This window comes from Populus trichocarpa, chromosome 5, assembly GCF_000002775.5.
Source record: "Populus trichocarpa isolate Nisqually-1 chromosome 5, P.trichocarpa_v4.1, whole genome shotgun sequence".
NCBI classification, from domain to species: Eukaryota; Viridiplantae; Streptophyta; class Magnoliopsida; order Malpighiales; family Salicaceae; genus Populus; species Populus trichocarpa.
In genome coordinates, this window is record NC_037289.2 from 10,757,909 (window position 1) to 10,829,997 (window position 72,089).

General features: G+C 32.6%; 4 protein-coding genes across 7 annotated transcripts; 1 reads left to right on the top strand and 3 right to left on the bottom strand.

The window, feature by feature from the left end:
* Positions 1-22,739: 22,739 nt before the first annotated feature.
* LOC7476379 (uncharacterized) lies at positions 22,740-33,914 on the top strand. Of its 3 annotated transcripts, none has more exons than XM_002306430.4 (9): positions 22,740-22,910; positions 23,100-26,520; positions 27,392-29,146; positions 29,229-29,464; positions 29,540-29,684; positions 31,163-31,361; positions 31,450-31,788; positions 31,882-32,573; positions 32,868-33,914. In XM_002306430.4, exons 2-9 carry the CDS (start codon positions 23,230-23,232, stop codon positions 33,516-33,518), a joined length of 7,308 nt encoding a protein of 2,435 aa, XP_002306466.4. In that variant the 5' UTR covers positions 22,740-22,910; positions 23,100-23,229; the 3' UTR covers positions 33,519-33,914. The 3 variants fall into 3 exon arrangements, with proteins under 3 accessions (XP_002306466.4, XP_024456605.2, XP_024456604.2); XM_024600837.2 differs by having other exon boundaries at positions 31,450-31,761; XM_024600836.2 differs by having other exon boundaries at positions 31,181-31,361.
* A 445-nt stretch (positions 33,915-34,359) lies between these two features.
* Positions 34,360-37,832, bottom strand: LOC7489730 (putative pentatricopeptide repeat-containing protein At5g08490). The gene is made up of 2 exons (XM_002307226.4): positions 35,524-37,832; positions 34,360-35,397 (listed from the first exon to the last, which is right to left on the bottom strand). Exons 1-2 carry the CDS (start codon positions 37,433-37,435, stop codon positions 34,508-34,510), a joined length of 2,802 nt encoding a protein of 933 aa, XP_002307262.3. The 5' UTR covers positions 37,436-37,832; the 3' UTR covers positions 34,360-34,507.
* Positions 37,833-48,545: 10,713 nt separating this feature from the next.
* LOC7476380 (caltractin) lies at positions 48,546-51,753 on the bottom strand. Its single transcript, XM_002307227.4, has 7 exons — positions 51,584-51,753; positions 50,808-50,928; positions 50,680-50,716; positions 50,573-50,600; positions 49,470-49,622; positions 49,292-49,394; positions 48,546-48,877 (listed from the first exon to the last, which is right to left on the bottom strand). Exons 1-7 carry the CDS (start codon positions 51,584-51,586, stop codon positions 48,813-48,815), a joined length of 510 nt encoding a protein of 169 aa, XP_002307263.2. The 5' UTR covers positions 51,587-51,753; the 3' UTR covers positions 48,546-48,812.
* Positions 51,754-58,576: 6,823 nt separating this feature from the next.
* On the bottom strand, positions 58,577-59,860 carry LOC7476381 (uncharacterized). Of its 2 annotated transcripts, none has more exons than XM_052453395.1 (2): positions 59,274-59,860; positions 58,577-59,015 (listed from the first exon to the last, which is right to left on the bottom strand). In XM_052453395.1, exons 1-2 carry the CDS (start codon positions 59,689-59,691, stop codon positions 58,927-58,929), a joined length of 507 nt encoding a protein of 168 aa, XP_052309355.1. In that variant the 5' UTR covers positions 59,692-59,860; the 3' UTR covers positions 58,577-58,926. The 2 variants fall into 2 exon arrangements, with proteins under 2 accessions (XP_052309355.1, XP_002307264.1); XM_002307228.4 differs by having other exon boundaries at positions 59,247-59,860.
* Between the last annotated feature and the right edge of the window lie 12,229 nt (positions 59,861-72,089).

A 72,089-nucleotide genomic window follows, 5' to 3' on the forward strand; every position in this document is an offset into this window, starting at 1 on the left:
TGAATTTTGTTATTAAAAATGCTCTCATTAGGCTCTAAATGTAATAGGTATAGGGAAATATGATTAGGTCATATGAAATGAGAGGGACAAGGATCTTTTAGATGCTGGTGCAATAACACCTACTGACTTCAATAACTATTTGAGGCCAAGGGTGGCAATCAAGCATCCATTATAAGTGTTGGTCTGCCTTGTAATTCATTATTGCAAGTCATCCTTCCTTCCATTAAAGGTGGTTCAGATGGCTTTTTGCTTCTTAATGATGTTGAAATGAATTATCAAAAAAGATCAAATGACAAATTGTTTGACTAGTTATTTCAATCGTTGATGGTTCTAAGAGATAAAATAAGGGTCATTAAATTGGAAGAAGGTGAAGAAAGGTTCTTGCAAAGGGTAAGTTGTTTACACAAATGATACACAACGCATCGAGGCTTGGGAAAAAGGGAGTCTGGTACCTCAAAAAACTTCGCGAGCTGCTCAAATATAGGGCATGATAATTTTCTGCATTCTTCGGTCCATGTTATTAAAAAAGGAATAAATTTATTTCAATTATTGAGAGAACCTAAAATAGGAATAAGATGTCAGGAAGATTCTGATGATTAAATGTCAAATGCATTCATTATCATCAATTAAGGGGACATTGCATTGTTTTTACATTGCTTTCTTGTTAGAATTTTATTTGAAATCATGTTAATGGATACATTTGAAGTCAAATTAAAAGTTGAGTCCATTCACTTTTAGGGTTAAAACTTTAATGGAATTTAATCTCTAACATAAGCTCTTTAACATGAAACATTAACATAATTTAAATAAATTGTGACTGAATAAAAAATTGATCTCAAAGAACCTTTAGTTAGCATGTTTTGGAGAAACTCAAAACCCTCTAAGAGCTTATATTCCACATAGAAAATAAACAAAATTTCCTACTCGCTTATTTAGTAGGAAGTGGAAAGTTAAAACTGGATTTAAAGAGCACCCTGGATTTTAGAGGGGAGATTATCTAAATAAAGTGAGTTTTAGATTTAAACTCACGTACATAGCTCAGTTTAGACTTTGGGCCATGCATAAGTTTATTATAAAATAATCTTTTTGGCTATAAAAGATTTTTTTTTCCAACTTATTATGGACTTGGGTTTGAATTTATAGTTCTTTGGCCCATAATTAATTAATTCTTGCTAACCCATTATTTTGTCTAGTCTAGCTCATGAATGATAGAACTGATTAGTTTTCTTCCAGTAGGGTTTTCTAGAAACCTGAACAATTTTTTTCAAATTAAACATTTAATTTAAATCCAAAATGTTCAAGTTTAATTCTAATTTTATGTTTGGTAATCAGAGTTGATAATGAAGGGAATTTATTCTAGTAATTACAAGAATAATTCTATATTAGTTTTGGTTCCAAAGTCATTTGTAAAAGGAGTAGAAGAAAAGTGTTTTGGGGTTGGTTTTTTCTGTATATATTTTGTAAAATCTTAACACTCTTCACTTAATTTTTCATCTAAGCTCCTTTGTTTTTAAACTCTATTTCTTCATAATTTTTCTTCTCATCTAAAGCTTAGGATCAGTTCTTATAGAGAGATTTTGAGTTCAATTTTCTTGGTTCGTTAGACCTTGTTTAGAAATGCAGTTAAACAAGGTGGTGGTGTTGGAATCCTGATAAGCTTATTGAAGTGAATCTTTTTATACCAAGAATTAATTCTTAGAAATAATAATAAAAAATTTAGATTGGATATATTTTAGGAATTTCAATAAGTAAGTATGATGAACCAGTTTTGTTTAAGTATAATTTATATGCATGTTTTGTGGGCATGCTAGAATTATATTCCTATATCTTATGCAAGTCTATATATTTACTTAGTGATGAGGCTCGAAAAAATTTCATTGGATTTGGGCTTTCTTCAGGGACAATTACAAGCTAAATAGTCATTGTTACATGTAAAAAACCCTTTAATGCTAAAACTAGTTTAGAGTTTTTCAGGTAGATATATTGTATAAAGAGTAGATAAAGATGTAGTTTTTTTTTAAGTTGTTGAGATAAAAATCCTCTCACTTCTTTCTTCTTAAAATATGGAATATATAGTTGGAAAAACACAAAAATATGTAAAAACAATATATGAGCTGCTAAAATGGCAGTTCTATATTTTTTATTATTTTTTCATGTAAAGTTGTAGCTTGTAGTAAAAAATAGAAATAGAGAAAAATAGGGAAGAGAGAAAGAGATGATAGAGATAAACCAAGATATATATATATATTGTGTATTATCATTTGCCCTTCAACCAATTTTTAACAATAGTTAAGAAATTACTTTACTAGAAATTCAAAAATAGGAGGAAAGAAAAAGAAGTGTGAACTTATTATAAGCATGTGAATGTTATTGACATGTACTACAAGTGTGATTGATATTGTGGCATTCAAACTTGATGGTTATGGGAGTAAAAGTATGTGGTTTTGTTAGGAATCTTCGGACACTTTTCACATGGTTATACACAAGACTATGTTGGAGAATCTTAGTACACCTTGTAGTAACAATTATCTAAGGGATCTTGGTACACTTTTCATATGGTTGTGCCCGAACCATTCCACCATTATGAAAGTTATTGATGAAATCTCTACTATAAATAATTAGTTCATTCCTTTTCTTTTGCATCATATCTATCTTCTTTTCAAATTATTTGTGGGTGAACCTTTAGTGTGTAGAGACAAATGTTAGAAACCTACTCTTCTTTTCTTGATTTTCTTCTTGCCTTTGAATATGAGTGGTTGGATACTAGAGACGGTACTTTTGCAAGTTAAAGTAGGTTATGTTGGTAAGAGTAGTGGCGTTGGATAATTATAAGTGCTATTAATCAATATAAGAGCATTGTAATTATAAGTGCTATTAATCAATTAACCTTGAACATAAAAACAAGGTATAATGCTAGGACTTCACTTCCCCAAGAAATAATCAGTAAAACATTAGAGGTAACAACTGAGAATTTTGAGATTATAGCCTCTATGAACATGTTTAAGTTTGGATATTTATTTTCTTTATCTAGTTTTGTTAGAGATGTATTTTTCTAATATAACCTGTATGTGAATCAATTGCACTCAAATAGATGGATAACTGTAACATCTTTTGATAAGTATTTAAGACTTAAAGGCAAAGTTCCCATTGTTAACTCATTTAAATATTTTCATAGTTTGTCTAGTTCTCGTGAGGCTAAGAAAGTTATGACATGATTTTATATTTTTTCTAAGAAAAGGACATAAAATCCTTTGAAAGATATTTTTCAAGGTAAATCACTATCACTAGCGAATTAAAAAAGTGATTAGGTTATAATGTGTTATAGTGATTCTATAACTTCTGCTAAAAAAAATTAAGAATGTTCTCTAATTTGAAGAGTGTATGTTGTAGATCATGTTGCTCCTCCTTTAAGCCCAAATAAAGAGAATATGTTCAAAAATCTTGTTGATAACTATTAATACTTCCTCATTTAGTTGGCCAAAATGTATTCTTTGGATGACATTATTTTATGGTACAAGAGGTATTTGTTATCTTCTTTGTTTTTTAGCAGCATAACTATTATACTGATGTTTACATATGTTGTTTACAAGTGGACCCCACTCTTTGAGACAATTAAAGAAGAAGAATGAAAAATGAGCTTCAAATTCCTTATCATTGTCGTTGTCGTCATCATTGTCATTATCGTTCTCTAAAAAAATACAAGATAAGAAAGAGAAAGAATTTTAAGAGGAGGAATCTCAGAAGAAGAAAAAGACTATAGTAGAAGAACCTGAAATGGACACCAATTTTCGATCTCGAAACAACTAGAAGCAGGTATATTCAATGTGAAAGAAATAAGAAGAGGCGTGGCTCATAGCTTATTATTACCAGTTCTTCTATGACAATGACACTAATGCCAAACACAATACTAATCCCTACACATATTGTTACCCAAACCCTATTACACCAAGTCCTATATATACTACAAAAAATCCTATTAACATTCCTAATGATGTAAATTTAAATGGTAGTACTGTGTTTAGCAGTTTCTCTCATCCTTCCACTGGGTTTCATCGTTTGTCCACCTCAAATCTTATAAACTATATAACTGGTAGTGAATGTGTTCCTTATTTTGATAAACTTTCCTTGGTAAGATTTTAGCCTCTTGGAGAGCTAATCTTCACTAATAAATAGAGGGATTTTATGACTTTCATATTTGGAGATAATCATTCATCTACATATAGCAATGACCAATATATATATATTTTATCCAGAATATCTTAGTTTTTACGGGATATAGAATGGTTTGGAGGAGGTAGTAAGTTTTATCAGTTAACTAGGAACTTGTCCAAAGCTTTCCATCTGAGTATGAAGTTACTTCACCTTCTTATTATTATCATAAGTAATATAATTATTAGTTTTTAGGATTTTCAAAAGCAAGTCTTAACTCTCCAGAGATGGGAAGGAGAACATGATAGAAAATAAATTCTTTAACACTACCTCATCAAGAAATTACAACTTGCAAAGAGAAATAAGCTCAGACAAAGGATAATCTTCGTGAACTTCATTCAACTTATCTCTCATTGCGCGTAGAAATAGATACTTTTCATTTAGATCTTACATCCCTTTGTGTTGCCATGGTGGAGTCCAAATGAGAAGTGACTAGTTGTAAAAAAAATAAATTGAAAAGCTTGAAAAGATATCTTTTGATGCCCAAAGTGCACTAGCTAGTGTGAAAAATAAACTATTTTATACACAAGGTGAGGTTACTCGTTTATAAGGAGAATGTGCATGTTTGTAAGCATTGGGAGAAATTTTTTTTGAATTTGAAAATGCTTACAACAACAGTTCTACACTACAAATAGTAGTGGGGGATAAATTGGTTGAATTAATGGGAGATACAAAAGTTATCGAAACATTAATGTAGACTTCTTCCATTTTTTTTAATGGCAATGTGCCTCTTTTTAATAAGATTCATTCTAGGAGAGCTAGGGTGGCCTTTAAAGATCAATATTTGTCTAATGAGTTAGACCAAGAATAAGAGATCAGAATTAGTACTTGTATTTTGTTTGATGTGCTTGGAATTGTATTTTTATTATGTAATGTTATTGTATTTACTATGTAGTATTGTGGTGTGTATGGTTTAACAATGAATTCAAGAAAATGGAATTTATCTGGATATATATTTTGGAGTATAACTCAGTGTAATTTGGAGATTTATAGTTTCAAGAGAAATTTACTAGAGAAAAATAATCTGACTTAAAGAAAAAAAATTAAGTTGGGCTAGGATAGGTAATAACTTTGTCGGGATCGAACTACAAGTGTAGTTTGGCATGCTTAAACTATATATGTTGTTTGTTTTGTTCGAACTAGGCCAAGCTTGGTTTGACCGATCTACTTTTTAGCTTGGTTTGATTAGCCAATTTAACTTAGAATTTCAAGCAAAAATAATATGGAGATATGGAAAAGGATAACCAATACTAACTTGGAGAAAGTGATAAGATAAATAAACAAAGAAGAAAATAACATGGAGATATAGGGATTAACATAGAGAATTAACCAAACATTAATTTAGAGAAATAAAACTTCATTAATAAAATTCTATTCTATTTCCAAAATCAAAGGTAATAGAAGATATACATAGGAGTTATATTTGAGATATAAAAGAGATGTAAAGTTGTTGGAGATACATAGAAGATACACACAAAACTAACTAGAGATGTAGAAGATTTGAATATTTGGCTTGGTTGTACTGATGTTAGGAGGATTCAACAAAAATATATTTTTAAATGGTCTGAGTGCTATACATAGGGAAGTGCTCTTCCCTCTTCATTAGCTCTTTATCATTGTTGTTAGTGGAGAAGAGTAATACTCTATGACTAGAACATTCTATTTCTTCAGGAATTACAACTTTTGTGTCATAGGTTAGCTAGAATTGTGTTTTGTACGTGAAAGTTTTCTGTATAATCCTATAAGCCCATAAAATCTCATCTAGTAGTTTAGCCCATTCACCCTTAGCTTCTTTTTTTAACTCATTCAACAATATCTTGTTAGTGAGCTTAGCTTGTTCATTTGTCTATGGGTGTGAGACCGGGAAAATTAATGCTTAATTTTAAGCTTTTAGCAATGATCCCTCATCTTTCTGTTATTGAATTGAGTGTCATTACCTCAATATTCAGGGCAACCTAAACCAATAGATAATGTTTTTCCATAAGAACAAAATGACCTTTTGAGTGGTTATCTCTGCAAGAACTTTTACTTTAACCGATTTTGTGAAGTATTTAACTGCTACCAAAATGGATTGTTTTTCTTCTAGGTGCTTTTAGGAATGGTTCAAATATATTCATTCTTCATTGGGAGAATAGACATACAGAAGTAACGGTGATTAGCTCTACAAAAGGTTGGCGAGCCATTAGAATGAACCTTTGGTATTTATCACACTTCTTTACCATGTCTATAACATCTTTAAAATAGTATGCTAATAAAAGCCTACACATTGTTCTTACAACCAAGACTCTCGCCTTTTTTTGGATTCCATATATATCTTTGTGGATCTTTTTGAGCACATACTCGCTCTCTTTTGGCGATATACACTTCAATAACAGAATAATGGTTGATCTTCTATATAGTTCACCACCTTGAATATAGTACCCTGATGGTCTTTTAATTAGCTTGATCTCTTCAACCCTATTTGGTGGTAACTCTTTAATGAGTAAGTATTGTTTGACTAGGGTTCTCTAGTCTTCATCTAAAAGGGTTGTCTGTATAGCCATCATCACTTTACTATTTTCTTCTTTTATGCTCAATTATCCTAACATTTAAACCTATATATAAGGTGGTAAATTTTTTATATTATGGCTAGCCAACTTTAAGAGGAGATAAGTTTTGTTGTTATCTTCACGAACACATTTGGAAATAGAATTTTGTTTCCCTCCTTCCTTTTTCAAATTAACATATGAAATCACCTTATGTTGGTATTTATCATGAAAGGCTCATTTACCCCAAATAACTCATGGCATTATCTAACCACCAACTGAAAGTCACTAAACACATAAAGTGGATAAACCCTTATGTTATCTACTAGACCAAGGCCAACTAAAAGAACCTTATACTCAGCTATATTATTAAAGGATGTAAAATCCAAATGGATTACATACTCAAAAACTTACCACCCAAAGATAATTAGCACAAGTCCAACTCCACTCCTATTAAAGTTTGATGTTTCATCAGCATGTACCATTCATGGGTCAGTGGTGGACTAGGATTTTACTGTTAGTTATTTAACCTCTTGTAAAGATGATTTGATAAGGGAGCATTCTACAGTAAAATTTGCCATAACTTATTCTTTTATATCTAGCCTAGGTCGATACTGAGGTCTAAACTCTCACAACTCAACGGCCCACTTGACTAGATGTTTTGACAAGTAAGGTTTGTGGAGAATTTGCCTTAAAAGCTGGTTATTCAACACAATGATTTGGTGTGCTTGAAAGTATGGTTTTAGTTTTACTTACATCACTGACCATGGCAAGAGTCACCTTTTCAATCTTTATATATCTTGTCTCTGTATCATAGAGCACCCTGCTAGCATAATATACTGGCTTCTAAACTTTTTTTTCATCTCATACTAGTACTTCAATGATTGTCAAATTTACAACACCCAAATAAGAAAAGGATTCTCTCATTCTCTAGGTTGAGAAAGGATTATTAGGGCAAACAAATGGAGTTAGAGGTCTTCGAGGTCTTATTAGAATTCTAGATTCCATTTAAAATTAATGATATTCTTCAAAGTTTTGAAAAATGGCAAACAATGTTTTCAAAGATGGGGAATAAACATATTGAGGGATGCAATCCTTCTAATTAGCTTATGTTTTCTCAAGACTAGGCTCAATCCCCTTGTTGTTAACCAAGAAACCCAAAAACTTTCCATTATTCATAGAAAAAACATATTCAGTAGGATTTAACCTTATCAGATGTTGGTGTAGAACAAAGAAGACTTTTTTTAAGTCTTGAAGATATTGCTCAAAAGTCATACTTTTGACTAACATGTCATCAATATAGGCTTCCATGTTTCGACCTATTTAATTTTAAAAAACTTTATTCACCATCCGTTAGTAGGTTGCTTTTGGATTTTTCAAACCAAAAGCCATGGTTTGATAGCATAATATTATTTAATTAATGATAAAAGCGGTATTCTCTTCATCAAGGTGCATAAGGATATGATAATATCCTGAATTAGTGTCCATAGAACTCAGATACTCAAAACCAGCTATGAAGTTTACTAATTAGTCTATCTTTAGTAATGAAAATTGTCTTTGGGACATATCTTATTGAGGTTGGTTTAGATGACACATATTCTTCATTTTCTATTTGGCTTTTAAGCATAACCTCATTGTCTTTGTCCTTTAATTTTTTTTAAAACAAAAGTGAAGAAGGGTATAATATCCAACTAATGAGAAACCACCTCCAGGTTGATGTCAGGTATATTTGATGGCTTAAAATATTTTTTTTTATTTTTGGATATTGAGGAGCTCTACGAAAGCTTTCTCTTACTCAAGATCCAAGGTAGAACTATTATTGAAGGAGGTATTTTCTTCTAAATAGAGATTGACTTTCTTCAATCCTTCTATAATTTATGTTCTTATCTTAGGTTTTTCTTTCATTATTATTGTACGGTCAACACATGAAGTTTTCTTCCATTTCAGATACGATATGCACCTTTTATAATATATTGTATGTCTTTTTTGTTAGTTAGGAACTTCATACTCAAGTACTTGCTATTGATCACCACATTGTTCTCATGAAGAAGAGGCCTACCAATGATGACATAATAAGAAAGATTGATATTAATTATCATGAATTTTTATAGCACCATGCGACACCTTATGTAGGTTTTAATGGTTACTAAAAGGTTTAAAGCACCCATCACTGACACTCATTTCCCTTCAATTGGTTATGTCCATTCCTATATGTATTATTTTATCTTCTGATTGAATGTTTATATCACTTTCATCATCAACCAATATCCCATGTACATTTTAATTGGATAAAATTATGGAGAACACCAGGGCATCTTTATAAGGAAAAGTCACACCTTCTCTATCATTATTAATGAATATAATGGGCTCATGCCATGGGTTTTGGACTCTTAAATTTTATTTTATTTTCATATGCCTTCCTACTTCCACTACAATCTCTACCAGCTAAATTCACCCTTAAAATCATATTGATTTTAGAGAAAATCTTGTGGGGAGCCTCATGTTCTCCTTCTTGCTTTTCTAGTTGTTTCTTCATGAACTATTAGAGATAGCCTTTAGCTATAAGTCTTTTTATTTTTTAAAAAATTAAAGCACTCTTTAGTGTCATGTCCATTATCTCTATAGAATAAGCAATACTTTTTTTGGTTTTGTTTGCCAATATCTCTTTTTATTGGTGGTGGATATTGAATATAACCCTTTCTTTCAATTACATCAACACTTAAGCTCTAATTTTATGGTGTCATCATCAAGTTTGGGCATGCGAGTTTGTTTTATGCAGTGCTTTAGGATTACCCTTAAATGTAAGAGTATCTCAAAAGGGATATCTACTATCGTGTTTGGGAGACATTTTCTTTAATTTTTAATGTCAATGATGCTTTTATCATGATACACTTGCTTTTTCTACATAGATATAATTTTCTATAGCATGATTTACATTAAGAAAACTTCTATCATGAAGGGCATAAAGACGCTTCTATAGGGAATAGTTGTGGAGACCACTAGTTCCACCAGATTTTCCACATTCAACATCTTCTTATTAAATCTTTTCAAGTAAGCTCTTCTTCTTTCTCTATTAAATTGAGTGATGGAGAAGAGTTCGGGAAGAGTTGGGTCAAACTTTTTTTTGCAAGAATGTTCATACTGAATCGAACAATTAACTTACTACACAAGTATGAAAAACTAGATATGGAACCAGACTTTAAACTGTTATACCAGGCTCACGTAGATCCCCAAAAAGTTATGGAAAGTATTTTACACATGGCATTGGTATCTTATATCACCAATTCTAGATTGTTTCTTACATCTTAAACATGTTTCTTAAGGTTAGATAGGCCATTGTAGTGATCCTAATTCATTTTGGCCATTATGAAATCTCAAGGAAGACGAGTGTTTACTATATAGTGGTAAATCTTTTATCTCACTTGAGTCATTTTCCTTTTCTTTGATATGCAGCCTTTTAGGTTATGAGATGCTAGAAATAGATTTTATAGGTGAATGAGGTCAATAGAGAATGTTATGGCCTTGAACCTTACCTTTTGATCTATGTAGATCATATCTCAAGGATCTTGTATAAGAAGGTTCATTGTGATAACATGATCTACTCCTTATAAAAGTAATAATATGATGTTTATTGTCTTTTACCTTATTTTAGGTGGTCTCTTCTAGGAACTGAAGTTGTCATTGCACATGAGGTATTACTAATGGAGCTGGAGGAGGTGCAAGTTGTTGTATAACAACCTGTTTACTTTGAGGATAAGTAATAAGAGCCTTTAATTGTTGTTGTGTAGCTAATACTACCTCAGTGAGAGATCTCATATGTTACGCTAGCTATTAAAGGTTTATTGGAGCTGACGAAGATGGTGAGAGGTCAGAAACTCGTCCTCCTAGCGTTTGAGTGTTTTTCACCATGAAAGCTATATGTTAAGAATGACAAGAAGTAATAAAGAGGGAATAAGTAAGGCTTTAGTTCGAGTTTCCACAGACTATATCACTAATAAGGCTCAAAAACAAATAATAAATAGTTAACCTAACCCCTGTCTCACATAGAAGAATTAAAACTTGCCCTTAGGGTATATGCTCCCTACACATGTTTTGCATCAAGGTAAACCCTTCATGAAGCATCTTAAGTTCAAGACTTACAGGTGACATAATGATTGTCACTCAGGAATTTTTAGTTGTAGAGTATGAGCAAGAATCAAATTTTTTGTTCATCACGCAAGAGTTATAATTGTGTGTCACCCCTTAAAGGACAAACTCATCATATTGAATACATGCTCATACATTTAACATGTATGTTTACAGGTTGAAACATGGGCCCTCCTACTGAAGGTCTACTATACCTGGCTAAGAGAAAGAATGGAAAACAAAGAAAGGGCTCAGATAGAGGCTCGTTATCAAAAAGAAATTGAGAGCATCAAAGGTGAAGTGGCTAGACTCACAAATCTACTCGAACAAGCGTTGAGTTATAAGAGTGGAAAGGTTGCACAGCCTTCCATTGAAGCACTATTAGCTCGCGTCTCTCATACATCTCAAAACTTGAGGGCAGATTCAGCAACTAAATAGCATTTTGTCCCCTTCCCCCCTGTCTAACTAGCTCAAGCTTTGATAATTGTGGATTTGACAATTGAAGAACCCTCTAATGATATATCTACTAGTCTTATAAACTATGACAAGTTGTTTAATATAGAAGAGAGATTAAAAGCAACTAAGGGGAATGATTTGTTTAACCCTATATGAGCAGTTGAGATATGTTTGGTGTCATATATTGTGGTGTCAAGAGATTTTAGAGTGTCGGACTTCATTAAGTACACCGGATTAGAATGCTCGAACACCCATATTCGGTCATACTATAACCATATGGCTGAAGTGATCTATAATGATAAAATGCTGATCTATTTCTTTCAAGATAGTCTTATAAGATCTGTCTTGAGTTGGTAGATGAGACTGGATAGTGTTAAAACTAATAAGTGAAAGGATCTGACAGACGCATTCTTGAAGTAGTATAAATTCAATCTAGAAATTGCTCATGGTAGAACCAGCCTGATGGTCATTGAGAGGGGAAACCAAGAGTTTATGAAGGCATATGTGCAAAGATGGCAAGATAAGGCAACATATGTTCAACCTCCGCTAATAGAAATATAAATGGTGATTTTTTTTGGGAAGCTCAACTCAACAATTTTATTATAATGTGAGGATCGCTGAAAGAATTGAACAAGCTATTAAAATAGAAAAAATTAGAGGTCTTACCATGGGTTCCAGAACAATAATGAGAGATGAATCAAAACATGGCTCTTAGGTGGAAAATCTTAGTTATGTGGTCCATTCAAGTCTCTCAGTAGCATCAACTGCTTAGTGCCTTTATCAAAGATTGACATAACTTTACTTCTCGAGTTTATCTACCAATATTTGTTAGACTTCGAACTTGTTACCCCAACACCATCAAATCCCATACAACCACTTTTCTTAAGTGATATAATTCAGATAAAAGATGTGAATGTCATGATGGGGTTCTAAACCATTCGATTGAAAATTACAAAAATTTCAAGTATCATGTTCGGAAATTGGTGAGCAAAAAACATTTTGAGTTTGTGAAGAATGGTGGTACCTACCATATAGTCACCCATATTTTCAACAATGACCAATAGCTTACAAAATGCTAACAAGGCATAGATAATATGCAGTTACCTAGAGAATGAGCATTGTATTTTTCTTTAATATGTTTTTCATGTATTATGACTACATCATGTATTTTCAATGAATTATGCTTTATTACTTGTCTTATGATTGTCTTGAAATAAAGAGATGCTTCTTTCAAAGGGTATTTTGATCAAACCTCAACGTGCGAAGTTAAGGCTAATTAATCTTAAAAAAAAAGATTATTATTAAAAGAGTTTTGATTGCAGAAATTATTTAACGTTTGTTGTTAAAATGGCATGGGGTGACCAAACAAATTTCAAACTCACATACAAAATTAAACCACGCATCATGGAGCTAAGTTTTAACAATATGCATATTGATATGTAATGGATTCAATAGTTATAGACTCCGAATCATAGTTCTTTGCAAGTTCAAATCATCATGCTAGACAATGTCAAAATTTATCAATTCTTAATGACCTTCTTTGAAATGAGAAAATTTCATCTTTGTTTATTCCTTTCACAATTCTTAAAATATATATCCATTGTAGTCCCAATTGAAGCCTAATGAAATATTTATTTTTTAAAAACAAAACATGACATGGATCACACCCCATACCAGGGGCAAATTAAAGATTTTTTGTTGAAATGATGAAGACAATGATAGAATCAATGGTGAAAAAAATGTTGAAAACAAAAGATTAAAAAAGAGTCAAAAGTAGAAAAAGCCCTAGTTAGAAAAGGCGAGAGAGATTGATTTTAATTAAGAAAAGGTATAAAAATGCCAAAAGTTAATGACTAGGGGGCATAAGTGAAAGAAAAAAAAAAGAAAAAAAAAAGAGAAAGAAAAAACAAAGCTGAGGAGAAAACACGCCTAAACAATCGAAAGACAAGATAGTGAAATACTATATCTTTTGGTATTTATGATAGAGCCTCCTGTTAAGGAAAATGTGATTGAGATTATTATGTCTTCAAATGATTAGATAAAAGATAAGTTATCCATCAAATGAGGAATTGAAGTTGCTTTAATGACCGCTGTTAAGATAACAATAAGATGAAGGAGTATTTATGAGATAAATGATGGGCAATGAGCTTTAGTCTTCTTTTTAAGTTTGAAATTGAAAATGAAAGGAATGACATGGTTATGGAACTTCCTGAACCATTGATTGATTGAGGTGAATATTATGATTGAAATGAATGGCATGATTATATGTTATGTCTTTTACAAAGACAACAAAAGAAAAAGAAAGGAGTGAATAATTGATAGTGGTCCTAGGTTATTGAAACCCTCAAATACTTTTTGAGCCTATGAATTTACCTTCCTTTTATAACCATGAGCCATAACCTGCATTATGTGCTTTTAAAAGCTTTTTTTAATCAAATAAACAATTTGAACCGATAAATAGCGCTCTCAAAACATGAAGAGCTTTATATGAAGGTCACGACTTCACGAACTAAGCTACTGGTTATTATGTATGCTGATACAATGGTTGCTAAAAAAAGACAATTTTTCTTAATAGAACCTTGAGTCTTGACTCGAACCTCTTGTTATTGAAATTCACAGAAGGTCACCTCATCATGTACCATTTAATGTTATACCCAAAATGAAAAATTTAAATTAACACAAAAAACCATAAAATAGCCAAAGAAATTGTTTTAATATTACATTAAGTTAATTTTTGTTTTCAAAATGCAAAATAATCAAAGCGTTACATGTATTGAATGACTTGTGTTAAGTCTCTAACCCAGTTAATTTTTAAAATACTTTCAAAATAAACATCACTTTGGTGTTATTTCGACAATAAGATAGGAATGAGCATGATCTTTAAAAGTCCATGGTTAGCTCTCGAGGAAAAGGTGATTATTTGAAAGCAAATGGTCCCATTGATAGGTTGCACAGGATCCTTTATAAAGATAGTACAAGGGAGCCTGGTCAAATCAGTTGATAATTCTCAGATCAGAAAAGAAGAGTATGGTTCAACTAAAGACAACTTCGTGATTGATTGACAATTTAAGATGAGGTCGATATTAGAAAATCTTTTGATAATTATTGGCAGGATGCACATAATTAATCAAAGGGTAGTTTTTGAAATAATCCAAGAAGTTGAATGATTTGTTAAACTCTTTCATAATAAAGCAAGCAATGTCATACTTTAGGGCATAGTCAAGCTTAATAAACAATAAGAGCAGTAATTATCGCACAACCCAGGATGGGTACTGCATTTACATTTGAGTGAAGGATTGACATACAGTAAACTTGAATGAGCCAAAGAATTAGAAAACTAAGATAGCAAGTAAAGACACCCTATGAAGAGAAGCATTGAAGAAGGGGGGCTATATTTCAAACTAGGTAAGGATGCATGCTTATCAATTAACCTTAAAGAATTGCGTAAATATTTTTGAATTTTTTAGGAAAATCCTTAATGCCATTAAGTAAGATTTTGATGAATCTGAGTTAACAAAGAAAGAATCTTTGAGCTATGATAGCAAGGAATCTCAATTAAACCTTGCAATTAAAAAGTACTAAATTCAAACCCCGTGATTGGAAAGTATTAGTTATTAAACCCTACAATTAGGAAGCACCAAGTTCAAACCTCGCGATAGAGAAGTATTAGTTGTTAAACCCTGTAATCATGAAGGAAAGTGAAGAGAACCCTATTATTATGAAATTTTTTCAAAAAAAAAAGATCAACCATATCATCAAGAAGAGTTTTCAGATCAAACCTACAATCAGAAAGCACCAAGTTTTTTAACCCCGCGATCGGAAAGTATTAGGTCAACCCTACAATAAGAAAGCATTAAGTTTTCAATCTCCGTGATCGAGAAGTATCAGTTAAAACCTGTAATCAGGAAGCACCAAGTTTTCAAACCTCGTGATCGGGAAGTATCGGTTTAACCCTGCATCAAGAAAGATAGGTCAATCATGCAATCAGGAAGCACTAAGAAATCCAACCTTGTCTTTAGGAAATGCGGTTAACCATGTCATCAGGAAATCTAATTAACCCTATCATCAGGAAAGACAGATGTCAACCTTGCAATCAAGAAACATTAGGAAAGTTTAAGAAGAGTTTGATCAAACCCTATCATCATAAAAGGAGAAAAAATAAGAACCCTACCATCAGGAATCTCGATTTTCAATTATAAAATAAAATTTTTTGGATTCAATCAAAATAGTTAAAGATACCCTTGGAAAGTTGTAGTTGAAAGTGATCGTTGAGATTCTGGACTTTAGGTCAACTAAGCTGAAAAAGAAGCCAATTGTGTCGGAGAATAGTTATAAGCATACAGTTCTCCTAGTAGCTGCAAGATTTTGGTTCTGGTTAAAGGAAATTACCAGATTGGAATTTTAGGGTAACCGAGCTGTAGATAAAGATTTTGGTTTTGGTTAAAGAGAATCACTAGATTGGGGTTTCAGGTTAACTGAGCTAAAGATAAAGATTTTGGTTCTAGTTAAAAGGGAATTGTTAGATTAGGATTTCAGGTTAACAGAGCTGCAGATAGAGATTTTGATTTTGGTTAAAAGGAATCACAAGATTAAGATTTCAGGTTAATCAAGCTAAAGACAAAGACCAATGTTATGGTTAAAGGGAATCGCTAGATTGGGATTTCAGGTTAACCGAGCTATAAATAGTTGGGTCATAGTTCTAGATTGAAGGGGATTGTCGCGAAGACAGAGTTTTAGGTCAACCAAACTAAAAGCCTTGAGAAGATTAGTTGTGAAGAACAATTCATTTATCTTTACAAACTTACTACGCAAAACACTTGACAAGTTTTGCTCTATAAGTATTGTAAAGAGGAGGCATCTGTTGTTACTCATTTTTGAAAAAAAAAATACAAAAAATTGAAAAAATGTTGGAAGAAAATAAAAAATATACTAGTGAGAAAAATATACTAGAACGCTCTAGAAATTATCGAAGACTAGTTGAGAAATATCAAAATATATAAGATTGGAAAATTTGATGGTGTATTTTTTACTGATGAAGGTCCTATTGATAAAGAAAAATTTAATTTGAGGAAGGAAATTCAAAATTGAATGTCCAAGGACTCAATTAAAGTTTTTCAATGTCTAATTGAATTTATTGAGGGCTTAATTGCAAGAAAAAATTGATTTTTTTAAGTCAATTTAGGCTTTAATTGAAAGAAATTAAAGTCTGTGGGTCGAATTGCAATTTTTAAGAGTTAATTTGGTCAAATCAGGGGTTTAATTGTATAAATATTAAAGTTTGATAGCCAATTAGGGACTTGATTGAAGAAATTCAAAACCAATTATCAAACTAATAGTCAACTTGGGGGCTGACAATTGAGTTTGGCAAGGGTGAAATTACTTGAAATTAAAAGTCAGGAGACAATTACGGGTATAATTAAAAGCAATTGGAAGAATAGAGACTCAATTGATTTTTTTTTTCAAATTCGAAATTAAAAACCTTAAACGATGTGTCATTCAGACTTAATAAAGAGAAGGTGAATGACACGTCGTTCATCAGACTACACCTCTGTTTTGACAGTTTTAGCTGATCGAGTTGGCAACTTCAAATGCATGAATGTAGAGTTACGTACCTCTAAATTGAGTAATGTTTGATCCAAATGAAAGGTGTGCACCCCCTTTATCAACTTCAGGTGGTCTTAGGTGGTGATGATGTCAGAATTGTTCCAATGAGGCCTTAAAAGTGGGCAACTCAGTCAACCCCAACATTGCAACTATCATGCAAAAACCGATTTGGTTTTCGTGTATTCACACATAAAGGCTCCTCCATGGGTTCTTATCAAGGGTTTATAACACTACCCTCAAGACCAAGAGGTCAGAAATGGATTCAAGACTTCCCAAAACCCTAGCAAAACCCTTTAAATACCCTCCTCAAGATAGAAAGGGACAAAAAAGAAAAAAAAAGATAAGATAAGATAAGGAAAATAAGAGAAATATTAATAAGAAACATAAGTGTAAAGGTCTAAAAGGCCAAACAAATTTTTTTAAAAGTTTTGTAAGTTTGTGAGAAGCAAAATTTTCCAAATAAAAGCCGAAAGAGAGTAGTTGTTTTAGGTATACGTTGCAAACCCAAAAGTAAGGATGTGACTTCATAAATTTTTAAAATTATTCTAAAAAAATATATGTGATATTATTTAGGGGCAAAATGATATTTTTCTATTAATAGAGGTTTTTTTTCTATAAATAAAATGTTATGTCGTATTTTTCTTTATGTATTATACACTCCTTACACATCAAATACACTTATATGGATAAGCATATTTGAGAAAAGAAAGAGTTAGCGCTCAAGGCATAACAATCATTTTCTTTTAAAAAGTGGTTTAAGAGATTTTTGATTTGGTGATTCGTGTGGATTACTATTAAAGACTAAATAATTAGACGATTTATGGTTTACAATAACCCAACCTTGAAGAGTTGAGCTAACCCAAGAAAGAAGAATTGTTTTTAAGGTATTCTTTGCACAAACTTTAAATGCTCATATATGGTTTCATAGATTATTGTTTCTGCTATGTTTATATGCTTCAGGAAACCCAACAAGGTCTTTATTGTCTGATTCACCATTATAACATAACAACATACCTCTAGTATCTTTATATAGTCCTTTATATTTCCATCGATTCTAATAAGGTCAGCACCACCTACAAAAAATAGGTATGTTAGTGTATCAATGCCTCATACACAACTATATATGTATCCTTTTTTATGGATATGATGGTATTATATGATGGTCACATACGAGTTATGGTGAATTCCAGCAACTAACCACAATTGCTCTGAAAAGAGCATCTTATTATTAGCCTATAAATCTCTCTAACATTGATACGAGGGCTCTTTAGATGGAGATGTAGAACACAACAAACATGACCTACTACAACAACATTGTGGTGTTCAATCAAATCATGCAAGCTATGTTTGATAAGTTAAATCAAATACAAAATGAGTTGCTTTAGAATAGGCTTTGTAATGCATAGACTTATACACTTAAGGGCATATCCTAGGCAGTTCTAAAACCACAAGCACTACAGTAGTGGTGTTTGGAAAAACCATGACTTATACAAAAGTACTTCCTAGTATATCAAACACAACTCAATATGGGTATGATAGCCCTTGACACGCTAATCGATCGCCATGCAAAACAACATTTGGGTAGCGTCTGGTTACAATCTTAAGACTTAAGAGATAGATATAACTAGTATAAAACACATTTGGTTATAAAAGACAAAAATAAAAAATGAGTCTTATCTCTATCTTATAGACATTTTTTAGCTAATTTTTTTTATCATTCTAAAAAGAAAAGATATAAGGGATAGACACAAGGATAGAACCATGTTGATTTTTGTTTTCATAAATATCCCTTTAAATATTTCATAATTTCAATCTGTATCCTTATGTTTAGATTTGGACCGTTGATTTTAGTTAACTAAATTCTTGCCATCAGATTTGAAAATTAGAAAATATAAAAAAAAATTATAAAACAATATAAGAAATATACACAAGAGAGAGAAGGAGAACATAGAGAAAATATCAATATAATATTATAAGTTTGGTTTTTTTTATTTCATCAAATTAATATAAAAAAATTAAATTACTAAAAGTAAATAATCAATTATTTTATATAATTTAATAATTAAAAATAAATGAATTAGAGAATATTTGTTTATGAATTGAATAAAATTAATTAATCAAAGAGTGGTTTTTTTTATTAAAACATATAAGAAGAAGTTTTTTACTAAATGAGTGAGTTTTTTAACATTATGAAAGAAAATGAATATCATTATTGAAATGTTAATATAATAATTAAAACATACATTATATGGAGAAATGAAAATTAATTATATTCTCAAACAAAATAGATTTAATAATGATGAGGTAGGGATTGAATGATAACAAAAAATGTATATTTGTGATGAAATTATCATTTTGTATTTTCAATCATGTTAGATTTTAACTTTGTGTTGGTATAAATATCTTCTTAGCAATGAATTATCTTTTTTTTTTCCAATTATTACAAATCCCTTTTATAACATGATTTTAATAAGTGAAGAAATTACTATTTTGTCCCCATTTAAGAGTGTAATAGCCTTTTCTTTTGGGTGCTTTTTAAAATTGCGTTTGCCTTGAAAAAACATCAAATTGATGCGTTTTTAGTGTTTTTCGATAATTTTGATGTATACATGTCAAAAATAAAAAAAATCTAAACAAAAATCATTTTCATACATTTTCAAGCGAAAAACAATTTTGAAAGGCACATTGCACTATAATACCAAACACACACTTTAAATTAGTTAAAACAACGATGCTCATTATAAACTAAAATAAAAATAATGATCTATATTTAATGTTTCAAACATTAAAGTTTAATGATAATACATAATAAAACAAACTTTTATACATTTTTATTACTTGTGACTCATCAACCTCCATCTCATGTTTTATTTTATCTTTCCTAACCTTTTAATATCAAATGTTCCTTTAGTGTTTTATCTTTATAGTAGCCAAGAAAAATATCATTTGGTCGTGAGAGGGGGTAAGATGTAAAGATCTCAAGTTAAATACCCATTTGGGATTGAAGAGGCTTTTGTTTTTTGCTCCCAAACATTATAATATAGCGTTTGGTTACAAAAAAAAAAAACGTTGGTTTAGTTTGTAGAAATAATCAATAAATGAGGTCTAACCTCAATTATTGTAAAGCAACTCTTACATGTTTTTCATATGGTTCACAATGTTTACCTTTTATCTTCTTATATATTTTTCTTGTCGTTGAAAAACCATATACCATTTTAACCTTTGAAATTGAAAGTTTGGTTTGCCTCATTTAAAGAAACACTACAAGAAAAAGAGATCTTTATCTTCAAGCATACTCGAGGTCATCAGTAAGAGACCTATTTTTTTTAGTTCAAATTGATTTGATTAGGTAATGTCTCTATAGATCTATAAATATTAAAACATTTTCTTTCTCTTTTCTTTTTTAGCTTCAAATTATAGCTTAATGTTCTCTGAAAATAAAGGTAAAGCAAGGATTTTATAGTAAACAAGATCTTGGTAAGTTGGAATGGATATGTGCTTGCAAGCTTAAATGTGGTACTCTAGTGTTTGTAGCTTTTGTACTTCGAAAAATTATTTTTTAGCTTAAAAATTTATAAGTTTTGTTTCCTTTTAGCTTGAGGTTTTTTATCTAGGTTTTGGTTTAATTTAGCTTGAAGTTAATTATCTATCTGTCTTTTGGGTTTTCATTGAGTGTTATTGTGTCAAAGAAAGGCACAAATGCTTACAAAACCTAGAAATTTGCTAACCTTATATACGAGGACAATGTAAGCTATCTCTCTTTTTTGGCTAACCAAAAATAAAATAGATGGAACTCTGAGGGGTGTAGCTCAACTAGTCAAGCTCTGAGTTTGCTCTCTAGAGGTCCCCAGTTCAAGTTTCACAAACCTCAGGGCCACTAAAGGCTTACATGGTCGTTATTCGTTAACTTCAAGGCCTGTGAGATTAGTCGAGGTACGCGCAGGCTGACCCGGACACCCACGTTAATCTAAAAAAAATTAAATAGATGAAGATTGAGGATTGTATAGAATAATGGAATTACAAACTTGCAAAGATTTATTGTTTCAATAATAATGACATTGCCGCTGGGTTTTGCAAATTCTTATTTGCTATTTTCTTTCTTATAAAGTTCAATTATGATTTTTGTTGCTATTCAACCTCGAAATGTTATACAATAATAGTTAATTTAGAGTTAGTTGTTTCTAAGTAAAATAATAATAATAATTAAATAACCTCACTATATGTTATTAGCTATTAGACTATCTTGTTTGTATTGCCTAAGTTAATTAAGTTTTTATTAGCTAGTCTATAGTAACCTTGTTATGATGATATGTTAGCAAATACATAAATCAATGCTTTACAGAGGTAACATTTTCATGAAAAAATCATGAATTATATATATTAAAAATAATTTAACTAATGTAGAATATGCCTAGTAATTAATAAAAGGTGACATTTGAAAAACTCTCATATAATTATTAATAAAAGGTAACCTTTTTCCTTCTTTTTTTAATAACTTGTTTCAAAATTATAACTATGTTTATAGTTATTATTTCACTGAGTGCGTTTTCGTTGTTTAGTATGCATTATTACATTAAGTTACTATATTGTATTACCTCTTTCATTTTCTACTTTTAATTGAATAGTTACTAAAAATAGATTAATGGGTTTAATGCAATCAGAAACATAACCTTTTTTTTTTCTTCTTAAATACTCATGTGCGTGCTTTTATATGTTTAACAAGTCTAGCAAATAAAGCAATGGATATCCATAGAAAATCAAATCCTATTTACGGGTAGAAAATATATACCGACTCAAAATATAATAACAGTATATAGCTTTAATATGCAATTTATTTTTGTGTTGGGTTGGATGAGAACGCAGTACACATGACACACATATTTTTTTAGGGACAATTGACAATTTCAAAATAAAATTTTCAAAACCACCTCAAGGTATGCATGAGAAAAATCTCATGTTATTTTAACTCTTTTTTTCTGGATAATATTTTTTTGTGAAATAACTAATAAATTCATCACTTGTTGTTGTAGAAAAATATTATTTGTTAAATGTTTGATATTCAAATGAGTATGAATTTTTAGGTTTATATAAATGTGAAAAATATCACTTGCCAGATTTTTAGCGTTAAGGACAACCAATAAGTCATAAAAAGGTGTATATATTATGCATATTCTTCGATACACAATGTGATAGAATATACTTTAGAGTGTTGAAAAAGTAATGAAAATTTTTATAAAACATGTCTGCTTATCGTTATAAAATATAATTTCAAATTGTAATGTTATTAATGGCTCTACATAATTATATTAGAAGAAAAACTCAAGAAAATCGTGTATTTGTAGAATTTGATTGCCATCTAAATTTTATTCATGATGATATTTGAATTAATGTAATAACATATTCAGATGCTATGGATATCACAGTCTTATGTGAATGTATTATGTTTGTGAAAGAGTTGCAATTAATTTAATGAGACAATAAAACTAGTATTTTAAATTTGCTTTGCTACATTTTTTATCTATTAATAATCATGTACTTTTTATTTAATTTAAAGTTATGAATTTATTATTTTTAGTCATTTTAGCACCAGCAACACCGTAAAAAATTATTTTAATCAAATATCTTTAAATTATTTTTTATTAAAAAACTATCTTAACAACGGTTTAAATTAAATATATATAAAATTTAACTAGTAAGAACTAAAGTTGTTTTATTTTTTAATATATTATTTTTAAATCATAATCAAACACAGACATAAAAAGACACAAATAACCATTACAAAAATAAATAAACAAGTAAAAAAAACAGAAAAAGAAACTTTCCATAATTTTCCTTCCGCCCGTCCGCTGCTTCAACTTCATTTTTCTCTCTTCTCGTTACTCTCCTCTCTCTGTCTCTCTCTCAGGACTTCTCTTGTAAGAAAAAACATCTCTCACTCGTCACCCCCGCGGCGCACGATATCGTCGCCGTTTCTATCTTACGCCCTTGCAGGTACCCCTTATCGTACACCCCACCCCATTTCTTCGAACCCTAGCTTCACTAACATTATTGTTGTTGTTAGTCGCTGATTAATTTCACGTTTAATTGCTTGCTTGATCAGGATTATAAAGACTATCATTTTACCCTCTAACGTTTGATTTTGTGGAATCTGTTTTTTTTTTATTATTATTATTGATACAGTGAGATCTGCTTCAATTGGAATAAAGAAGAGGAATAAATTAGGGTTAGGGTTTTGTTGTATTTTACTTTTGATGCTTTGGCGGGGATCTGAATCGGAATCCGCCTTGATTATTTCGGGTCGGACCGTGAAATGGCCAATCCTGGAGTAGGGTCTAAGTATGTATCTGTGAATTTGAATAAATCTTATGGCCAACAACACCAACAAAATCACCATAATAATCAGTATAATCATGGGCAGGGTCGGGGGTGGCCTGGTGTGGCTGGAGGAGGAGGAGGAGGAATGGTGGTGCTTTCGAGGCCACGCAGCTCTCAAAAAGCTGCTGGGCCGAAACTTTCTGTTCCGCCCCCCCTGAATTTGCCATCCTTGCGCAAGGAGCATGAAAGGTTTGATTCATTGGGATCCGGGGGTGGGCATGGTAGTGGTGGTCCAGGAAATGGGCTTCGTCCTAGTTCTTCTGGTATGGGGTGGAGTAAGCCTGCTGCGATTGCAGTTCAGGAGAAAGAAGGGCTTGATGTTAGTGGTGATAATAATGGAGCTGAGAGTGGAAATAATTATGGTGTTGGTGATCAGGGAGTGAGTAATGTGGGTAATGGGGTTAATAAATTAAGCACTGGTAGTAGCGGTGGTGTGTATATGCCGCCTTCAGTGAGGTCATTGGAGCTGACTGTTGTTTCTGATGGTCCAAGGGGTCATTCAGTGGTGGATAAAGCTACGGTTTGGAGGGGTGAAGATTTTCCTTCATTGCAGGCAACTTTGCCTTCTGTTTCTGGGCTGGAAAAGAAGCAGAAGGATGGTTTGAATCAGAAACATAAGAAGGTCTTGAGTGAGGAGTTGGGTAATGAGCAGAGGGATGGATTTGGTTTGAGCAGGGTTGTTGATATGCGTCCCCAAATGCAGGCGAGGAATAATGTGGGTAATGGAATGGATGAGGATGGTGTTGACAACCAAGGGTTGGGTCATTCTGTTACATCCGAGAAAGAGCGGAAACAGCAAGAGTACTTTGCGGGTCCTTTGCCATTAGTTCGGTTGAATCCTAGGTCAGATTGGGCTGATGATGAGCGGGACACAAGGCATGGTTTGACTGACAGAGGGAGAGATCATGGTTTTCCAAAGGATGAGGCCTACTGGGATAGGGGTTTTGATTTTCCAAGACCTAGTGTTTTACCGCAGAAACCAGCTCACAATGTTTTTGACAGGCGAGGACAGCGTGACAATGAAACTGGAAAGATTTCTTCTAGTGAAGTCACTAAGGTAGACACTTATTTAAGAGATGTCAGAACACCTAGTAGAGAGGGAAGGGAAGGGAAATCATGGAGAGCTTCTTCGCCTCTTACAAAAGATAAATTCATCACCCAAGAGGCTGGAAATGAAAGAAATGGTATTGGTGTAAGACCACCTAGTTTTAACAGAGAAACAGTCAAAGAGAATAGGTACATCCCCTCGGCACTCCGGGTCAATTCTCAGGATGATGTTGGGAGGAGGGATGTGGGGTATGGGCAAGGAGGGAAACAGCCTTGGAGTAATACTATGGATTCTTTTGGCAATCGAGGGCGTGACCGGAATACTCGAGAACATTATGGCAGTGAACAATACAATAGGCACAGGGGTGATACTTACCAGAATAACTTGGTTGCCAAATCATCATTTTCTGTGGGTGGTAAAGGGCTTCCAGTCAATGACCCCATATGGAATTTTGGTAGGGAGAAACGCCCATTTTCAAAGAGTGAAAAACCTTATGTAGAGGACCCTTTCATGAAGGACTTTGGAACTTCTGGTTTTGATGGACGGGATCCCTTCTCTGGCACCCTTGTCGGTTTGGTTAAGAAGAAGAAGGATGTGCTTAAGCAGACTGATTTCCATGATCCTGTTCGGGAATCTTTTGAGGCTGAACTTGAGAGAGTTCAAAAGATGCAGGAACTGGAACGGCAGCTGGTACTTGAAAAGCAGGAAAGGGCTATGGAGCTAGCTCGGAGAGAAGAAGAGGAGAGAATGAGGCTAGCTAGGGAACAAGAAGAAAGGCAGAGAAGGTTGGAAGAAGAAGCTAAAGAAGCTGAATGGAGAGCTGAACAAGAGCGTCTGGAAGCCATCCGAAGGGCAGAAGAACATAGGATAGCTAGAGAGGAGGAGAAACAGAGAATCTCTATGGAGGAGGAGAGGAGGAAACATAGTGCAAGGCAGAAGCTTTTAGAATTGGAAGAAAAGATTGCGAAGAGGCAGGCTGAAGCAACAAAGAGTGGTAATGACAATTCTTCTGGTGTTACAGATGAGATAATGACAGGGATGGTGACAGAAAAAGATGTTTCCAGGGTGACAGATGTTGCTGATTGGGAAGAAAGTGAAAGGATGGTGGAGAGCATCACAGCTTCAGTATCTTCTGATTCCTCAGCAGTGAATAGACCATTTGAGATAGATTCTAGGCCGCACTTTTCTAGAGATGGCTCTTCAGCTTTTTCAGACACAGGAAAACATGTGAATTCATGGAAGAGAGATGCATTTGACAATGTGAACATTAGAGCATTTGTTCCACAAGACCAGGAGAATGGTCAACCCAGTCCCAGGCAAGATGCATCTGTTGGAGGGAGAGCATTTAGGAAAGAGTTCTATGGAGGACCTGGATTAATACCCTCTAGGCCTTATCTTAAAGGAGGGATTCCTGATCCTCAGGTTGATGATTTTAGTCAACAATTTAGAAGTCAAAGGTGGAATATTTCTGGGGATGGAGATTATTTTAGTAGAAACTCAGAGATTGAATCTGAGTTTCAAGAGAACTTTGCAGAGAGATTTGCTGATAGTGCATGGGGGCATGCTCAGACTAGGGGCAGTCCAGGTCCTCAATACCATGATAGAATGTATCAAAATCACGAGCCAGATGGTCTCTATTCATTTGGGAGGTCACGGTATCCCATGCGGCAACCTCGTGTTTTACCCCCTCCATCAATAGCTTCATTGCACAGAAACCCTTATAGAGGTGAGAATGAATGCCCTGGTCCCTCAACCTTTCCAGAGAGTGAGATGCAGTCCAATCATGGAGCTAGAAATGATTCTACCATGCAGGCAAGGTATGATAGCAATTCTCAAGAGAATCTTGGACGAGCTGAAATAATTGCCCAGCAGGAGAATTCTGAGACTGAGGTGCAGAAACTGAATACGAACACAACAAGGTGTGACTCACAGTCTTCACTCTCTGTTTCAAGCCCCCCTGATTCTCCAGTTCATCTCTCTAATGATGATTTGGATGAATCTGGAGATTCTCCAGTGTTATCAGCTGGTGAAGGAAAAGATGTTGCCTTGTTGGGTCAAGAGAATGAATCTTTAGCCTTGCCTACTGAAGCCAATAAAGAGAATGTGATGAGTGGCTCAAGTATTGTCTCTAATGGCGAGGATGAGGAGTGGGCTGTTGAGAATGATGAACAGTTGCAGGTATATTTTCCAAAAATAAACTGGTATTGTTTGAGATTCTCTTTGGAAGCTTGTCTTTCCTTGATAAATTTGCTAGAGTTTTCTGCCATAGTGATTGTCTTTTGGGTCTAAGGGTATTTTTGTTTATTCTATATATGCTTAATATTGTTTTGCAAGAAACCTTGTTCTTTCTCAATGATAGGTTTTCTTACATAAAATTGGTGCCTAAAAGGAAGTTAATGTGATTGTTGTGGTTGGGTTGGATGCACTCCAAATGTTGTTACGTGGTTCTGGTTATTTCACAAATCATTTTTGTGCTAAGTGGTATGGTATATGAAATTAAGATTCTTTCTAGGAAGAGAGAGAAGTTGGGGGTGGGGTGGTGCTTCGATGGAAGGATACATTGATATGATATTTACAAAATGGGCATCTTTAGCATAGCATCTTCCTAATCATAAGTCTCCACATTCACTTAGCATATAATGCTTGATGTTTATTGTGTTTTGGTTCTGCTTTCTTTTGCAAACTCACCTCATTGCAGCTCGTTTAATGTTGATGATTAAATCTCCAACTTGTTGGATATTCATCTGTGTTTAAAATCTTCTTGCCTCGAATTTTTAATTTATGGATTACTGAACCTTGGAGAGACTGGTGTTTGAAATGCTGTTATCCCGAGTTCATGAAATTGCCACCGTTTTGTTTTGCTTTCTATCTGCTGCTTGCAGTCCATCATCTTCTCTGTGTTTTTCTTGTTTTAGGAACAGCCCTAAGCTCTCTTGTATTTCCCCATTGTAGATGACTTTTGCCATTTGAATATCTTGATAACTGATTTGTTCCTTTTATTTGCTCACCTTTGATTCATCCACAACAAAAAATGATGATACACTTGCAGGAGCAAGAAGAATATGATGAGGATGAAGATGGTTACGAGGAAGAAGACGAAGTGCATGATGGAGAAGATGAAAATATTAACCTGACTCAAGATTTTGAAGACATGCATTTAGATGAGAAAGATGCTCCTGATATGATGGAAAACTTGGTCTTAGGCTTCAATGAGGGTGTTGAGGTTGGGATGCCTAATGATGATTTTGAAAGAAGTTCAACGAATGAAGAAACCAAATTTGTGACACCAAAACCTTCAGAAGAGCAGGGATCTTTTGATGCAATGTGCAGTGATGGGCAAACCCTTCAACATGTGGATGGTTCTACTCAAGTGAATCTTGATAATTCTACAAGAATCTTCCAGGAAACAGAGAAGGCAATTCAATCCAAAAATGCTTCTCAAACTTCAGCATTGCCCGAGCACATGGATCATTCTGATGCTTCATCTAATCATGGCTTGTCCATTCAGCCTCAAATCCAATTGTCATCTGATCAAACTGTCATGTCAACCATTCCTTCTGCTAATAATCAGCCAGAGGTACCTGTTAAGCTTCAGTTTGGGCTATTTTCTGGTCCTTCTCTGATACCTTCACCAGTTCCAGCCATACAGATTGGTTCTATACAGATGCCACTTCATCTCCATCCCCCAGTTGGATCATCCCTCACTCATATCCACCCATCACAGCCTCCACTCTTTCAGTTTGGTCAGCTGAGGTATACATCTCCCATTCCACAGGGGGTTTTACCTTTGAATCCTCAATCGATGTCCTTGGTTCGACCCAATATTCCAAGTAATTTTTCTTTCAATCATAGTGTTGGAGTTGCTGTACCTATTAAACCTGGTCAAGACATTGTGAAAGGCGATGTTTCATCAGTTTCAATGGATAACCAACGAGGCCTTCTTCCACGACACTTGGATCTATCTCATCTGGCAGTGAAAGAGGGAATTTCATTGCCACTGAGAGAAAGAGCTGATAGCACTATAAAAATACACAAGGGCAAAGGAGATTGTTTGCACAGTGGCGATATCAATTCGAGGCCTGAATCAGGTTTTCAAGCAGAAAATTCATTTGTGAAGAATTTCAAAACTGTACCCGCTCGAGAATTGGAACACCGGTCTCAAACTGAGGAAGTGTCATCCCTATCTGTTACGAAAGAAAAAGGTTTAGGAGTTTCGAAGGGTCCAGGCCTAATGTCAAGTGGGAGAGGGAGACGGTATGCGTTCCCGGCGAAACATTCTGGCCCAAGATCATCATTTCAAGCTTCAGATATTTCTCGCTCAGATTCTAGTGGATTTCAGGGGAAACCTCGACGTTTGCGAACCGAATTTCGAGTTCGTGAAAATTCAGATAAGAAGCAATCTGCTGGATCAGAGGTAGATGAAAAGTCTAATATCAGTGGTGGACGTGCTGGTGCAAGAAGTGGGTCTAGGAGGGTGGTTGTTGCAAATAGACAACCAAAACAGATATCTGAATCAGAGGGATCTAGTTCAAGGCCTGTAAGTTTGCAGGAAATAGATTCTCGAAGCAGGGCTGAAAAGGTAGCTGGAAAAGAATCTGTGAGAAAGATCCAGAACATCTGTCACTCCAGAGAGGACTTAGATGCTCCTTTGCAAAGTGGAATCGTGCGTGTTTTTGAGCAACCTGGCATAGAAGTCCCTAGCGATGATGATGACTTCATTGAGGTGAGGTCAAAGAGGCAAATGCTGAATGATCGTCGTGAACAGAGAGAGAAAGAGATCAAGGCGAAGTCTCGGGTTTCAAAGGTTCTATTGTAGGTTTACTTTGAATTAGCTTTTGTTGCATAAAAAAACATGTTGCTTAATTACTTTAATTTGTTGCTATTAGATGCCACGAAAACCTCGATCTTATTCGCAAAGTGCTTCTGTGTCTTCCATCTCAAATAAAAATCGCGCACCAGTTGGTGGAGAGGCATCAAACAGCATTCGTTCTGATTTTGAGGCACCTGAGGGGCATGGCTTGGCAAACATTGAAGTATCAGCTGGATTCATTACACCTATAGTGTCTCAACCATTGCCTCCAATTGGAACTCCTGCTGTGAAAACTGAAACTCAGGCTGTCAAGTATGTACACTTTCAGAATTTTATATATCCAAATATATATGGACAGACTTGTAAGTCTCATATGTTCTTCTGCAGGTCCTTCCATACAAGCTCCTTGACTGGTGTGTCAGGTAGTGGAAAGAACCATGCTTCGGGCTTAATTTTTGATAGCAAGAATAATGTTCTAGAAACTGTCCAAACTTCTTTGGGCTCCTGGGGTAGTTCACAGATTAACCAACAGGTATGGTAATTAGTTATTACCATCATTTTTCCAATTATTGCTGTTAAAGTGCCATGATAGTTTAATTTTCTCTTAGGGTTCTTCTGTTCTATCATTTTGCATGAATATGATTGTTATGATCTCACTAAAAAAACATGATGGAAAATTTGCTTGTTAGTTGAAGTTCTTCAGTTTAGTGGCTATTTCTTTTTATGATTCATTCATCGATATTGGGTCTTGGGTCATTTTAATTGCTTTCTAAGTTTGGTGCAGTGTTTCTCTGGAGTGCACTGCAAAAAATTACCCTTAGTTCAGTGAAGATCTGGCTTAATGATTTTAGCATCTCTGTCCAGTCCTACCACACTTGTCTTCAAGCCCTCAGAACCAATGGTACTTTTTTTTTTCCAAAGAAGATGGAAAGGAGGTGAAATAGTAGAAGGAAAGGAAGGGGAAGGGAGTGAAAGGATGAGAATAGAATTTCTGTTTAATTTCTTTTGCGTCTTTGTGTTGAAAAAAGTGGACAGGCACTTAAGAGGAAAATATGTAAATTCTGTGATAGGAGGTATCATATATGTAGATAGATCCTGTGCTTAATGTGCTTTAAATTTTAAAATGCTTACAATTAATGACATGTTTAGATGAAGTTTGAAGATGGTAGTCTATTGGGATAGGGTGTAAGGTTTAGGGGTTTAGAAATTGAAACCATAGCTCGCAAAGTCATGCCAAAAAAAAAAAAGGCTAGCCTCACACTATTAGATTTTAATACAGTGAAACCACTTTTTTTATTAACATACCAAACAACTGTGAAATTCATGATGATTTCATCATACTCATAGTGAGAGACAACAAGGCATATTTGCATGCTTGAGTTATGCCTTAACTTAATTAGATTTGGACTTGTAAATAAGAACAGGTGACTTGAATGTGCTTGTTTTCCTGTGGCATTTGTGATGGTGACCATTTCAGTGTGCTTCACTGTTTTAGTGAAAGTGGGAGCACGTTGTCATGCTCTATTATAATTGATTTTGACTTCATGCTGATTTATTCTCTCTGCGAAGCTCTGAAATACTATGTTCCATCAGAGCATTCAACATTACCTGGGAGATCTGCTGCCATTAAAGAGTTCATATGTGTTTGCTGTAGCGTCAGTTGATATCATTTCAACTCATGCCAGTGAGAAGTTTCTCTTTAAGTTTTGCTAGACCAATTTCTGTTGAGCAAATAGATCCAGTCTGTAATGTTGATCATGCAAATTTACTGCAGAAAAAAAAAAAAAAAACAGCAAGGCCTTTAGAATAAGCAAGCTGATAAATTTTGTTTTAGTGGGCTTTGTGTTACAGTTTCAACTTTCAAGATCCATGATCTACTTTCCTTTGCAAATAATTATTCTGATATCTCTTCATATTTTTGCAATAACATCATTGTTATTAATCATCCATGACCATTTGGTAAATCTGCAATCGACATCAATTTGGCATCTGATTAAATGTATCTGATAGGTTATGGCACTTACACAGACTCAACTTGATGAGGCTATGAAGCCTGTGCAATTTGATTCACATTCATCAGTTGGTGATCCAACTAACTCAGTTAGTGAACCCAGCTTGCCATCATCATCCCTTTTGAGCAAGGACAAGTCATTTTCTTCTGCTGGTAGCCCAATCAATTCATTACTTGCTGGGGAGAAAATTCAATTTGGTGGGCATTTACTTTCTTGTGAACTTGTGTTTGATCTAAAGAATTACTATTGGCCTTATTTTGAAATTTGTGATGTTCCCTTATTCAGGTGCTGTGACATCTCCGATTCTTCCTTCTAACAGACGGGCTGTTTCCCACGGGATTGGCCCTCCAGGTCTATGTCAATCGGACATTCATATTTCTCATAATCTCTCTGCAGCCAAAAAAGATTGCTCTCTTTTCTTTGAAAAAGAGAAACACTCCAATGAATCTTGTGCTCATTTGGAAGATTGTGAAGCTGAAGCCGAAGCCGAAGCAGCTGCTTCAGCTGTTGCTGTTGCAGCTATTAGTAGTGATGAGATTGGTGGTAATGTACTGGGTGCAGGCCCCATCTCTGGTTCAGACTCAAAAAAATTTGGAGGTGCAGATCTTGATAGCATATCAGCGGGTACTAATTTTTTTATTGCTGCAATATTTGTTGGGAGCCTCACATTTCTTTTCCTTTTATTGTCTTTAAGCTGTCTTTGTTAATAATTTGTAGGTGCTTCTGCTGATCAACAATTAGCAAGTCAATCAAGAGTTGAAGAGTCTCTTAGTGTGGCTCTGCCGGCTGACCTTTCAGTGGAGACTCCAGTTTCCTTATGGCCACCTTTGCCAATTCCACAGAATTCTGGAAGCCATATGCTTTCGCATGTCCCTGGAGCTCCACCTTCTCATTTTCCATTCTACGAGATGAATCCCATGTTGGGAGGACCGATCTTTGCTTTTGGGCCACATGATGAATCAACACCTACTCAGTCACAGTCCCAGAAAAGTAATGCATCAGTTACAGGTCCACTGGGTGCCTGGCAACAGCATTCTGCTGTAGATTCATTCTATGGTCCTCCAGCTGGTTTCACAGGCCCTTTCATCAGCTCACCTGGGAGCATCCCGGGGGTTCAAGGTCCACCTCACATGGTTGTCTACAATCACTTTGCACCAGTGGGACAGTTTGGACAAGTTGGCTTGAGTTATATGGGCACCACATATATCCCATCTGGAAAACAACCTGATTGGAAGCATAACCCTACATCTTCTGCCATGAGTGTTGGTGAAGGGGACATGAATAACATGAATATGGTGTCATCACAGCGCAATCCCACCAATATGCCTGCTATCCAGCATCTTGCCCCTGGTTCTCCGCTTTTGTCAATGGCCTCGCCTGTGGCCATGTTTGATGTTTCTCCTTTTCAGGTACACATTTGATCTATGGTTTGGAAGCTGAGAACTATTTGCTTGCCAAAATGATGCTTAATTCCCATTCTTTTCCCTCTACAAGTGTTTGCCTTTTTTTTGCCAAAAATTGTTTAATGAATTGGAAGCTTTTCTGTCATGTGTTTTAGCAGATGTTTGGACCAAAATTGGTTGACATCAATTGTTTGGAGGTTGACTAATGATTTCTTTCCTATTGCTTATCATGTGATGCTGCTAATGTATTGAAGAATGGTGTACCATAACCTAACATTTTGATTAAATTGTTTTGCCCAGTCTTCTGACATTTCAGTCCAAGCTCGCTGGCCTCATGTCTCTGCATCCCCTCTTCAATCACTTCCTGTGTCAAAGCCATTGCAACAGGCAGAGGGTGTTCCTGCATCATCTCATTTTAACCACAGCCTTCCTGTTGACCAACCATTAGCTGCTAACAGGTTCTCTGGGTCTCGAACAACAACTCCTCCTGACAATAGGCAGAACTTCCCTGCAGCAACTGATTGCACTGTCAGCCAGTTACCTGATGAACTTGGATTGGTAGACTCCATTACCACCAGTGTGGGGACTTCAACTCAGAGCATTGGTGCTAAGAGCACATCTGCAAGCACCATTCCAGAGGCTGGCAAGACAGATGTTATGCAGAATGACAGGGCTAGCAGTGGTAGTGGCCAGAACTCAAGGTCTGCTTTGAAGACAAAGCCTTCGCACCAGAAGAATACATCTGCGCAGCATTACAATTACTCTGGGTATAATTATCAGCGAGGAGGTGGAGGATCTCAGAAGAATAGTTCCGGGGCTGAATGGTCTCATCGTAGAATGGCATACCAAGGAAGGAATCAAACTTTGGGTACAGAAAAGAACTACCCCCCTTCAAAAACGAAGCAGATTTACGTAGCTAAACAGACTGCAACCGGGAGATCAATGTCATGAGGAGCATTGAAGCTAATTTTCCTGGATTTTACAAGCTGAAAGCTTCGGGATAGAAGCATCTCTCGAGAATAAAAATTTTGGTTTTTTTGGGCAGAATCTATGGTAGGGAATGACTGGGTTTTGGATTTTACCAGTGTCCATAAGATGGGTTGATTATAGCCTTGCCTTGTCTTTTGGATTTTAGGAGGAATTGGGAGGTCTAGTGTGTCAGTTGGCTTGGTGCTATTTTTTCCAAGTATTGTGTGTATTTGTTGGGTGTGGTCCACCACTGTTTTCATTAACCTTGTTGTCTAGATGCACGCACAGACCCAACTGTAATATCTTGGCATTGATGTATCAAAACGTTTATGATCCTCCGGATTTCCTGCTTCGAAAATCTTTCTAGAATTTTGAGAATTCGTTTGGAAATTTATTTTGCTTAGAGCTTTAGGGAGTTGGCTTTATTTTGGTGCTGCAATGGCATTTTTTGGTTTTTTCAATTTTTGATGCAGTTCGTTTTTGTTTAAACGAAGAGAAAATTCTAACAAGTGCTTGAACTTTATAATTTTTCCGAGTGTTGCTACTACTTTTGTTATTTTGAGTGTGAATTTTATCACTTTTACTAATCAAGTGCATATATAAAAAAAGAATGGAAAAAAATTTTGGTTGTTTTTTATTTAGAAATATATTAAAATAATATTTCTTTTAAAATTATTTTTAATATAAATACATTAAAACAACCTAAAAACATTAAAAAATATATATATATATCAAATTTTGCTGAACGCTCACTATACAGGTGTGAAATACGGATAGCGGCACGGTTGCTGTAACACAACATCAATGCCCTGAGACAGCTTCCTTGTGTGTAACAATGCTATATTAAATCTTGAAAGCTAGAGAATCATGTGTAGAGCATATGGATGCTAATTTTTTCCTTTTTTTTACAAAATCTAAAGGGGAACATATAAGAGAAAATGTATAATACACAAAGAAACATGGATAGATAGTTAGGTTTCCTTCATTACCACAATGTTGTCACTTTTTTCGCTTATTAGAAGACTGCAACCAGCAGCTTTTCTCAGTCGTCTCCGGTCTATGTTTGACCTCAATTTATTGGCGTCTGCCCATCGACCAGCTGCTGCATAGATATTGGAAAGAATCACATAAGGAACAGGATTATCTGGGTCCATTTCAAACAGCAGCCCACTAATTTCCTCCCCAATTTCGACGTTGCCATGTACGCTACAGGCACCCAACAGCGACTCAAGCAGGGTAACTGAAGGTTTACCAGGTAGCTTCTTAACGACATTGTACGCCTCCTTCAAGTGACCTTTTCTCCCTAACAGGTCCACCAGGCATGCATAGTGCTCTATTCTTGCTGATATACCATTTTCGACCATAGAGTTGAGGACCATCCAAGCTTGCTCAACTAAACCAGCATGGCTGCAAGCTGATAAAATAGTTGAAAATACAATGACATTAGGGATCACTCCTGATAACTGCATCTGGGAGAGAATTTCAAGGGCAGCTTTTCCGTCCCCATGTAGACAGTATCCATTGATCATCACACTCCAAGAGACAGCATCCTTTTCAATCAAGCCCTCAAACAGCTTTTTAGCAGTAACAATGTCTCCACATCTTGCATACATATCTATAAGGGCATTGCTAACGGCAGAATCTTTCTCAAATCCCTTGCATATCACATAGGCCATTACAGAATGAGCAAGACTCAAGAAATTTAGTTGAGCGCATGCTGAAACTAAACTCAGAACTGTTATGTTATCAGGTTGTAAACCCATTCGAAGCAAATCATAGAAGAAGCAAACTGCTTTTTCAGGATATTTTGTTTGGATATGCACAGAAATAATAGCATTCCACACTGGTATGTCTTTTGTTCCTATTTCAAATAACGAGAGACATGAATTCATATTTTCAAATCTAGCATACATGTAAATCAGAGAAGTAACAAGAGGCGTTTCCGGTAAAACTCGTGTTCTAATTGCAAACGCATGGACAGACTTACCCTGCAAATGGCTGTAGCACAAAGGCAATACATTTAGCAGAGTTACAGAATTTGGCCTCTGATACTCCGTCATTTGACTGAAAAGGACCAAAGCCTCGTTCTGTAGGTTGAGATGCCGCAAGCCAGTAATCAGGGCATTCCAAGACACTACGCACCTTTCTGACATAACTTCAAAAAGAAATCTCCCAGAATCAAGATCGCCACACTTACAATATGTGCTGATAAGTGCATTGACCAAAGATACATCAGAAGCAAACCCTTTTTTTATCGCATGACCATGAAGGGTCATCCCATGACCTAAATAGTCCCTGTCACAGTAAACAGGGAGAACGCTTATTAGGGTGACCAAATCCAATGCCACACCCTCTTTCTGCATACTGTGACCAAGGTCAACTGCCTTTTCCATTTCTCCACTATGCACACACCCAGATATCAAAGTATTCCACGACACAGTATTCCTAGTGTGCATTTTGTGAAAGAGCTTAAAAGAAGAGGTGAGTTGTCTACAATCAGAATAAAATGCCAAGAGAGCATTTGAAACATTGGGGCTTGAATCAATCCCCTTTCTAATGCTAAATGCATGGGCACACTTACCAAACAAAACAGCCTCCAGATAGGAACAAGCAGAAAGAACACTAACAATAGAGACTGCATCTGGACTAAATCCACCAAGCTGCATTTCACAAAATGCAGCGAGACTTGTATCCCATAGACAATTGCGCACATACCCAGACACCATCACATTCCATAACAAGAGGTTCCTATTGGAAATCCGATCAAAAAGATTTTCAGCTTTATGCATCTCTCCAAGCTTAGCATACATGGACACAAGGGCTGTCAAAACAGAAACTTGATTTTCTAAACCGTGTTTTATCACCCAAGCATGAAATGATTCACCATACAGTATACCACCAGCAACCTCACATGAGGGAATGACCGACACAAAAGTAATTGAGTTAGGCAGCACATCAGCATGAAGCATTTGTCGAAACATCTCATATGCTTCAAAAGCCATATCCTTTTGTGTACAAGCAGAAATCATAGCATTCCAAACAGCAACATTCTTCCTTTTTACATCTTCAAACATATTTATAGCACTAGATACACACACATCACGAGCATACATTGAAATTAAAGCAGGCACCAAGAACTCATTCGCAAGAAATCCAGACTTCACAGCAAATCCATGGAGAGACTTACCTGTATCCAAACATCCCAATCTGGTACACACAGGAATTACACTAGCCAAAGTACTCAAATTAGGCTTCAAACCCACCGCGAAGATAAGCTTAAAAACCTCAAACACTGGTTGATCAATCCCATGAAAAGAATAACAAGAAATCAAAGCATTCAGAGAAACCAAGTCTGGTTGTGGACTTCTATCAATCAGAGAGCGTGCAGTCCCTAAATGACCAATCTTTCCATAAAAGTCAACCAAAGCAGTCTCTATAACAACATTTCTCTCATACCCATTTCTCAACACAGCACAATGAATCTCTTTTCCAATCTCAAAAGCACCAAGAACTGAGCATGCCTTGATAACAAAAGGAAACGTAAAATCATCAGATAGGCAATTCCAAACCTGACAAGTTTTATACACAGACAAGACGTTTTCGTGTAACCCATTATTACTTAGACTCCTAATCATCAAGTTTTGCAACAACAAGCTTGGCTTCTTAATTGTATTGAAAGTCGAGAGAGCTAAATCAACAGAACCCAAATTAAAACAAGACTCCAAAAATTGTCTCAGCAAAAGCTTGTGTTGTATTAGACCGTTAACTATGAGTAGAGCTTTCAAAGACTTCAAGTGGTTGGTGTTTTTGCAGATATTGGAGAAGTTACAGCTGGATCTTGAATTGAGTGAACTGTACATTATTGAAGCAGATTCTTGTTTGTTTTTAAGAGAGACCATCACTGAGGGGTACAGTGAGAGAGAGGTGGTCACAGATTCATGGAGAGAGAGTTGGAAGCGAGGAAATTTCTTGCAGATTTTATTTTATAGCCCTGCATTGCTTGCCTATGCTTGGATCTTCGAGGCTGGGGCTCTGCGTTTCCCGCCAGGAAAGCAAGAAATCTTTTGAAAGTAGATGCATGCAACAGTTGAGTGAAAAGTGCCTCTCCAGTGCGGCACGAAGCCGCTGATGCCGAGTCGGCTCCTATGCCGCTAGCTTCACCCAAGAGACACCCTCCAACACCTAAGGACAGACTTTTCAAATCCCATTTCTGGGAGAGTCCTGGCTTCTGGCTTTGATGGCAGGGACAAACCAATTTATTTTAAGTAATTGCTAGGGGTGTTCAAGAAAACCGGGGTACCGTAAAATTTGCATTATGCAATTGTCTCAATTCGTTAAAGTTAATTAATATGGATATTATAAATAATGATTATGAGTTTAAAAACTAAATAAAAGAGATCTCATATACGGTCTAGGTTGGGATGTTCAATTTTTTTCTGTCACCGGATTAATTTTGCTTTCTTGTTATTCAGATTACTTACAAGAGTTTTGCAGGTCTAACAAGCATTTCAAATGTTAATCTTTCCTATAATAATAATAATAAAAATAAAATAAAAAAAGCTCTATATGTAAGTGCACCTAGTATCTAAATGGTTTTTTTTTTTTTACCTTTATCATAATTATTTTTTACCCTTAATTTTTTAAAACTTTCTAAAATCTAAAAGTTTAAAATGCATTTTTATGGAAAATTCTCCGATTTTCCAAAAGATTTGCTCTTCCTAGATTTTTTTTAAAGATTTTTAGAATTTCTGTATATTATTTTTATTTTAACATGCAATTTAAAAAACAAATAGAAAAAAAAAGACGAAGAGAAATGAAGGGAATATAAAAATTAAAAAAAATTAAAAATAAAAAAAAATAAAAAATAAAAACATGAGAGATAAACAAATGGTGAGAAAGAAATAGGAAATAATTGTTTTTCAACATCTTATCCCTATAATATCTTATTTGAAATCATAGGATTACATAAAAATTTCATCCAAACACTCTAAAATAAAGGGCAGCCATAATCCCGATAAAAAATAATTAACATTAGAATTCCATATAATCTTATCATCTCGTTCACATATAACTTAACCAATTTTTCCACCGGGTATATCACCTTTATAGGTAAAAACATAGCATACTTGATTAATTTGTCCATAATAACTCATATCGCATCATTCTTCTTCTTTCCTCTAGGCAATTTCAATACAAAATCCATGATGATGTTGTCTCATTTCCACTCAGGGATCAAACGGGGTTCTAGAGGTCCCGTTGGCTTCTGGTGGTCTACTTTCACTTGTTGCCAAACACCACACCTAGTTACATAATCAGCTATCTCTTTGTTCATATTCGGCCACCAATAAAGCTCTTTCAAGGTCGTGAACTAGGTAATTAATTCTTCATATTCACATCCTTTCTAGTTAATTGTGTCAGAGGAGTTGCGATAGTGGAGAATCCCTTAATAAATCTTTTATAATATCCAGTTAGACCAAGAAAACTTTGAATCTCTGTTACATTCATCAACTTCTTCTAGTTGAATACACCTTTTACCTTTCTTGGATCCACAAAGATACCATCTTCCAAAATTACATGTTCTAAAAAGACCACATCATTCAACCAAAACTCACACTTGTTCAGTTTTGCATACAACCAGTGATCTATTAAGGTTTAGAACACAACTCTTAAATGTTGTTCATGCTTTAGAAATGAGCTAGAATAAATCAAGATATCATCTATGAATATCACTACATGTTTGTCCACCAAATAGGAAGATTTGGTTCATCAAATCCATAAATATTGTTGGAATATTGGTTAAACCAAACAACATTACTAAGAACTCGTAATGTCCATACCAAGTTCTAAAGGTAGTTTTTAGCACATCATATTTCTTTATCTTCAATTGGTAGTACCACAATCTCAAATCTATCTTCGAGAACACCTTAGCTCCTTTCAATTGGTCAAACAAATCATCTATCTATGGTAACAAATATTTGTTCTTCACCGTTACTCTATTCAATTGTTTGTAGTTGCTACATAATTGGAAGGTCCCATCTTTTTTCTTTACAAACAATATTAGAGCTCCATACGAGGAGTTATTGGGTTGTATATATCTTTTATATAGTAACTATTGCAATTGTATCTTAATTTTATTAACTCAATCAGTGTCATTCTATAAGGAAATTATGTTATAGAAGCAGTTCCAGGTATCACATCTATTGGTACCTTTACTTCTATTTTAGGTGGTAATTTGAGTAATTCTTCTGGAAATACATTTGAAAACTCTCTAACTAGGAATATCTTTCAATTCTACTTCCTCATTCTCTAACTTTGATACATAAGCTAAATAGGATGGATATACCTTCCTTAATAATTGTTAGGCAATCATAAATGAAATTAGACAATTCGGTATAACATTCTTTTCTCCTTTAAATACTACATGTCTTCCATCTACCCTTTGTAGTGTTACTGTTTTAGAAAAATAGTCTATTTAAGATCATTGAGTGCTTAACCAGTTCATCCCTAGGATTACATCAAAATCTTATAATTCCAAAGGCATCAAGTCTACCATAGTTTTATACCCCCCAATATTAACTAGTATCCCCCAGAAAACAAAATCTATGTCAATTGTTTCCCCTAAAAAAGTACTAATCACCAATCATTTTTTCTAACTTATCAGTTATACATTTAATTTCTTTTCAATTCTATCCGACACAAATGAGATGGTTATCCTAGGATCAAATAAAGTATATACCATGTGAGTGTTTAATTGTAGCATACCTGCTACTACTTCCAGAACAGTCTGAATCTCCTCCTAAGTTATGTGGTAGACTCGACCTTAAGGCCTTTCTCATTGTCCTCTCAGTTAGCCTCTATTAACACTTGTCTTTGACTAGGTTGGTTGACCTAGCCTATTCACGGTAGATGACTATTGTAGGCTCTCTGTCGGTTGCCTCTAACTCTTACTCTAATCAATAGTCCTCAAGAGGCATTCCTTCTTGCGATGCCCTGTCTGTCTGTGGTGATATCATGGTGCATTTAGATATGGAAACTCTTTCCAACAGTGCCCCTTCTATTGATAGATGCAACATCAGCCTGGAGAAGCCGAGCAACCCCCCAAGTGGCTCTACTCACACCTTATACAGTGGGGGTAAGTAATATTTCTCTATGTTATGAAACCTAAAGTTATACTGGTCTTTAGAGATGTATGTCCTCCACTAGTACCTTGAAAGGACATAACAGGTGCTTCATTCTGGCTAGAGCTACCCCCTTTCTTATTAAACATATGTCTACTCTTACTTCTTCTTCTTTTTTATAATGGGTGGTCTACTAGATGACAAATGAATAGTCTTCCTCTTCTCAAACTCTAATTGACCTTGATTTTCTATAGTGCATGCCTCCAAAGCTTAGACTGCTTCAATGAGTTCCCTCACAGTCTCAAACTAATGAGCAATCAATCCCTGCTTCAAATCATATCTAAACTCATCTCACAATTGGTCAATTATATGCTTCTCAGTTGGAGTATGATGTGAAGCAAATATGGAAAGGTCATGAAATTACCTCTTATACTCTATCAATGTCATCCCCTCCTGTCTTAGTGCTAAAATCTCTTGTTCATTCTTCTTTTGATGGTGTCTTATATAGAATTTATTTTTGAACTCTATTTTGAAATTAGTCCAAAACAGTACATTTATGGCTCTCTTTATACGCATAGCCTCTCATCAGGTATGTGCACTACCAGACTAATTATACAACAAATTTCACTCGTACTTCCACTGGTACCTCAATCTCTATAAATATTTATTCCACTTTTTTTAATTTATTTTCCTGTAACCTTGTCATCTTGTTCACTATAATACTATCACACCCCACTTATCCCATACTCTTTGCGCATTGAATAAGACTAACTAGACTATCTGTTGGGGCTAAGGCTACTACTGGCATGACTAGTGCCACTACACTAGATATGTTGGACATCACTGCATTTACTATTTGCTCTAAGTATACTGGATCAATATAGGACCTAGAGGCTAATATTGGAGCTACAAGTAGAGGCTCGGCTATTTGTCCCTATTAATTTAACTTCTCTGACTGAACAACCCCTGTCTGTCTTGATGCAGAGTCATCATGGGGTCTAGTTGGACCCTTCATTAGGACTATGTGCTACTAGCATATTAGATGTTGTATATGCTAGAGGGTCCTCCCCTAACATAGCTCTAGTTGTGGATCCTGATACCTCCCTCATGTTGGGGATTTATCGGTTCTAGCTCTATATCACATCTGGACCATCATATAACAATCAAATATCTTTCAGTATCAATTTAAATCCACTAAATCAAGCCTAGCTCTGATACCAATTGTAACACCCCTACTTCTCGGGGAGAAATCTAAATTTTTCGAGTTAATTATCCATGGTAATTTACTGAGTAATGGTTCACTAATCCAGATTTCTGTGAATATTTTTTTTTAAAATTTTTAGTAGAGTATCCCCTGCATCTTTGCCTTCTCAAGTTATCGACAATGTCTATTAAGTTCACAACTCAATCATCATCAAAAGTCCAATCATCCAGGAGTTTTATCAATAGATTATTCTTTCTTGATAGTTAATATGACTTAAAATTCACAAACAATAAGAGTTTATATAAAACAAAAAAGTTATACATACCATGCGAAACATACATATGTCTTTCATACAATACTACTTCTGTATATTGATTAAAGTCGTTAACATGTATTTTACATATAAAAGTGTGAGTCATCCAATACAACAAAAGAAAAATTTATTTTTCTACATACATAAGACTATGGTCTAGTGCATGTACAACACCTACTTAAATGGGAAAAAAAAAACATAGTTATGAAAGACTACCCTTGTCAAGATTGTAAAGTACTTTAAGCAAAAAAAATAACAATCAACCTTAAGAATAAATATTTCAAAAAGTTTTTCTTTTAAAAATCCTATCCATTTGATACTCTTACTTGTTCTTTATTCAAGATTAATTCTATATCTTTTATTCTATCACAGACAATATGATCTTTCTATTAAAAATTTTGTTGTCCATCTTTCTTGGAATACCCCTAATCCAGTGTCTAAATTGAACATCCATAATTAATTTCCAATTATTCTTTCTTCCTAAATAACCATTAATGTGGTTGTCCTAACTAGACACCTAAAATATATTTCTAGTTATTCTTCCATCCTGAATAACCCTTATTCTTCCATCCTGAATAACCCTTATTCTGGTTGTCCCAACTAGACACTCAAAATATGTTTCTGGTTATTTGTCCATCCTGAATAACCTATAATTCGGTTGTTCCAAATGGACACCTATAATTTCTACTAACTGACCTATTAACCTTTCAATCAACACTCTTCTCGGATTCTATCATACTCAGTAAATCCTTTAAATGTCATCTCATCTGGAAATTCAAACTTATTGCTCATTGTTTTGGCTTTCTATTTGAAAATCACATCCTTCTAACATTCGCATTTACAAATCATTGTTTATCTTATATCTCATATAGATATCCAACACTCAAGCATTTTTATTCTAGTGTCAACCAATCCAATTATTTTTCTCAAGTTTTAACTATTAATACATACATCTCACATTTATATTTGATAATGTAATAACTTTAATTTGTAATAATAAAACTCGGAAAGGTGTTCACTGCCTACCTATTGATACACACATGTAGGACTTGCGTGACTCATTAATGCAGATGGCACCTGCATAACCAATAAAATCCATTTCTAATGGTCTGCAAGAGTCTGGGTAAGAGAACTAGTTGGGCAAGAAAAAGACGTATCACCCCCTGTGTATCCTACCTATGATAAACTGCTTTGTTGTTTGTTCTAAATCATGTTTCTATTCGTTAGTCTATCTAAGATTTGAGAATAATCCTTCTTAGTAAGGAGATCCTTATCTCATCAAGTTAAATCCTAGCCATTCTAAAGCCCAAAAATATTTGTCTAAGGTTTAAGAAAAGTTATTCTCAATAAAAAGATTCTTATCTTATCTTGTTAAAACTTAGTCATTCTAAAGCCCAGAAAAGTTTGCTAAGGTTTAAGAAAAGTCATCATCGGTGAGAAGATTCTTATCTTATCATGTTAAAACCTAACTATCTTGAAGGCTAAGAAATTAAAAAAAAAAAAAAAAAAGGTTTTTATTTGAATTTTTTGTCAAATCCTAATGGATAATTGCAAACTTGTTGTGATACCCATTATCTAAATATTTTTTGAATTATTCAAAGTATTATGAAATGCTGCTTTTATTTTTTCATATAAAACATGCATGAAAATCTTATAATTTGGTTGTATGCACACCAAATAAAAAATATTTTTTTGTATTGTTGATATGAGGAATTTTTTTAGAAAGTTTTTGAATTTTTGAAGAAAAATCTGGTATTTTTAATATTGAGTTTGTATTTTACAATATCAGTTTCTATAAGTCCGCAACCCTAATATTAAGTGAAATCCTTAAAAAGAAACATATTATTGTGTTTTTGAAATACAGGATTTGTTTAGTTTTTGAATTTTTTTTTAGATTGTTTTAGGAAAATCAAGTATTTTTAATATAGAGCTCGTATCTTACAGTATAAGTGTACGGTCTAATATTAGGTAAAACTAAAAAAACAATTAAGGGGATTTAGCTAAACATTAAAATAAAGACAAACAAAAACTAAAGAAAAGGCACTAGAGTGTGTTTTGCAAACACTCTCTTAGCCTAAAGGCTGAGCTTATTAGGTTTGAGGCCCAAACTCAGCCTAGTATGGTTGGGCCGGCTGAAAGAGGACTTGACAGCTGCTTCTTCTTTAAAAAAAAATAGGTGGACTCAGCCTAGCTAGCCATATGGGCTAGGCTCGATCCATCCCACATAACGTGGTCACTAGCACATCCTAGTGACTAAGTTGTGCAACAACTTAAAGAACATGAATTATAATTCATGTTTTGCATGCTTGTACAAGAGGGAGTAATTAAAATGAAGATGGGAGAAGAAAGCTTACCTAGCCCGGGGAGGTGTCTACTGCCATTGTTGGCCTACCACGAAGATAGTAAAGATGCTGGTAGAGTCCGTTGTTGCTCACGATGCTGGTCTGAGAGGAAGACTCATGCTCACAGCATGGAAGGCTCCAAGTCGTGATGGAAGTGATATCACACTATTGTGCTAGTGCTGCTAGAATTGGATCTTGTTGGAGCTGAAGCTACTGCTATAAGACATGTCGTCGTGACTGAATAGAGGAGGCATTTCTTGTTGTTGGTGCTAGAAGGCTAATAAAAAAGAAGTCATTAGTGGTGGCTGACGGTGGCCCTGTTGTTTGAAGCAAATATGGTAGTCTTATTTGTTGTCATGGTTTGTAACTTGGAACAAAAAGGATTGTTAATGGTTGGTGTATAATGTAGAGGCTTTTGTGGGTAATAGGGAAGTGATGGAAGCTGGTAGTGTTTTCGGTGCTTGGCTAAACAACTACCGTAAGAGGAGAAATGTTGAACACGGTGGAAGCATTTATTGTGACTATCACCCATGGTTGGTGCAACTAAAAAAAACTCTTATTGTTGTTCTCGATAGAATCAACAGTTGTTAGTTTGGTCATAATATTAAGGAGCTAAGGTAGAAGTTGTTGTCGGTTTGGAGAAGAAATGTTGGGCTAAAAAGATACAGATTGAAGAGAAGTCAATGATGTTGTGGTGTTGTTGCCATGATGAGGAGATAATAGCATGTAATAGAGGTTGTTGGAGTTGTGGAAGAGCTAGTGCAGGGGTGGTAGTGACTGCTGAGAGGGAAAGGGAGGTAGGTGCAAGTTTTTGGTTCCTAATGGCTAGGTTTTTTTTTTTTTTGGAGGGGGGGGTTAGGGTTTTTTTGAGTGGGAGAGAGTGTGAGAATTTTTTGGTTTTTTATTTTTTTTTTCTTATTTTTTTTTCTCTAGCCTCCCCCTTTTTCCATTATGTAAGATAACCATCTACTTATAGGTGAAAATTTTTGTTTTTTTTTTTCCTAATTGTTTGGTCTAACAAGAAACCTAAATTCATTTTAGTCCTTTGTTTTCTTCCTTTTCATTTTGGTCCCTTTGTCCAAATACTTTTTTATTTTTCTTATTTTTTTGTATTTTAATTTTTTTTTAAAAGGCAACATCAACGTTGACTCAATAAAAATAATTAATTAGTGATTTTGAAATATGCGTGTTAATAGTTAAACGCGTTGAAAACTAGTTTTTGAATTATTTTGAGAAGACGTTGAAAATGATGTAAATATATCAAGAACATTGTTTTTTGTATTTTGAAAATATTTAGAAAAACGAGGGGTTAAAAATTAGGTTATAACACCTCCCATATTAAAAATATTCACCTAATATGTAACAAAAGCACTTTTGTTATCCACAACTATGAAAGTCTGTAGATGGGAAAGCTTTAACAGTTTTCTTTACCAAAGAAAGGTTTATTGAGAGGCTATGATTGTTTACGAGGATCACTAGTTTTAAAATGAAAAGTCAAAAAAATATTTATCATGCTTATAAATTACAATAAAAAATAAAGGAAGTGGGAAAATCTTTGTTACCTACACCTATAAACATTGTGATTACAGTGTTTTGTTTCTTATTTTATTTTATTTTATTTTATTGATTTTTTTAATTTTATTATTTAATATTGGATTAGTTAGAAATTAATTTGATATTTTTTTTTCTTTTAATCTCATCTTTTGATAGAATTACCACGGTGTCAAACAAATATTCTAATATTAGATTGATTATCAATTTGATAATCATTTATTTTTTTAATACTTAGTTAAATAAAAAATGATTTCGAGAAAAAACCAAGTTATTAAACTTTGTGGAGTCCATAACTTAGTTTGCGGGTTTAGTGAAGTAACCCGGGTTGCCCTGGTTCGCGGGTTTGGCGGGGTGCCATTTTGTTTTAATAGAACTCAATTTATCTATTTTTTATCATGTACTTAAAAAAGATATTTTCAGAAAAAAATATTATTGAACTTTATAAAGTTCATAGACATGTTTGCAGGTTTGATGAGTTAATTCGGTTCGCAAGTTTGGCTTGTTTAACTTCTTCTTTTTTTAAATTAATATTTTTTTATTTTATCCTTAAATGAGTTGATTGAGATTGATTTTCATAATTTATTTTGTTCACTTTCTATGAGGTTATTACAACTTTAAAAAAAGTCTCGGTATTGTGTTGGTTCTCTATTTTGAAATTGTTTATTTTTTATCATATAATTAAATAAAAAGATGATTAATAAAAAAAGTGATTAATCTCAGTAGAGTCCATGACTCGGTTCGTAGTTTTGGCTTATTGACATTGGTTACTCAATTCATAAGTTTACCCACAGAACCTAGTTTTTTTTGTTTTTTTTAAATTGATTTTTTTTAATTTTATCCTTTAATATTGGATTGACTTCCTGATTTGTTTTTTGTTTACTTTTTATATTGTTTTCACGGTCTCAAACAAACATTTATTTTAAGGTTGATGTTCGAGATTAAGAGCATCTATTTTTATCATAAAATTAAACAAAAATATAAAAAAAAAAGCTATTAAACCCAATAGAGTCCATGATCGAGGTTGCGGGATGATCGAAGTCGATCTAATATGTCGTTGTCTCAATATTTTTAAAACAAGTTGTCATCTTGAAGTTTTTTTAAGAGTTAAATCATGTTTTTACCAATCATTTAGGTTATTTTAAACCCAAAAAATCAACCAAATCACATTAGGTCAAGTTCGATGTGATTTAATTGGAAACTCAAGTTAAGAAAAGAGATGGATCAAGAGTTTTCGAGATTGATATGCTTGCCCGGGTTTAAGGACATTGCCAAAGAATCCCCGCGCTCTTCACATTTCTTTTTAAATTTCTAAAAAATTATATCACTCATGGTAGAGCATGAGTCAATGAACTAGTTAAAAAAAAAAACATGTTGGTCCAAGAACCGTTATGCAAAGTAAAATTAAAATTATAGTTGTTTAATACTCATGATTGGGTTTCACCTTGATCTCAAAATCAAGAGTACATTTTTAAGCTGGATTTATGTCAAAATGAGTTGTGAGTTTACCCAATCAAATTCAGTTCACTAAGCAAGCTAACGTGTGAATCATTCGACCAGGTCAAAATCAAAGTGAGATCTAATTTGACTTTATTAAAAGAATTTTGAAACAACATTGTTTTTGAACTATGGTTTTTTTAATTGACTCGGGTCAATGAACTAGTTAGAGTTGTTTAATACCCATGACTAGGCCGCACCTTCATCTCAAGATCAAGGATGCATTTTGAAGCTGGATTTATGTCGAAATGAGTTGTGAGTTGACCCAGTCAAATTCAGTTCACTAAGCGGGCTAATGTGTGAATCAATCGACCCGGTCAAAACCCGAGTGAGATCTAATTTGACTTTATTAAAAGAATTTTAAAACAACATTGTTTTTAAACGATAATGTTTTGAATTGACTCGGGTCAAACCAGCTCTTGGACCGAGACATGAGTCAGACTAGATTTTATAACTATGATCAAATAGGAAGGGGTTTTTTTTTTTATTAGTGTTTTCTTTGAAAATGAAAAGGAGACAAAATGACAATAGTTTGGTAGATGATAATAGTTGGAAATACATTACATGCATGACTTTTAACCCAAGAAACAAGTTCATTTTCTTGTTGTTCCCAGTTTGGTCATTAAGTCAGTAAAAATTAAAGGCAATTACGTTAAAACAAACGTTTTGATAGAGATGGAATTGCTTCAATCCATAGAAAAGATCGCAAGAATCACTCGAATATCGAATCGTCTTTTGTTTGTGAAAGCTAATCTACTAGAAACCGGAAAGTTAACGCCATAGGTGCTGATCGACCGAGTAGATAGAAATGTGAACTGACTTGATAAAAATACTCCAAGCATCATAACATTCTTCTTCTTTTCTTAATTCTCCCCCCTCTAATGGCACAGTCCCTAACATGCTCGTGTTAAACTCACAAATTTGATAAAAACAAAGTCATATCATCATCTCAAAAGACTGGAAATCGCACTACATTTTCGGAGATAAAAAGAACATTCCAATGATATTGCTGTAGATGACAGTCAAAGCAAATAAAATACTTGATTTACTCCACGTAATAAAAATAAACTACAATATCTAGGTCATAATACAAACCTAGGCACACGCATAAATTAACTAAAGCACGTGTCTTCCCTGAAGGGTTTTTTTTTTTTTAATTCTGCATACAAATATACCACGGCTATAGCATCACGCCAAACCAACCAACCACCCACTTGGGATCTCGCTGCAGATCAGAACACCACTCAATTTCTAGTACCCATATGTCGTCCTCCTCATTATCCTCATGAAATCGTCGACACCCACTTCTCCATCACCTGCGTGCATTACACAAGCCATTATATACACAGGAAGCAGAGTATCGGTGAGTGAATAAAGCTAGTGCATCACGTTTTATAAAATTATCATTGGTAAAGAATTGTTTGCCAGCTTGATATCCTACTCGACACTGCTTTTTGATGCAACAAATTAGCATTGACGTCCCAAAGGGGTCAAGTTCACAAAAAGCTAGCAGCCTGGTTGTAAATAAACCACTCATCACATGACACGGGAATTCCCATTAGCTTGTTACACAACATTTTGCCTTCTAACTGTTAATTTTGTGAAGATTAATGCACAATTTGAAAACTAGGCATGCCCTTGGTAATACAAGTAGGCTTCCACTCTATTTGACAAGCAGGTTCAAGATTTAACTTCCAAAGCCAAGATGAAATAATAACATGCTAACTTACGATCTTGATCAGCTTCTTCAACCATCTCTTGAATCTCTCTTTCAGTGAAGCTTTCGCCAAGCTCCTTGGCTATTTGCTTGATGTCACCTACAGAAATTTTTCCCTGAAGCAAAATGAATTAGATGATAAGTCTTCAGCAAGTACGAGCAAAATCAACAATGAATCAACGAAAGCTCACATTTTTATCATGGTCAATAATGCGGAATGCTTTTGAAAGCTCTTCCTTTGTGTCCCTTTCTCCAATCTTGGCTGTCATCATATGCACAAATTCATCAAAATCAATTGCACCACTGCCATCTTTGTCAACATCTGCAATCATTTGGTTGATTTGCTGGAATGGCATAATCAAGAAATATGTTAACCATGCAGTCAGGTTTCACAAGAAGGATGAAGCTTAAGTTCAGGACGATGTATGTCAGGTAAGAAACTGATCAAGCAATGTATTGCAGAAGATATCTGCTTGGTTAAAGCTTACCACATGGCCCTCATTGTTTTTTTTTTTTTTCCAATAGTCTTCAAACCCATATCATCTCCTTGTTCAAACAGCCAATTCTTCATATAAATATGCCAATAGGATTCTATGTGCTACAAATGCTTATCCTTTTTCAATTATGAGACAAAAAAGTGAAAGTAACCAAAGACTGAGATGTAGATTAATAATGATCACTGATAAGAGGAAAAGGTTCCTTGAAGACAAGAAAAAGATAAGAACCTCCAAAATAAAGGAAGTTTCCTGCTTATTCCTTGCGTTTTTTCAGTGAATACCATTTCAAACACTTATCTTTAGACAATTTCCACTTCTCTTGAGAGAAAACAACTTCTGTGGGGACATTGACTTTCGAACCATTAAAGAGTATGCAGAAGGGCTTTTGATCTCCTTAGAACAAGAGGACCATCTTAGGCTATTCTTGAAGCTGTATGACAGACCGATGAAAAAAACTTCTGTGGGGGAATGGAGACAATGATGGAAACTGTTTGACAGACCACTGCAATATCCTTTTCCAAAAAACTTAAAACTATTTTAAGAGATGCACCTACTTCAAAAATGCTTTGCAAGAATGGACCTGCTGATATATGCATGAATTATGAAACCAGTCCAAAGTAAAATGATAAGCTCCATTGTGCCATTTACAAGTTAAGAACATAATTCCAAAGCATGCACAAATTTTGTAGGATGATATAGCATCCACACATATATCCATCTTGTGAGAAATGGTATTCCAAAACATAATAGATAAATGGAAAGCTCAACATCTGCACAAAGTTAGGCACAGAGGGTACCTCTTCGTTCATCTCAAAGCCAAGTGCCCTGTTATCACATATTTTAGTCATAATTATTTCAAGACACAGCTTGCAAAAACCAATCAAATATGATCCAGTATTCATACCTCATGGCAACATTCAGCTCTTTGGCATCAATAGTGCCTGGAAAATACAGCAATAAACAAAACAAATAAATGAAAAGGAAAATACCACACATATCGAAAGCACAAATGGCAACTGATAATTTCAGTACCTGAGCCATCAGTATCAAACAGATCAAAAGCTTCTTTAATTTCCTGCCTCTTCTGTTGAGTCAACCCATGATGTCGTCCTCTGGGTTTATCCTTCCTATTTTGCCCTTTATAAAAACTTGCCTGAAGAAGCACAAAGTTCAAGAATACGCATCATCAAAACTTAGTTCAGCAAATAAATTAACCATCATTCACATTTCAGAAAATATTTGAAACTATTAGTCTGAATAAACCAAGAATTACAAATCTTAAAAAAGTAAGAACCGCAGGTAAAAACAAACAAACACATGATACTAAACAAAAGACCATTGTAATTTGAATTATTATAGAATACTCATATTAGATCTCACACAATCATCCATGCCTCCGCCCAAACTTGTGGCAGTGAAACTTGTTTCACCATTAGACTTGAATCATTGAAAAATTTATCACCTTTGTGGAAAGTTCTTCCAAACCCAGTACAGAAAATTCACATGAAACTCAATGCACTTATCTAAAAATTACTATAAGCAAATAAAAAGTTCAAGCTTGTATTCGTAATTTCACATCTTTTACGAAGCTAATTAAAAATAAATAAAAATAATGATTCTAAATAAGACTTAACACAGATAAATTCAACTAGAATCAAAGAACAAAAAAAATTACACATGGGGTTTATTCTAAATCAAGCAAACAGTGACAGCGATCGAATCACGCAAATTATGCAGAGCAAACAAAAGAAATCGAGCCAGCAAATAATTTAAGAAAAATCAAAGACGGAAAGAATGGAGAAACTAACCATAAGTTTTCAGTGTATGAGATTAAGAAAAAAATCCTGGGATTGAAATCTTAGGCAATGTGAAGAACCCGTGCCTGTCTGTTTTGTCTTTAATGATGTTTTTCTTTCCCTTAACGCCTTCTGTTTCAGTGGTAAGAGTTTGTCAACACGGAAACCAAATTGGGCTTGGAGCCCGTTTATCCACTTTACTATTATTATTACTTAACAGCTTTTTTTCTTTTCTTTTTTATTAATATGTTGAATTGACGAGTAAATTTGAATTCAATTTTAAATTTGTATATTTAAAATGAAATATGAAATTACATAATTAAATTTAATTCTATTATGTTAAATATCCATAGAAATTATTTAAATTAGTAATATTGATTATTTTACTCTTAATTTAGAATTCATTTTTGTTACATAAATCATTTTTTATTACAAAGACCCTTATATTTATTTAAAATAACATAAAATATAGTCATTTTAAAGAAAATATAAATATATTTATCTCATATTAATTTTTTATTAAATATTTATTAAAATATATGCTACTAGGCGTGTGAATTGTGAAAGGAAAAATGAAAGTAACAACCAAGCAACCCATGATGGCATTATCTTATGATTCAGCTTTCTAGTACAATACAAGTGAAAATTTCAAGAATATAAATGATAGACTAAACGAGGACTATACAATTCAAGTAGAAATTTCAAGCAACAACTTTAAACTTGGAATCATCCATTCATCACAAAAAAAAAAAAATTGAGTTATTAACATAATTTTGACAATGTTAATAACTCAATAAAAATACTATGATTTTTAGTTCTAATGATTCAAATAATATCTTCATACAAAATAAGTTTTTGACATTTGCATAAATATTAGTTCTAAATCTCATGCTTAACTTGTACTCATCAATAACATATTATCAACCTATTTTTTTCGTCAACCATTCGAAGCGTGGCTCTTCTGGATATTCAAAAAAATATACTAATAAGATTAGGATGATCTACAAGCCATTTAACTTCTTTAAAAAAATTGATCCCTCCAATCCCAATTTTCTCATTGCTTCAATTATCTTGGTCAGCTTCCAAACTTGATTGTTTGTGTTTATTATAGCTTGTGCAATATTATTCATTGCACTAGTCATCTCTTTAAATTCTGAAGAATAATCACTTGTTATTGGTGTTTCTCATTTTGTACCTTTTGAAGATAAAGTTCTAAACAATTATAGAGTAGATGATAATAGACCTCGTGTTCTTGGTGTTGATAAAGCACTTTCACAATCATAGAGATTAAAATTCTCTAAATGAATTTTATTATTTGCTTCCACCTCATCAATGTCATCAATATTCATCTCGCCCCCCCCTTCCGGCAATATTCAAACCGAGTCTAAAATTATGGAGTTTGAAGCTGAGCCCTCCCACTCAGACAGGATATAAGTGAGTTTTAAGTCAAAAGTGCAAGCAACCAATACATTTATCATAGGAAAACTTGTTCTTCCTCTATACCTCGATACATCTCCCTCCACTATTAAGTTTTTGTGATGGGATTGTAGATCCATTTGGTTGAACTAAAAATTAATCTTCAAGTGTTATTAGAGCTCTAAGTACTTGATGAAAATGATGACTAACAATCTCAGTAGACTAGTGGGAAAAAAAAAGTTATATGATCAAGCACGTGCCTGACCACTTAAAATTTGTAGAAACTTTGCAACTTATTCCTCAACAACATTGTGTTGACTATCCCTAAGAAGTCTTCTCCCAAGAAATATTGCAACTAATTGGCTAAATACATCATAATCCATGCCTATTATACAACATGAGTTATTATTTGCTTGCAATTCCATTAGCAATTCTTGACATTCTTATTTTTTTATCACGTCTTCATGGTTGGATGATTGGTCTTTCAATACAAAACATATATTGAATCATACAAATTAAATAACCCATGTAAGCACCCATGATTAATATTGTATTTCTTTCAAAGTATTTCATTTTGCCTATAATTAATATTAATTAACAAGTTATTAAAAAACTTTTATAAAGACAAATCCATTCTCAATCTATTTGCTTCATATAATATATATTGCAAAGATCCTAAACATGATTCATGTTGTCCACACACATATATATACTTGTGATGAAAAGTACTCTATCTTTTGTCCTAAGCTCTATATAAGTTTTGTCAAAAAATTCTAACCTCAATTACAACTTCAAAGATGCAAAATCATCCAAAGATTTTGGATTATGACCATGCTCATGAGCCATTTTGCCTAGATATTCAAGTAATAGTTACTTAATTGTGAGTATAATCCATTATTTGATAACAAGATATTCAAGTAATAGTTACTTAATTGTGAGTATAATCCATTATTTGATAACAAACTACACTACAATAGGTTATAGGTCTGATCATACTACAAAAAGCTATTAGATAATATTTAGGATATTATCATTACTTAACGAACTTATATATTGTCTAAGTGTCAAAATAAAACAAGGGAAGGACTAGAAGATTTGGAGAGTGTGACACCGTTTCAACAATTGAATCAAGGTTTAAAGAAAATATACTTACTGGGATTCTTAGGTATATATATTCTATCTTTCTTTTTCCATTTTTTTTTAATTAGGTGTGTAATTCCAAAATGAGAGATATTGGGGTAAACCGTATCAAAGTGAGCTTTTTGAAAAAGGATAAAGATTCTAGATTATCTTTGCGAAGATCATCTTATAATCAATTAACATTGTTTTGTTCTTTATATTTTACTTTTGCTTTTATAATTTTCAAACCGTGATGATGCTTATCTCCTCATTGTAAAACCATAAAGAATAACTTTTCTTATTTAAGATCAATCAAACAGCAAGAAGTGAAAATAGAAAGTCAATAAAAAAGAAAAAAAGGCCCCCCGATTATTTCATGAATTAGCATTGCAAATACACCCGTTTAGTTGGTAATGTCCATGACAAACTAGCTATTACGTAATAGTCAAACTCGTAACCTATTGCATGATGGTGGAGGTTATTATCGCTTAGCCAATGGTCTATTAAGAGATCAATCAATCAATTTATGATTGAATAACAATGTAAAAAAACTAAAGAAAGAGCAAAATACAAGAATAGATTCAAATAAACCAGAAAAAAAAAAGTTTTAAAAAATACAATAATTTATATAAAAAGGTTTGGTTTCACTGAATTCTCCAAAAGCTTCTGTGATAGTCAAATTCTCAATCCCACCTTTTAAAAAGCTCTATTGGATCAAACCTAAATGTTATATAAGAATTATTCAACAATGCTTTAAAGACAAATCAAAAGTACTCTTTAAAGCATCAAATCACCAAATATTGCTTTGCAATACACACCTAAATTAATTTCCTTAGAAAGTATAAATCTTGGCTTGATTTTACAAATAAATCAAGTTACCACAAATCAAACTCAAGGAAAGAATCAGATGATTGTTTTATTTTTTTATGTGAATATTTTAAATAGAAATTATACATAGTCATATATATTTTAATAAAACCAAATATTTATACACGAGTATTGTTGCACCTGACATCACGGAAACCTTTAAAAATTCATGTGATGAAAAGAACATATATCTGGCATCTTATTCTTGGAGGGAAAAGGTCTAATTTAAAGAGTCGGCATCTAATATTATGATCACTAGGAAACTTATTGGGCAACAAAGATTATATAACAAGGGACCAATTACGCAAAACAAAATATATTATCATCCCTTAAGCATCCTACTTAAGGTAAGTTGCATTGCTGGTTTTGTCTTAAATTGCTAAATGATTGTCTTGTCTTGTTTTTTATGGTCTGCTTATAATATTCCTGACTCTGGCACTAGTGAATATTCGACTACAAATACTTTCAACTTTGACATTGATAAATATTACGTGAAGAAAAGGTATGATATTCCTGACTTTGGCGTCAATAAATATTGAGGTTGATATTTTTTTACTTTGGCGTCAATGAATAATTCCGTCGGTAAATCCATCGATAATATTTAATATATGACCTGACGTTTGACCCTTCTCTTCCCCTCCCTCATTTTTACTTCTTCCTTGTAAAAGTTTTCTCTGCAACAAAACAGCCACCCCCCCTCTCAATCTCAATATAACTCAATCTCCCACAACCATTCCAGCCACCACAATACTCCATTTGTCAACATTTGTGTTCTGATTGAAATTTTATTGAAGATTCTCCACTTTAAAGAAGCAAATCTACCCTTTTTATAAAAAAAATTGAACACAATTTTAAAATGTTGATTTTTATTGCATATTTTTGTAGTATATGTATTTTGTTTGGGTGTTTACTTGTTTTATTAATTTTTTTTTCTCAAACAAACTTGTTGTATGGATTTATGATTTGTACATGTTATGGTTTGTTTTAGATTTTGTAAAATTATATTTGTTTGTAAGTTGTTGAAACTTATGTCGGTAATCCGACTTAGATGTTTTGTGATGAAATAAATAATAACTTGTTTAACGGGTATGTTTTATATTTTGTCAATTTCATTTCCAAGTTATAATTTCCATAAATGTATACAAATTTACATATGTGTAAATAATTGAAAATGAGTTAAGAAAAGTATTAAAATAGGTTGAATAATCTTGAGTTAAACCAATACTCTTACAAATTTATTTAGTTAACATAGTTAATTAATACATGTTGTCATCATTATTTTATATAGGTTTGATAGAAGTGATGGATGATCATTCATGGATGTATCGAGATTCACCTCAAGGATTGCGAAGTTTGGATTATTGTAATGTGGTTCAGGGTTTTATTAATTATGCATTATCTAATCCGAGAAATGTTAGTGAAAGCGGTGTAAAATGTCCATGCAAGAGGTGAAAATAAAAAGTATCTCGATTCAGATATTGTAACGATGTATCTTTTACAAAAAAATATTCATGGAGCAATACATGTGTTGATATGCATATGAAGAACCATATATTCCTCACGAGACCATGGTAGAAATGATGATTGGGTTAACTTCTAATACTAGTAATGTGCATGGGGTTGTAGATGACGATAGTAATCCTTATAGGACTATGATTATGGATATAATTGGAATGAATTAGGGTCATGCCAGTCAATGTCTAATCATAGATGATGAACTGAATATAGATGCGGCCAGATTTTTTTTCTTTTGAAAGATTTTGACGAACCATTATGAAATGGTTGCACAAATCATAGTAAATTATAGGTTATTGCATAATTGTTCACCATCAAGTCAGATCATGGTTGATTGAAGTCGATTATGATAGAATTATCAAATGGACGAGAAGCATTTTACTTGAAGGGAACAGTTCTAGGTTTGCTTAAGTTATTTTTTTTATTGAGTGTTTTTTTTATTATTTTAGATAATTTTAAAATTCTTCATCTATTATATATCAAATTTCTGACTTTCTAGTATTTTTTTTTTTTAAGGTTCTAAAAAAAATGATCTACGGTGCGTGTAAAAAAAAACTAGTAACTATCTAACTTGTTTAAGAGGTTGTGGTACCCGGCAATGGACCCAGGTTAATGGGCTTAATAATTTCCTTTTGAAGGTCATAATACAGCTCATTGGTGTATCGATTAGCAGCCGAATAGGGTCCATCAAGGGTCTAAATCTGGTCGGAAGTTTTTATTTGCATGGCCCTGTGATAGTTGGCAGCACTAAACAAACCTTTTATGATCGAGCACTTTGCCTTTTCATGATTCACCAAGCATCCAATTCAAAATGATCATTCAAGTTGCACATTCACATCAGCAGCTGTACTGGCGTGTTTCTTTATGTGATTTCAGAATATTTTTGGAATATTTTAAATTTTTTAAAAAAAATTAATTTTTTTTTTTATAATTTCAAATCGTTTTAATGAGTTAATATCAAAAATAAATTTTAAAAAAATAAAAAATATACTATTTCAATACATGTCCAAGTAAAATTAAATATATTTTAAAAAATAATCATTACCACAATACCAAACATGCGTAAAATATAATTTTCATCAAGATTTCAATGGTCATTTTGTCTTAGCATAGTTCATATTAAATGATCTTGGCAAAACATAGCTCCTTTTATTCCCCCACAGTAGCACAATTACCTCCAATATAAAGCATCTCTGAATAAGTTTAAAATTACGTGTTACTTTTTCCTTGAATTGGAGATTATTAATGTAGTTTCAAGGTGTGGTTTAACCTTGATTTGAATTAGGGTAATCAAAATGGTTCTCATATAGCATTCCGAATACACAGAGCATAAACACATTTTATTCACACATGGACGACAATTGGGCATGGATATATTCTCTTTTGAAGAAGCTAGCAGTAAAAGTGAACCTGCCTGATCAGGGAATCTCTACTCGATGGACACTAGCAGCCCACATGCTTGAGCAGGGATTTCAATAGTAACTACCATAGATTCAAAAGAAGATTTCACTGCTCACAAGTCAATCTGTCCTGAATTATACTAGTTGCAAAAGGAATTTTGCCCTGAAATCCTTTTCGTTGGATACAGCTCAGTATATAACAATTCTAAGATTTGCTTATATAATTATTAACTTAATCAGGTGTATGTAAACTGATTCGAACATCTATGTTAATCAAAAAAAAAAAAATACAATTCACAACAGTTATATTGATAGTTTATTTGAAAATGTAATAAAAATTGTTTTTTAAAAATATTTTTATTTAAAAATATATTAAAATAATAAAAAATACAAAAATAATATTAATTTAAAGGAAGTTTTACTATAATTTCAAATCGATTGCCGAGATGCACTGCACGTTCCCAGTACCTGAAACGAATGAACATTGTTTCTCCTTTCCGAAAGCCTAATTCGGTCCAGAACACAGAGCACAGAACACAAACCTTTCACTAAAAAAAGAAATACCTTGCCTTTCACGAAAGAAATGATTGCAGCCCATCAAAGAGAACAAGCTGTATCCATCAAGTTAAACGGATTCTCATTCGAGAACAGCCCATTCCCATAAAAAAGAGAGGGAGAAAGAAGAACCTTTATGCCTTATGTTTCCTTAGTTTTTAAAGCAAAAAAAAAACACGCAAACTTCTTTAGACGTTAATTTACACATAAGATTTCCACACAAGAACTTACTGGTCTGGCCGGCCAACCAAACCTAAATGAACAACCAAACAAACAGCAATAAATCACAAGCTGAAGAAAAAGTCAATCCAGGCCCAGGCTGGTTTTCATAAATTCTTACAGTGGTGGGGTTTTTCTGATTGCTTTCTTTTTTTAGTATCTCTAACCAAACAAAGAAAGCTGGCGTGGATACATGCATGGGAATCACTATCATATCAAACAAGTTGGGATGTTTGGTTAATTCTAGTTGGATTCCGATACATATCAGCTTGAACTTGAACTCTGCCTCACCGAACAAGCAACCACCTGTGCCCACTGCTTTAGCCTTGTCTTCACCGTCTGTGGATTGTCACCTGCGCACAAGAAACAAATTAATAATTAACAGTCAAATAAATTCAGTAATATATTTATAGAAACTTTAAATCCAGAATTAAGGAAAAAAAACTTTAGTTTGCATGTAAATACAACAAAAAACATGTCATGATTGTTCTTATAAGTCATCCTTATCTCGAGTCATTTGTCGGAATATAGTAAAAGATTTGATTAATCCATGATAATCATTGAAACGCTAAATAGCAAATTACCTGGACCAAAAATGTTGTGAGGGCTACCTAGGGGAGAGAGTGAATCACAATCAGACGCCATGGACGAAGACGACGTATCAGTGAAAGGCTTGGAGACGGAATGGTCATGGTAGTTCTTGTTGACAGCATAATAAAGTTCCAAAGCAGGAAAAGTATCAGACAAACGTTGATCCATTTCTGGAGAGTCAAACCCAAAACCTAACTCAATACAACCTTTAAGCTCATCGAGATCTTCATCAGTAACGCTTTTGCATTTCTTTTTCTTATAGTTTCCTTTCCTCCTTAGCCACGCCTCGTCCCTGTAAATATCAGGTGACCATGAATGTTGTTTGTAAAGTGGAGACGGCCCTAGTAGTTGTTGTTGATGCTGTTTTCGTATGGGTGGTTGATATTCTATTTGTTCTTCTCGAGGTGGTGGCGGCGGGCGGGGGTAGGGGAGGGACATGGGGACAGCCCCGGATACTGGATGAAGCGGCGGAGGTCGGAGGACCTCGCCCGCCGTTGGTTTAAAGAGCCCTTTGGCTATTGGAATTTCTTTTAGAGGGGGTAATGGGAAGTTTGGTGGGTTATATCGGGAAGCGGTGGTGGTGGGGTCCAGTGGGGACTTGGTTTTGGCTGGACTATGTCATTATGAGTTGTCTTTTACTTCTTTCTTTTTTAAGAAAAAAAAAGTTTTCATTTTGATTTATTTTGAAGTTTTCAATTTTAATCGCTGTTTTGGTTTCTTAGAAGGTACAGCAAGAGACTTTAACTTCTGTTTGCTTCATGGGAAAATTGATCAGAGCGCGAGAAATAAAATTAGGTTTTAATTTTCATTTTCTAAGGATCCCTATGGGCCTTTTCATGAGAATAAGCAAACAACCTCTTTAGGAAAGGAAATTTGATCCTATGAAAAATATTCATACTTACCACAATTTGTAACCATGCTTCATTTATTCCTAGAAAATGAATTTTAAAAAAATAATTTGCTTTTATATATATATAAAAAAAAAAAAAAAGAGAGGAGTTGATAATGTGTCCCACATGATATTAGTGTGTCCCATATATATAAAAGATAGTTGATTTTCTTTATTATTATTTTTTAATTATAAAGAAATAAGGATAAGACATGTTAGAATGTTGATAATTATTATTAAGATTAACAAAAACACTAATAGAAGTTTTTGTTGTTTACTACTTTATTAAATAATATTTATTTTAATAATATTTTTTTAATTTATATTTTTTTTCATTTTAATTTTTTCATTCAATATTTAGTTTTTTGAAGATTAGACTTCATGATCTATTTTATTTTTGGGTTATCCTAACCTCATGATCTAAATTATAAGTTTGGCGGGTTAACCTTTTTTTTTCAATTTTAATTTCATCATTTATCATTTGATTGTTTGGGATTGACCTTCACAATTTGTTTTGATTTACTTTTTATGGGGTTATTCGAGTCTCATAACTCGAGTCAAGGATTTGACATATTTACTTAGTTGCTTCATGTTTTTTTTTCCTTTTTTATCGATTATTTTTTCCCTTCAACATTTTATTCATCGAGAATTAGGCATCTTGATTTGTTTTGGCATTCTTTTTATAAGGTTATCCTAGTCTCATAACTCAATTCACAAGTTTGGTAGATTGACCCAAGTAATTTTTTAATCCTTTTTTAATTGTTTTTTTTTTCAATTTCATACTTTAACATTGGGTGGATTGAGAATTATGCTTCATAATTTATTTTGATTTATTTTATATTGGGTTGTTTTAACCTCATGATTCTCGCAGTAGGTTTGGTATGTTAACTAAGGTTGATTTGGGTCAGTTTTCTGTTCTTAACTTTCTATGAGGTCATCATGATCTCATGACTTATATCATGAATTTGGCGAGCTAACTAAAATTATTTTTTATGTTCTTTTTTAATTGATGTTTTTTTCAATTTCGTCTTTTAATATTGAGTTCATTGGGAATTGATTTTCATAATTTGTTTATTCTCTTTCTATAAGGTTATTTCAGTCTTATGACTTGGATCACGGGTTAAGCGAGTTAACCTAGGTTAACTTAGGTAATTTTTATATTATTTTTTAATTATTTTTTTCAATTTCATATTTCAACATTATATTGATTGTTAATTAGGTTTCATAATTTATTTCTATTTGCTTTTTATAAGGCTATCATGGTCTCTTGACCAGAGTTGCAGATTTGACATGTTAAACCTGGATTGGTCTAATATGTTGTCATTTCAATATATATTTTTAAAATATCGTCTTGATTTTTTTAGTCAAACTATGTTTTTATTGAATGTCTAAGTTATCTTTGAACCCACAAAATCAACCGGATAACATTAAATCAATTTTTATAGGATTTAGATTTTTTTTTTACTAAAAAAATACTAGTTTATTTTTATATTTTAAAAATTTTGATCCCATCCACGTACAACGTGAGGAATCATCAAAGTGTTTCCTAAGCGTGGAAGACTTTATGACCGCCAAATAAAACTAAAACACGTATCATATGTTCATCTTTTACGCTTGTTTTATTTTATTTTATTTTTCCCATAAAAAACTCAACTCCGATTACTAGTTCAAAATCCTACCAAATACCATAATGTGAGGAAATTGTCTTTGTTCGGTGGTTTGCTAAACTAATTTGAAATTAGGCTCTCAACTTGCAATGCAAATGTTTTTTTTTTTTTATATAATCTTCATTACTATAAAATATTTTCTTAGAAATATATCATTATTTCCGTTGAAAATAAACTCCGTATTGATTCGTCAGTTTTGATAACATAATTTTTTATTGATTTATTCAGTGACTAATTAAAAAGAAAAATTAAATTTCGAAAATATAATTAAAGGAACTATATGTGAAGAAATTAGATAAAAATTAAGATCCATAAATTAAACACCATGATTAACTCTTTATGAATCTTTTTTCAGATTACGTTCATTATCTCAAGTTTTGGAACTAATCCATTAAGACAAATAGTTCATGAGAAAATCAACATTGCGAGCTTGCCTCAGTACATTTATTATCTTCCATACTAAATAAACTGAGATTCTTTATGGTGCTACACTTTTAGTATGAACAATAAAGTTTTTCTTAGCTCCCTTTTTTAATTTTGTTTATTTTAATTTCAAAATTTTCCATCTTTTTCTTAATTTTATCATCATTCTTTTTTTAACTGTCATCTAAATTGCATTTAAACCAACAAAATTATTTAAACAAATATCAAAGCAACTTCCACACTTTTAATTTTAAATTTGTGTTACGTAAGAAATCAAATTAAGAGTTTTTTTTCATATTAATTTCATTATTTATTTCTTAATTTTATTTTTAATTTTTTTAGAGACCAGTCGGGTTATTTTTGAATATGTCAAGTCAACTAGATCATATCAGAGATAACTTTTACATGATTTAATCTTAAATTCAGGCTAGGAAAAAAGTTGGATGATGAGGTTTTAAGATTGACATATTAAATTAAATTTAATAATAATATCAAATAATTCTCTACATTTTAAATTATTTCATTTCGTTGAATTTTTCTTTGTTTAAGTTGCAGCGCAACGAGACCTGTAAATTAGTGATGTATCTAATTAATTAATGAGTATTGTTGGTATAACGAATAATTGCTAACGAGATTGTCAAAATAAAATATAACCAATGGTACCCATGGTTTTTGGTCATTTTTACCTATGTATTTTTGTTGAATTCAATTAAAAAATTTAGTTATACCAACATTATTCATTAATATATTTTTTTTAAGAAACTAATTGCACCGCTTAAATATTACTAGTTACATGACCCGTGCGATGCCGCGGGTCATTTTTTTTCATAAAAAATATATATATAAAAAATAAGATTTAAAAGTTTTGGGTTTTTCTGCAAAGCTATACCCAAAAATCTTGGGTTTGGTTGCAACACCTGACCTAAAAGTAATATTTATAATATTAATAATAACATTAAACTTGCATGATCCAAGTTTAAGTGAGCCTGACTGCAACACCGGACCCAAGAATATTGGATGTGGGTCTGGTTATAAGGTCGTGTCATAAAAGTGTGATAATTAAATAGATTAATTAAAAAAAACAAAAAAAAACCAACAGGAAGAAAAAAACTAATGAAGAAAAAGAAAAAAAATCAGAATTAATTGGGTTAACCCTTCAAACCAGGTTAACTCGTAAAACCTGGGATTCGCTTCATGAAAGTTTGATAACTAAATAGAAAAAAAAAATTGACGGGTTTACCCAGATTTAACTGGGTTAACCCATTAAACCAAGTTAACCCGTCAAGCCCAGGATACGTGTCATGAAAGTCTGATAATTAAATAGAAAGAAATTTAACATCAACAAACTAAACTAAACAAAAAAAATTAATTAAAAATAAAAAAAATCCGGGTTAACTCGTCAAACCAGGTTAACCCATCAAACCCGGGATCCGTATCATGAAAATCTGATAACTAAATAAAAAAAATTAACATTAACAAACTAAATCAAACAAAAAAAATTAAAAATAAAAAAAAATAAAAACAGTTCTATAATATAATATAATAATAATTATAATATAATATAATAATTATAATAATATAATATATTAATAAGTGAAAGGCGTGGGGAAGCTACAGTGCTTTCCCACGCCTTTTAGAGTATTACTTAATGTTTGGTGTTGAGATGTAAGCTTTTCAATATATATATATATATATATTCTAATTATTAATTTAAAATCATATACATGTATTTAATTAAATATATCGATAATCATCTATGCCAATAAATAAATAAAAAATAAAGTGTTAATACATCTATTCAACTCGTCTCCTTGCAAGTCAAATATTTTTTTTAATGTAAAAAAATTAATGTGCAGGTGTTATTAACGTGTAATAAAACTGTGAATCAAAAAGTCGATATTTATATATAATAAAATACAATAAAGATCATATGCATTAATAAAAACATGTAAGATCTCAAATTAATTTTTAATGTAGTAGAAGAATGGAACAATATTGCAATTTTTACAGCAAAACACCATTTTCTTAGCCTTTGTATAATAATTCTTCAAAAAAAAAGTGTTAAGAAAAAAAACTAAAAACAATTTACAAAAAAATAAAGATAATAACAAAAAGAATGATATAAATAGGTCAAGTATAGACTGATAAATATTCAAAGTGTAAAAAATAAAAAAAAAATATTTGTTTTTTTTAAAAAAAGAGTAAATAAAAAGAAGAAGGAAGAACTAAGAAAAATATTACAATAAAACAAAAATAAGAAAAACAAATGTGATAAATAGGTTTAGTGTGTAAACTAATAAAAATACCAAGTATAAAAAGAAAAAAAATATAAGAAAAACTTATTTTTAAAAAAAAAACCCCAAAAATTATAATTCTGTCACTACTCCCGACATGCTTTTGGTTAGATCCATGGGAAAACAAGTATAGAGATGGAAAGAATACAATGGACCTCCTTAATTTGTGCAATTCTAAAAATGCTAAATTCTTCCATAAGCACAATTTAGTGTTTTACTTTATGTTTCGAGAATTCAAGGTGTAAATAAAATAGGAGAAACCTTCGAATGTTTGCCAGATACGTACGATCGAGAAGCAAAAGGATTTTCGAGTACTTTCATCATAGAAACGTAGACATTCTTAAGGGACGACTTCTTTCAATTATGTTCCCACCCGACCATGACATCTCACATCATTAGTTCTTTCTTTTCTTTTTAAGGTTGATTTTGTCAAAGATGGGATGGCGTGAAGTTCGGTTGTTAATTAAATAGTAATTATGTACTTGAAGATCAGTAATTTTTCAGTAAAATAAGATCAATTATAATTATATAATAGAAGAATATTACCCTCCAAAATGTAGTTCTATATTTGTTGAGCCCACCATTGAATCAAAAAAAGAAAAAAACTTACAAAAAAAAATTAAAGTATAAATAACATACCTTTTTTTTATAAAAAATGAAAACTTAACATATGATTAAGTTTTTATGCGAATTCAATTTTTAGAATTCTAAAAGAAATATATAGTTTCAAGTTTTATATAAGCCCCACCCTTAAATTGGTTGATTGATCTAACTCAATATTGATTTTATTAATTTTGTAGTTTATATTAACGCAAGTCCGTTAATATTATTGCTTGTAGCACAAAAAAATAATGTTCAGTGAGCATGTATTATGTTGTTGATTTGTCGTGTGTGCGCAAGAGAGGTGAGGTTCGATTTCAAATAAAGAGAGGCAACATTATAAGCAAATAACCTAAATAAGGAAAGAAAATGAAATATTGATTAAGAAGGGAGGAAGTATCTCTCAAAGAATCATCTCAACCCAATAGCTTAAACTTTTAGGTGAGGTCCTAAGATATGATTTATATTATTCTCTAACACACCCTTTCAAGTGAAAGCCATTTAAGCTTGAAACTTGCACAAGCCCACAGTACCATGTGCTTAACTTTTATCAAATAAATAAGGATGGTGAGATTCAAACTCGTGACCGCTTGGTCATCAAGGCTCTGATACCATGTCAAAGAACCATCTCAACCCAATAGCTTAAACTTTTAGGTGAGGTCCTAGGATATGATTTATATTATTCTCTAACATTATCAATCCTTATCGATGTGTAATGTAGCTAGTACCCAATACTATTACTAGGTCGAAGTGGTTGATTCAAATTGGGTTTTTTTTTTTTTGTGGATTTGACTTATTTCGAGAAGGTTCAGTTATCTAATGTTGGTTGTTTTAGAAGAAAAAAAAATATTTTAAAAAGATAAACTCTTAACTTTAAATATGGACAAAAATCTCCTAAAAAGATAGGAAAACAAAAGGGGATTTTATAAGTTAAAGACAAAGTTGCATAACCAATCTAATGTTGTGACATGTTAGAATATGATTTTAAAGGGTTGCCAAATATCCTAAATAGCACTCATTCAAGGAAGGTCATGATTGAACTAAGTCTAACCTAGACAAGCTCTATCCCCAACCATTTCACGCTACATCTCCCATTTATATCCAAGTATTCATAAGTGAGATAAGTACTTTGTAATTTTCCAATACTATATTATAAGCCTTCTCATTCCTTGTTTAGAATCTCTTTCTACAATAAAGTTTCTCCATGAAAAAAACTTAAGAAGAGATTTTGATTGCTCTAAAAAAATATTTTAATTTCTCCATAAAAGAAGGCATAAATAACTCTAGAAAAGAGTTTCGGTGCTCCTTAGAAAGAGTCTTTGAGTGCTTTATGAAATATTTTTCTTGAAAAAGTTTTATATGAAATAAATTTTACAACATATAAATATTCATGTAAAAAATACAATAGTGTTGGAATGATAATGATATGATAATGAAATGATGATTGTTACAGTTATGATAATAATAGAGGTGGAGACGATAATGATAATAAGGATTGTAAAATGAAGGTGGTAGTGGTGGAGTGACAACAGTGGTAAAGTGATACGGTGGTGGTGTAGATAGTAGTTATGATGAGATAGTATAATAATTGTAATAATGGAGCAGGTCATCACAATGATGATGGCAGTGGCGGAGGCAGGGGGGCTGGGCCCCTGCAAGGAAATTTTCCCAACCCCTCCCTTGTATAAAATAACTGAAATTTTTACCTTTTTAAAATAATTCTTTTAATTTAGCCCCCCTTATTTTTTTTCTTGCTCCACCCTTGGATCATGATAGTGATTGTGAAGAAAGTGGTCATATTAAAGTACCGGGGTGGTAACATAATGGATGTATTGGTAATAGCAATGGTGAAGGTGAGGGTATTGGAGGAAAGGTATATTCCTCACTTCTTTAGCTTAACTCATAACTGTCATTTAACTAACCCTTTTGAAGTAAATAAATTTATGAACCATGAATCTTTTTAAGTCGTCATCCTTAACCTTGTGCTTTCAAGCCAAGGATTTCCATAATGCTTTAGCACTATCGATGAAATTATACACATCATAGAGTGTATTTTTTAACCTGTTCAATATGTAATTTATGTACAAGAAATCATTGTGCTTCCATGCATCAATAGCTACCACTATATTGACATCACACTCTTTGGTCTAATAGCTTCAATTCATCTTTTGTTAAATACAATTCACTTTTAATATAAGAATAAAAAACCTAAAAGAGGTTAATATCTAAAATATTATTAAGGATAATAATTTATTATTACTCATTTTAATATTAGGATAAAAAATCTTGTATGGGGTTAACATCCAAAATATTATTGAAAATAATACAGCTCATTCACTTATAATATAAGGATAAAAAACTACAAGGAATTTTATCTGAAATTTTATTTGGAATGACTTAATAGCAAAAAATTCCAAGTTTATTCTTAAAAAACCTCAATGGTAATTGAGAACATTTCACCGTTTTAAACCAAGTCCTTGACCTAGGAAACTATGGTTTTTTTATTGTAGCAAATCTGCTATAGTATGCTAATAGAAATAGAAATATCACCAAACCATAGCAAACAAAGAAAAAAAACAATGTAACTTACCTCAGGTAAGTAGTAATAGAAGTGCTAATACATTTTCTATACGCAATCAATCCCTTCTCTAGAATCTCTAAAAGACCAATTAGGATTTTCAATAACCATAATACTAGGTGACAACTTCCTTATCCAACCAAAAACCATCCAAAACACTCTCAGGAAGGGTCGTTGTGATGTCGGGAACCAAACTTTAGCTAAGTTGAATTGGCATAAAAGAATTGGGGGCAAAAAAATAAAAGAGAAGAATAAAATATAATTTTTTTGACGCATGTGTTTCACGCACTAGCATCTAAAGAGGTAACCAAGGTTGAGGTGACGCATGCAACCTCCTTCGTAACCCAATAATGTTCTTTAATGCTGTTAAAATTATTTCATCGAGCTTTAGTTTTTTTTTGTTAATATCATTAATGACAATAAAAAAATATATTATAATATTCGATAATTACTTTAAAGCTTAAACCATCCCTTTTATTTCCTTTTGCTAACCTTTCTTTACAACAACATAAATAGTTAGCTTTTTAATATTTGAATATAAACTTCATTGTAATAAATGAACAAAAAAAATCCAATTGAATCCAAAATTAAAGAGTTATGCAAGAAAAAAAAGGTGATTTCAAAATTTTTTGGGAGTCATATGAATATTGTTAGACAACATAAGGTTATTTAGGATTTGTGTAAGGATTATCTAAAAATTAATTCTTTTTTTTAGGGTTTAATCAACTCTTTAAGGTTAGGTTATCGCAAACTATAAGTCATTCAATTATTCAATTTCTAATAGCAATCCATATGAATCACCATATCAAAATTATTTTAAACCCTTTTAGGATAGAGAGGTTGATATGCCTTGAATGCTAGCTTTTTTTTTTTCTCTTATCGTTATCTTCATGGAAATCTACTAAAAAAATATGAGGTATAACATTCTGTTAATAGAAAAAAAAAAAAATCAAACATCCTTATTATTGGCAAAATATATCACTTTACCCTTGAAAAAACCAAAATTCTTACTTGATTTTTCTAGGTCTGGAATTGTAATCCCCTATATTAATTACATTAAACTCCTCAATTTTTATAATTTATTTACAATCAAATCATACTTGATTAGTCATATCATTTTAATCTTTTACCAATGATTCTTATTGTGTGTAACCTATAAGGTTTCTAATATGTTGACCAAATATAAATCGTAATCCTAATCAAAATAGAATTACATAAATTAAATAATTTAACTTATTATTAATTCAATAAATTAATTAATTTATATTTTAAGATTAAACACAACGTCTATAAATATGTCATGATCTCCTGAATATTAGAAAAGTTGTATGTTGTTTGACTTAGCATTTCAGTGAATACTTTCTTAACATAACTATTATCTTTTTATTAATAATATTTTAATTTAGATATTTGAGTCTATAAAATTATATTTGTTTTCAACTCAATAATCATTAATTTCTTGAATAAAATTTGAAATCTCATTCCATTATGTATAAAAATATTTCAATCATTTAAGATTATATGAAATATTTTTTTTATAATTTATATCTATATATATATATAACAATTATAATTTTACCATTTTATATACTACAAAAATCATAACCGTGAATAATTTTAAATGCTAACAGAAACCTTTTTTTTTTTGTTAAAAAAAGAATATATATCCATAGGACGAATATCCACTGAATTTGGATGTTTTTGTCTTGTTACGAAATCTATCTTGAGACCAGTGTGAATAGTCACATAACTTGTTTTAATTAAATTCAGATTTTGAGGAGTGGCTTCGTAGTTCGTTCACATGCCATGAGGTTGTTTGCTTAAATAATTAATTAGGTCCATTATTAATCATTAATTAAATTGCTGACTGCGTTATGAGGTGGGGCCGTCTTTCTTTCTTTCTTTCCACGGAAAATAAATAATTGAGTATTTGGCTAGCTGCAAGTTGGTCAAATTTATTAAAATTAATTTCTTAACTTGCGCGCTTGGAGCACGCTTGCCGGGACATAAATGAATAATATATATATATACTGGTCGTCCATAGAAGGACTAATTCCTATTTTTTTTTTAAGTATGAAATTTATTCTGGGATATTTTTAAATTCAAGAAATTATTTGTTGGGCAAAGCTAAGAAACCAAGACTTTCAAAGGTAATGATTTTACTTTAAAAAAATACGATTTTTTTTCAAAAATACAAATGATGTGATAGTGGCTGACCTAGGCCTATATTGTGTTACAGCACCACATATATTTAGTTCTTAATCATGTACGGAAGCATCATCAATCCTGCACGAATCTATTCTTCTTTGCCCTTTAAAATCGAAAGTCCAAACTATTGTTTTTATATTTTAAAAATATTTTCTAAAAAATTAATTGTTTTAGTATTTTAAAATTATTTTAACATGCTATATTAAAAATATTTTTTTTTATTTTAAAAAAATATTAGTTTGATTTATTTTCATATAAAAAAAACTTTAAAAAACAATCTATATCATTCTCTCAAACACCCTCTAAACAAACATGTATGAAAATTAAAACACTTAGATTATATTCTGCATCATGGTAACAATAGTTTTTTAAAGTATTTTTTGTTTAAAAACATATTAATATAATATTTTTTTATAAAAAAATTTATTTTTAACATCAACATAACATATCAAAACACGATATAAAAATATTAAAAAACATATTAATAAAAATAAAAAATTCAAGTTTTAATAAAAACATTTTCCAACCATAAAAAAAACAGTATAATGCACATGAAATTCTCTCAACTCAAGCACTAATAATAGGAGCAGCTAGTCGGCAGACCCCATGAGTTGAATCGGTAGATAGTAGGAATATACATTGCTACGAGAAGCCCCCTTTCATCATCTGGGTCATCGTGGAAGTTTAACATATTCAAGAAATTCATGTGTATATATATATATATATATATATATATATATATATAAGCATCGTGATCATGCAGGGTCTGCTAGTTCAAATAATTAAGGTAAACAAAATTTTTGTGCTTCTCTCCAATTGGTCTATGCCAATTGGTGTCTTAGTGATTAATATGATATTGTGGCTTATGAAAATAAAGAAAAAAAAACTAGAGATAAAGAATTGTAATTGATAATTAATTATTTGAAAGATATATGGCTTTTCTAAAGTCCAACAATAATATTTAGATCTCATTTTGTAATTTTGAGTGTTAAAGCTGTATCTAGAAATTTATTAAACTTACTTTGAATGTATCATGTTGATGTGTTGGGTGTACTTTTACAATTATTCGAAAAATAAATAAATTTAATTGACGTTTTGGTTTGAGAATACCATTTACAATCAAATAAAAAAAAACTATGTTTCATCTTACAAATTATCATAAAAAAAAGGAATTCTAGTATAGAGATGCATGTAAGATAATAAGATATATTGACTGTGATTGTTTTTCACCAGGTTTTGTGTTTGCGGTGAAACAAACGCAATAAGGTGTTTGGTAACAAACCAAACTGTGTTTTATACTATGGAGCTCACTAAAAAATTGAGTTTGAAACGCAGTTTTTACATGTTTTTTTAGCTGAGTTTCGTAAAACCCTGTTTCTTTTTGCGTTTCAAAAGCGCTTTTGAAAAAATTGAAAATTTTTAATTTTTTTCTCTGCTTCAAATTGATATTTTTTTTGTATTTTCAGATCATTTTTAATGCGCTGATATTAAAAATAATTTTTTAAAAATAAAAAAAATATTATTTTGATATATTTTCAAATAAAAAACATTTTGAAAAACAACCGCAACTATACTTCCACTAAATATTTTATACATGTTTTTTGCTATACATAAACTTCAATTATAATTTTTACTAAACACGTATCTAAATCCAACTAATCACAGCTAACTACACTTTTTTTAAACTACAACTATAAAAGCTACCTCAAAAACAAACACACTATACACATGGTGAGATTGCGAATAACATTTCCGAGAGTTATTTTACCCATCATCATCTCAAGCATGATATCATTACTTTGTTTTTTGTTTTTTTTCTTTGCAAGTTACAAATTTCTTTATCAAGTCATATTCTATTTCCCGTTTTTGTTTTTTAGTTGACAAACTATCTTAATGCTTGTAGTTGTCGCATCATGAGTTTGAGGGGGAGATGTTAAGAAATATAAAGTTATTTTGTTTTATTTATTAAGGGTATAATAATATTTTTATTTTCTTTTCAGTTTAATCTATATATAATCTCTTTGTATTTATATTAAATTTATTTTTTTAGATTATTACAATGACATCATGCAATATTAATAAAACTCTAATTTTTTCCTTTTTTTTTTTTAATTTTTTTCTTTGAATTGTTTAACAAATTGGACAGTTTTACTGTCATCAAGTGGAAAAGTGATACA

Excerpts from the sequence above, each read along its gene's own strand:
- LOC7476381 (XM_002307228.4), bottom strand. The coding sequence starts at position 59,691 with ATGTCCCTCCCCTACCCCCGCCCGCCGCCACCACCTCGAGAAGAACAA. Across the intron at positions 59,016-59,246 it reads TCACAACATTTTTGGTCCAG|GTGACAATCCACAGACGGTG; the intron begins GTAATTTGCTAT and ends TCTTGTGCGCAG.
- LOC7476380 (XM_002307227.4), bottom strand. Across the intron at positions 50,601-50,679 it reads GAGCTGAATGTTGCCATGAG|GGCACTTGGCTTTGAGATGA; the intron begins GTATGAATACTG and ends ATGTGATAACAG. Across the intron at positions 49,395-49,469 it reads TTATTGACCATGATAAAAAT|GGAAAAATTTCTGTAGGTGA; the intron begins GTGAGCTTTCGT and ends ATTTTGCTTCAG.
- LOC7476379 (XM_002306430.4), top strand. The coding sequence starts at position 23,230 with ATGGCCAATCCTGGAGTAGGGTCTAAGTATGTATCTGTGAATTTGAAT. Across the intron at positions 31,362-31,449 it reads TGGGGAGAAAATTCAATTTG|GTGCTGTGACATCTCCGATT; the intron begins GTGGGCATTTAC and ends TCCCTTATTCAG. Across the intron at positions 32,574-32,867 it reads TTGATGTTTCTCCTTTTCAG|TCTTCTGACATTTCAGTCCA; the intron begins GTACACATTTGA and ends TGTTTTGCCCAG.
- LOC7489730 (XM_002307226.4), bottom strand. The coding sequence starts at position 37,435 with ATGGTCTCTCTTAAAAACAAACAAGAATCTGCTTCAATAATGTACAGT. Across the intron at positions 35,398-35,523 it reads GTGCTACAGCCATTTGCAGG|GAACAAAAGACATACCAGTG; the intron begins GTAAGTCTGTCC and ends TATTTGAAATAG.